The sequence below is a fragment of the Ochotona curzoniae genome, unplaced genomic scaffold, assembly GCF_017591425.1.
Source record: "Ochotona curzoniae isolate NIBS_2020 unplaced genomic scaffold, NIBS_Ocur_1.0 contig_883, whole genome shotgun sequence".
NCBI classification, from domain to species: domain Eukaryota; kingdom Metazoa; phylum Chordata; class Mammalia; order Lagomorpha; family Ochotonidae; genus Ochotona; species Ochotona curzoniae.
Window position 1 is genome coordinate 80,845 of NW_024466599.1, and position 72,089 is coordinate 152,933.

The 72,089-nt window shown below is 45.7% G+C and overlaps 2 protein-coding genes across 2 annotated transcripts; both read right to left on the reverse strand.

The window, feature by feature from the left end:
- Window positions 1-434: 434 nt before the first annotated feature.
- LOC121165336 lies at window positions 435-45,479 on the reverse strand. Its single transcript, XM_040994043.1, has 6 exons — window positions 45,431-45,479; window positions 43,356-43,495; window positions 38,920-39,119; window positions 23,674-23,843; window positions 21,343-21,437; window positions 435-617 (listed from the first exon to the last, which is right to left on the reverse strand). Exons 1-6 carry the CDS (start codon window positions 45,477-45,479, stop codon window positions 453-455), a joined length of 819 nt encoding a protein of 272 aa, XP_040849977.1. The 3' UTR covers window positions 435-452.
- Window positions 45,480-52,280: 6,801 nt separating this feature from the next.
- On the reverse strand, window positions 52,281-53,522 carry FAM110C (family with sequence similarity 110 member C). The gene has a single exon (XM_040994044.1). The coding sequence runs from the start codon at window positions 53,520-53,522 to the stop codon at window positions 52,281-52,283; it is 1,242 nt and encodes a 413-aa protein (XP_040849978.1).
- Window positions 53,523-72,089: the final 18,567 nt, after the last annotated feature.

Sequence of the window (72,089 nt, forward strand, 5' to 3'; positions counted from 1 at the left end):
AGCAGTGGGTTGGTGGCCTTGGGAAAAGATTTACTCTAAGAAAAATAGGGTGACTCATGGATCAGGTTAGATAGTGTCCCTTTCCTCCAGGGTGTCTAGGAGAATGCTTCCTGGATGCGACTGAGTTAGGGAGAAACTTAGGGTGACCTGCGAGTCTGAGTAGTTGGATTAAGGGGCCTTGGAGAAGACTCTCTCATGCTCTGAGGAGGGCAGCCCTAGCGGAAGGATGTGAATTGGCCCCTGCTATGAAACGTAATATTTCTTTGTAAAAGATGTTTATTTTATTTATTTGAAAGAGAGTTACAGAGAGAGTGAGAGACAGAGCCAGAGAACCCTTCCATTCTGTGATTCATTTCCCAAATGGCCTCAACAAGGCCAGAACTGGAGCTGCTTCTGGGTGGGTGCAGGGACCCAAACATTTGTCCACCCCCCCCACTGCTTTCTCAAGTGTATTAGCAGGGAAGTGGATGGGAAGTGGGGCAGCTGGGACTTGAGCTTGTGTCTATAAGGTCTGCCAGTACTGCGGGTGGTGGCTTACCTTGCTTTGCTACAGCCTCAGCCCCATCATACTTCTTCATAAAGCAACTGGTGCCCATGCTCCTGGGTGCACAATAAGCCTGCAGCAGTAGACATTTTGGAGGAACCATGGCATTGGGAACTTGGGAACACAACAAGGCCTCACACCTGAACTTTTGTAGTAAGGATTGGGCCTGCCTGAGCTTAACAATATCTGGTAGAATAAAGGAGTTGACCTCTCCCAAGCATCTGTGTCCTTATAGCTGGGTAAATTGTAAGATCCCCAAGGTTGTTTTCAATTTTCTGTCTCTATTCAATGATGGCAACCGTGGTCAGCCAGGATGAGGCTGGAGCTAAGAAAAGAGACCTTCATGGATTTGTTATGAGGCTGTCACATTTTGTCATAGGTAGAGAAGGCTGTTCCTTTGTGTGTATGCCTCCCATGCAGTCACCCTGAGGCCAGGAACACACACAGCCCTACTCCACCTTCTTAAATATGCCCCTTTCTCTTTCATTGGAATTATTCTTTAAAAAAATGATTCTTGGGCCTGGCGTGGTGGCCTAGTGGCTAAAGTCTTCGACTTAAACACACAGGGATCCCATATGGGTGCCAGTTCTAATCCTGGTAGCTCCACTTCCCATCAGCTTCCTGCTTGTGGCCTGGGAAAGCAGTCGAGGATGGCCCAAAGCCTTGGGACCCTGCACCTGCATGGGAGCCCTGTAAGTTCCTGGCTCCTGGCTTCAGATCAGCACAACACCGGCTGTTGTGGTCACTTGGGGAGTGAATCATCAGATGGAAGATCTTCCTCTCTGTCTCTCCTCTTTGTATATCTGCCTTTCCATTAAAATTCTGTGTCCTCATGACATCTCTCCGTACCAATACCAAGTGACATGCTTTGGGCTGTGCCACTCAAAGTTTCTTTTTATTCTAAAGGTATCTCTAACACCTATCATGTAACCACAGCCTGTCTACACTGGCAAATGTTTCCTACTTCAGAGACATTACTGCCCACTTTTAGGAATATTGTTTTTCTACTTTTTCTAGAAACAGAATTTGATTTTGGAATGTTTACATGGTAAGATCATCAGCCAGAGTCCACTGTTGGAATAATTAATCAGACATTGTGCTTTTGTCCTTAACTCCTTTTGTGGATTTACTCAGTTGACACACAATCACCACCTTCAGGGGAGTGGGATGCTCCAACCCCACAGTTTCAGCTGGATGTGAGCAGGCTAAGGAATAATGTGGCCACTTGAACCCCCAAGTCTTGCATTCCCTTTATGTCCTGATGCACAACTCTTACACATTTTCCCCGAAGCAATGAAGTCCCTTGAGAGCCAATTGCACTTAAGTGCTTAATTGTTTTACTTGCCACCCATTAACTATTTGGATCCAGTATGGGCCTTTTGTAGCCTGCTGAAAGGGTGAACTGCAACCACCTAAGCCTTGTTACTGGGAAGTTGATTCTGATGCTGAGCTCAGAAAAGGAGGCGATAAACCCTTGATCATGGGACTTGAAGTGCTGTAGGGACAGATCAGAAATCTCGAGTGGGTGGCAGGTGAAGCTCATCCTCCACTCTCATTCAGAGGAGTGATACCACATGCTTTCTGGTCCTCAAAGAGACTAATGAGGAAGCATCCACTGCCAACCAATGAGGAAGCACCCACTGCCATGTGTGGATTCACAGGAAATGAAGTTGAGAGTGAGGTTCTCTGCACCACCACGTTCATCCCAGCATTATGCCTCATGGCTACAGTACACAAATGGATGAAGGAAACATGTGTGGATTATTATTCAGTCTGGAAAAACAGGCAAATTCTGCCATTTGTGACAAAGTGGATGAACCTGGAGAACATTATGTCTCAGTTGACATAAACCAGGCACTGAGAAACTACTGTGTGATGTCATTTGTTGGTGGAATCACAGTGACAGCACCCAGGGGTGTGTGTGTGTGGTGGGGGAGACAAGGAGATGCTGCTCGAAAGGCACAAGCTTCAGCTGGGCAGTGAATGTATTCTGGGTGCTCTGCTTAAGTGATGTTGGTTAATAGAAAGTTTGCACGTGTCTGTATCTCTCATACACAATGACAACTACAGGAGAGACCCAGACAGTGACCAATGGAGGCCAGCACTGCGGGTGGTGGAAGGGTTCCCCAGAGGACACAGAACAGAGCTAGGCATATTGAACACGTGGCAAGAAACCGGCAGGCACACAGGCCAGGTAGGAACTGATAGCTAGCCTGAAATCTCACGGTTTATCTGCAGTAGCAGCCGCTGCTGAGCTACGAGGACTGTTGCCATATGCTTCCAAGGGAGCTGTGGGCTGGACAGCCAGAGGCTGCCCATTGCACCATGGACTGCAATACAGGAAGCACACTTGTAGGGTGAGCTTTCCAAGGTCCAGCAGGTTTCCGCAGATCAGATAGTCATGTCTGGGAAGAGCTGAGGAGCTCCTGCAGCCTTTAGCTTGGAGACTCCACCAAATGCACCAGGGCTACCCACCAGGGATAAGCACAGCCAAATCTCTGTCAAAGTGGGTAAAGGCCTATGATAACATTGTGTTGGGCAGGGATGGTGCATTAATCCTGCCTGAGACTGTCAGACTGCCAGGGGCTTGGGGTGATCCAGGGGAGTGCAGCCTGAGGGTAAAGGAGGTGATTCATTCCAGAAATATCTTCTGTGTTATCCAGAGGACTGTAGTGGCCACTGCAAGTTCTTGAATCCAGGGTTCTACGCGTCACATCCAAGGTGACATGAGGCTCTGTCTGCCAAGGAGATGGAAAACAGAGGAACTAGCAGCCTCTGGATTTTTGCAGATGTTTAAGACTCAGCCTTCCCAAAAAGGACTACACGAAGACAGCAAGGAACACAAGAGATGTTCCCAAAAAGTCAAGACACAGCACAGAGGCCATGAGACATTCCTTGGCAGATCATCCCAGAGATCCCTCAGCTCACTATGTCACAGGGAAGTTTTGAGTTGAGCAATGGGGTGTCTTCTCCAAGCAGCTAACCCTAACCCACCTGGAAGTGGATATTGGATCAGGACAAAGGGAGAGCAGATGCTTCTTACCTGTATCTGGGATAGGATGGATCCCAGTTCAAGCAACTCTGCATTCTTCTGAGGGGCATGGCACAGTGAGTGGGGGGCCCTGCTCACTGGAGTGGAAGGCCCCTGAAGGAAGGTCCCTGGCACAGAGGAGTTGAATCAGGTATAGAACAACTTTATTCACCTGTGAGTTTTCTCAGCCTGGCATGACTCTGGATAAAGTGTTCAGCCCACAAAGCAGGGGAAGCAACCCTTTGGAAAAGACAAAGTCAGTTCACCAAGACAGCATGGATGGAGTCCTCACACACACTAGGATCAGATCCCACCAGGGAACTGCCCTAGCCAAGAATCCTCATTGCCCTCATGTTAGGGAAAGACATGAACAAGAAGGGCTAGGAGTGACCAAGTTCTACAGAACAAATGGCTGCTGCCATGTCTTACAGCCTGATGCCCTGAAAACATAAAGAAGTTAGGGGAAACCACTCATTGAGGCTAATGTTGTGGGTGGTGAACGGATTCACCGGAGCAGACAGAGTGAGCAGAGCTGGGTTTACTGATCTCATGGCAGGGCAGCAACAGGCAGGATGGAAAGGGTTAGATGACCACTTCAGCACAGGTTGCAACCCAAAGGGCTTGCCAGCAGTGGCAGCAGTACCCATCGTGATTGTCGTCACATGCAAGGGGGCCAGAACTCTAGCGCAACCCAAGAGGCACCCTTGTCACTGAGCGCTTGATCAGTTAGGGTGAGTTTCTTGGGCTCCATCAGGCTCTCCAGTCAGAGGTTAGGGTTACGGTTAAGAAACTGAGGAGCAAAGCTTAGAGGAAGACCACCACCCTCCTTTTTTATGCTTACTCTTCATCCTGAAGCTGCCGGCAAAGTCAGGGAGGAAAGTCACAATGAAGTGTTTGCCAATAGGAATTGAGCATCTCCACAAATGGTTCTTCATCAAACACCTGCTGCCTGCAGAGAATGAGTGCAGCTGGCTCAGCAGGAGAAATCAAGCCAGGTTTTCTCTAGACCAGGCCTGCTCTACTAGCATCCCTCATTCTCCCTAAGAACATTCAAGATGTGCGTGCACACACACACATCACAGCTCATGTGTAGGAACTCACACATGTGCATATATGTGCACACAATATACACATGCTTTCTATGCAGACACAAGCTCACAGTACATACATGTGAGCTCTGCACACATTCATAGGCACACATACACTACTCTACAACTGAATTTTTAAGACTTATACACTTTTATTGGAAAAGCAGATATACAGAGAGGAGAGACAGAGACATCTTCCATTCACCAGTTCACTCTCAAAGAGCTGCAACGGCCTGAGCTGAGCCAATCTGAAGCCAGGAGCCAGGAGCTTCTTTCAGGTCTCCCACATGGGAGCAGGTTCCCAAGGCTTTAGTCTATTTTATTCTGCTTTCCCGGGCCACAAGCCGGGAGCTGGATGGGAAGTCGAGCAGCTGGGACATGAACCAGTGTTTGCAGGCTGAGGGTTAGCCAGGTGTCATTGCACCAGCCCCATCACAGCTGATTTCAGATTTGTCATGACAGTTGGCCAAGTTTGTCCCATCTCACATAAGTGCTTGATTATGGGTACCAAGTTGCAACTGACTACCAATTTGACACTTTCCAAAGGTTTTGAAATCTTATGCTCTCTGTCTCTCATGCAGTTTTCTTCTCTGAAAACTAATTCCCACTTGTTCTTCTGAACACGGGATGGGTGGATAACTGCATTTGGGCACCAAAATCATGGAGCAAGGAGACACGGGCCCCAACCATGGCTCTGTAGGGAAGTGAATGTCTGGCCAGGGAAGTTGAATAACATGCTACTGGGCCCGGCGCAGTGGCACAGTAGTTAAGGTTGCACGCCCAGGATCCCATATGGGCGCCGGTTCTATCCCGGCAGCCCTGCTTCCTTTCCAGCTCCCTGCCTGTGGCCCTAATAAACTTCGGCTTTGACCATCAGTCAGGGTCCACGCGTGTTATTATTGGTTCCGTGCACCAAGTCCGTCGCTGCAGGACAGCCACAAGTGGCGCCTGAACAGGGACTTGAAAGAAGAAAAGAAAGTGCAGCGGAGACCCCCACAGGAAGTGGTGAGTGGGACAATGGGCCAGAACCAGTGTAAGGCACAGTCGTTTATCTCCCTTGTGCAGAATTTTTTAGTGAAAAGTGGAACAAAGGTAAGTAGGCAGCAATTGCGTTCTTATTTACAGCTTATTGGTGAATATAATCGTTGCTCTCCAGAAGAATGGACACTAGAAACTGGACTTAAGTATTTTACTCAGAAAAATGCTGAAAAAGCCGGAAGGATAGAAGATATTCAAGTTAGTTTTTGGATTATATCAGCTTTAATTAGAGCTGTTATTATAATTTTAGAAGGGGAATGTGCAAGAAACTCCTCTAAGAGGAGACACCCCCAAAATGTAGCCAAAAAAGAAGTGTTTCATAATATGGACAAGGAAGAAAGAGAAAGAGGACTCTTAAGAGGTCCACCTAAGAGGAAAGGCTACTGTAATATTTCCAAAAAAGAAACGTCTCATAGTACAGATGAGGAGGATGGCAAAGAGCAGCCTGTGAGAGATTTCCCTACCGGGAGACGCCACCTTAACGTGGCTAAGAAAAAAATGGCTTATACTACAGATGAAGAAGATGAAGAGACCCTCCTAGATGCCACTGTAATGCAGCTAATCTTTTAAGAGAAAGGCCTTATGCTGCAGATGTGGAGATTAGGAAAAGAAAACTCAGGAGAGATTCTCCTAATGAAAGATGTTGTGGTGGGCTGAGGAGTTGATTAACATTTGTTAAGCTTGGCTCCTGCAGGAAATGGCTTGGAGGCTAGTGGCACCTTGTCTGTCAGACTCATTAGCATCCTATTGTTCTGCTAGAGGCTTGGGGGAAAGGTATATATGGCTGAATAAAGGGAGGCCGAGAGAGACCTCTTCCACCACTACTGGTCTCCTGTTGGTGTCTGATTCCCTGACCCTCATCATGTCCATGCTACCAGCACAGCCAGCCGGAGCAGGTGGAGCCTAATGTGGGGCACGGCACGAACAACATCTGAGGGACCCCTGGACCTGCGAAGGTAAGTTTAGAATTTAAGAATTTTGCAGGGGTATTATTGATTTAATCCCCAGATCCTCTCCCTGCGCTAGGGCACGAGGGACAATCTGAGGGACCCCTGGAACTTTGGAGGGGCATTATTGATTTAATCCCCAGACCTTCTCCCCATTTAGGGGCATGAGGGACCCCTGGAACTTTGGAGGGGCATAATTGATTTAATCCCCAGACCTTCTCCCTGTTTAGGGGCACGAGGAACAATCTGAGGGACCCCGGAGATGCAGAGGCAGGTTTAAAAATTTTCGCAGGGACATAAGTAAATTTATCAGGGAGCAATAACTCGCTAAAATGCAGGTAATTAAGGGAGTCCGAGATTTGCTCCACTCACAAGGCACCGACAGTAAGCTTAAGGCCTCGCAGAAGTTCGTTGAAACTATCTGCGATGTATCCCCATGGTTTGCTCTCCTTGTAGCCACCTTTTTCCTCTGGCACTTGGTAAATATTACTTTGTCATCCCGTCAAGCGGTGGTGCATCCCTTCCTTCAAAAATTATCTGTAAGAAGGGGGGAGCTGCACCAGAGTAGTAGACAGAATCCAAACGGTACAAAAAGGAGCTGAAGCGATAGTAGACAGAAGGAACTCGAACCAAAGTGACAGAAGATCCAACGGGCAAATAAGGAAAAGAAACTGCAGAACAGACAAAGTCTAGAGCAATTGTGCAAATTAGATTCAGAGTCCTCTTCTGAGGACGAGGAAGGGGTAGAGGATGGAAGTGAGACTTCCAAGGATCTTCCATTGGAAGTTTGGCTGAATGCTTTTGCTGTCTGTTTTTTGATTCATCCAGACCTCCAATACCTGACTCTAAGTTTTCTGTTGCCTGGTTGTCCACCTTTTAAATATCTTTATAATATGATCAGGAAGAAAAAGTCAAGAAAAATGATTTTACAGAACTTGTCCTGTAGGCTTGCAAATTGTACTTTGGTAGGTCTTTTGTTGTGATAAATGTTTGGCAAGCTAGCTTCATCTGCATATCCACGGCCCATGGCAACTTTCGGGGTTTTAGAATTCTAAGAAATACAAGTAATACAAGGCAAATCTCTTGTTTCATTTGTGATATTTTCAAATATGTGAAATTTTATCGCAAATAATTTGTTTTAGAAGTAAACTCTAACGCATTGTTAAATTATTTCAACGTATAAGTTAGATTAATGTGGTATTGTATACAAAGCATTTTTATAGTTTAAAATCAGTCTTGTGTTTTCGGTGGTTATCAAATTTCTCACTGCTTTAATTGGTAAAGATTTTGTATTTGTTTTAAAGGTATTTGAGTGATGATTCCATGTCAATAACGGAGTCTAATCTATAATGCGTTATACTAACAACAACAAAAACCTTCTTTTAGATATTTTTAGCCATCCTTAAAAAGTCATCCAAGAATTCAAGTTTCCAATTCTAGAGTTTCCCTTGGTACTCATATAAAGCCTAAGGAATGCCAACGGATTTATCTCCCGTTTTGTGGAGACAGTTAATCAGGCTGATTGGATTAAGATTACTGCTAAATGGAGTCAAATTTTGTCCTGTCAAAATGTTGTACACATCTATGGAATTGTGAAAGTTTAAATTTTAGTTTACACACTTTTAATGATTTAGCTCTGCAGTTGTATCTGATTATTCACTATGCATTCTTAGCATAGCTATTTTACTGAAAAGACTAAAATTCGCATTCTTATTATGATAAAAGAATTTCATAATAGTGACTTTTCTCTCTCAAAGTCGTGGTTCAAAGCTATTTACTTCATGGTTTTTCAGCTACTGGTTTCTGGTGAATACTACTACTACTACTAAGTTTAATTGAGAACAATTTTTTTAAGTCTCCAAAAGTGTATGTCTCTGTGTGTGTGTGCGCACACATGTGTGTCTTAAGGTTTGTCTTCTGTATAAGTTGTTTAGAATTGTAATAATGTGTTACTGTCTCCTTATTAGTCAGAAAATGTTCTAGCTTTGTGTGAATTAAGTTTATACTTCCTGTAGGAAACATTTTAAAAAGCAGGTAAATTTACACATCTGTCTCATCAGCTATCTGGATCCTTAGCTGCAAACCCAGGACACATAATTTACATATCAATATCAAAAGCAGGCTGCCTTGAGCTCTAAATTCTGCAGACACTACCAGAGCTTTCTGATAGGACTGTGAAAGTATCTAAATGATTTTTAAAACTTTGCTACAAACTCATTTACTTTGACTAAGATTACTAGTTAACACAGATTTCTTTAATTTATATAATTCAAATTGCTAATAGTCTGTTTTCAAAAAAAATATTATGTCATTGATATAAAGCTATTATTTGACAGTTTTCACTCTATACTGTCCCCATAAGAGTAAACAACCTGGTATCTCAGACCTAAGGCCTCCTTGCTTAATACCCTTAAGTACAAGGCATTATAGAACGTGCCAACCGTACTACCTAGGATTATCTTACTAAAACTAAAAAGGGGGAGCATAGCACTCCCCGAGATCATTTGAACCTTGTATTATTTATCTTAAATTTCCTAACATTGGATACTGAAGGACGGTCTGCTGCAGATCGTCATTGGAATCCGTCTCATAAAGAGAAGGGTTATGTGATGTGGAAGGATCCCTTGACTGGGCAGTGGCAAGGCCCAGATCCTGTCCTCATATGGGGGTGAGGTTCAGTTTGTGTTTTCCCAGAAAACGAAAATGCTCCAAGGTGGATTCCTGAGAGGCTTGTCCGGCAAGCTCCTGCTGCTGAGTCTTGTGAAAGCTCGGGTACTAGCCAAGATGATGGCATTTGAATCGGAAGATCGACGGGACAAGCAAGTATATTAGACCTTTATATAAGTATATTAGTATTTGGTAAGCACCCCTCTCTTTATCTTTTCTTTGTCTTATTGAGAGAGGAGTTAAGATTGGGTAGTAGGCAGTCAGGGTATTCTGGGTACCCAAGTCATTTTCTCAAAAATAAAATCCCCCACCATGTCTTAAATTCACCAGAGCACGTCTCTTCCAAGGGACAAGGATGCTATTAACATACCAATTCCCCACCTGAAGTATCGGCCACTACCTCTGGCCATTGTGGGAGGGCCTCAGGCTGATCTCTTTATCATTGAAAGGAGGGCAGGAAGAAGCAATACACATCTGCCCTAGGCCTGGAATGTCCTATGTCTGGCACCTTTGTGGCCTTTTGTCCCAAGGCAAAGTGCCATGGAAAGCAGGAATTTTCTTTGTTTATGGATTTCCTGCCAGTTTCTCCTTTAACCAGACTTCAGACTATCTGGTGTGCGACCCCAGTTGTTAGGGGTCTGGCCTAACCTTTATTATAGCTCAATTTCTGCCTGTGCTTTTTCTTATCATTCCCCTGTTATTACCACAGGGGAAATACCCACCTTTTCTATGTGGCAGCTTTGTGGGGTATGGACATGCACTGGCATGCACCCCGTTTTTCCTTCTTTAAGAATGCAATTATCATATGGAATTTATCAGTTCCATCACTCCTCTGGACTTGAGGACTCGCTCACGTGGATGTACCTCAACTCCTTGAATTTTGAACTTGTGTCTGCCTGTATTATCCCTATGTTTCTCTCTTACATACAGAAAAGGCCTCTAAAGTGAATGACACCGAGTTCCAGTGCACCCTGACAGTATGCTAGAATGGCTATTGTGATTCTGCTGTTATCCTGCAGCCGCCCTGAATCCTGCCTGTGCCTGTTGGGACTGACGGAGAGGCCTCTGTTGGCCTGATAAGCTCAAAACAGGCTTTGACATAACGGCGACCATCGTAGCCAGTACATCAGCAGCCGCCACCACCAGCTATCGTGGTGACAGTGATCGAGGTCGCAGATCTGACTACCAGTGTTATGGAACAACAGGATTTTACTATGAACATGAGGGGTGGGCACGCTTACGCTGTAACTGTGGGTTGATTTGTTGGCATAGAACAGCAGATGCTGTGAGATTTGGTTTGGCCTCCTGTATTCCATCATATGCCTCTTTGTGTGTAACCCCTGTAGTGCAAAATGTTTCTCCACGCCCGGGAATTGCTGTCTGCGCATTGCTACCGAACTAAGATGTTTCTATGGTCAGGGCCTCTTGTACCCCATTATGCCTCTATGTATGTTTCACCTGTGTAGTGCTATGTTTTCTCAAGCCTGAGAATTGCTGCCTGCTCGTTGCTACCGAGGTAAATCACTCCTAGCCATGGAACAGGGTAACCAACCTCCCCAAGTATGGTTTGTGCAGCTGCAGCAGACAACGCGTTGGATGGCAGCCAGTGACGGGTAAGATGGACTGGGCACTGACCAACCCAAGACAGGGGCTCCGTCATGCTACGGAGATTCCCAATGACGGGTAAGGCTGGTAACCTAGAGTCCACAACCTAAGACAGGAGCAGAGAAGTCTGCTTTAAAACAAAGAAGGGGGATCTGTTGTGGGCTGAGGAGTTGATTAGCATTTGTTAAGCTTGGCTCCTGCAGGAAATGGCTTGGAGGCTAGTGGCACCTTGTCTGTCAGACTCATTAGCATCCTATTGTTCTGCTAGAGGCTTGGGGGAAAGGTATATATGGCTGAATAAAGGGAGGCCGAGAGAGACCTCTTCCACCACTACTGGTCTCCTGTTGGTGTCTGATTCCCTGACCCTCGTCATGTCCATGCTACCAGCACAGCCGGCTGGAACAAGATGTTACCATAATATGACTGAAAATGAAATGAGAACTAAGAAAAAGAAGAAAATTTGTAGTGTTAAACCACAGGATTTCTCTAGTGAGGTAAACAGGGATGGGATAATGGAAGAGTTAAATACCAGCCCATGCCGTCTCACTCTTAAATCTGATCAAAGACGTTTCCAAATGTCTGATGTTCCCCAGAGACCTCATGAATTCTGATTGCTTTTTCCAATCATACTTAGTCAAGAAAACCAACAACCTATCTATGAAAGCCCAGATGTTAATGCCATCACAGCTTTTAAAAAGGCTTGCGTGTCCTACGGACCTACTTCTTCGTATGTGTGGGAATATTTAAATGGCTGGAGCCAGGGAGCAAACTGGATTCCTTATGATTTTGAAGTAATAGCAAAAATAGGACTTTCTCCTTCTCAATATTTACGATGGAAAATGTGGAGAAGTGATATGGCTAAGGGAAAATTGCGATTGTTAGGAGCATCAGGTCGCCAACTCCCTGGAGAGGGGGCAATTGACTTATGATATGTTAGTCGGAGATGGACAGTGGGTTACTACAGAGCAACAGATACTGCTACCTCAAGCTGCACTCATTCATATACGAGACGTAGCACTGTGGGAATGGGAGAAAATTGAAGCTGGGTCTGAATTTGCAGGCAGTCTTTCAAGGAGCCAGAGAATCTTATGCTGATTTTGTAAGGCGTTTGACAGACTCCATAGAAAAACAAGTTAGAGCAGAAGGCACTAGGAAATTGTTATTAAAGCAACTGGCTTTTGAGAATGCAAACGAGGATTGCCAGGCTGTTATTCGTCCTATAAAAGAAAAGGAAGATCTTTTGGGTTACCTCAAAGCCTGTCGCAACATAGGCACATTTAAACACCCGTGCCCGCCTAGCAGCACTTGAAACTTTTGCCATTCAAAAGCAAATGAATGCTAAATGTTTTAACTGTGGCAAGCCAGGACACCTGAGAAAAAATTGCCAGATGCTTCCTACAACTCAAAGATACCATCCTGATACTTCTAACAGTCACTCCCCAGGAATATGTCCTAAGTGCCAAAGAGGCCGGCACTGGAAAAAGCAATGTAAATCTAAATTTGATCGTGGTGGCAGACGTTTGTGGCCAGAAGACTCCTGGAGAAGCAATATCCAGGTCCCAAACATTCAGAGGTTTACAAAACAGGAATACCCTATTCAATTTGTGCCTGCAGAGAAGCTTCAAACTTAAAACAGCCAGCAAGTAAATCCTGGAGGCTGAAATTCTAATCAATTGTGGTGAATGCATGTTATTCATATAGCACTTTTTCTATACAGCATTGCTTAATTATGTATGCCAATTTTTAAGTACACGTTTTTATATTAAGTTATGTTCTTTGTCTCATTAAGTTCTTATTGTTTAAAATTAACAAAGTGATGTTCTTGCTTTAAGGAGTATTTGGGCGACGGCATTATATCAGTATAAGGTGAAAGTTTGCTGTTTTTGTGTTAATGTACCCAGGTTGTAACTGCATGTCTTTTGGAATATTTTATAATGCTGAGGACACTGGAATACAAGAAAACTGGGATACAGGCCTTCAGTTTAACTGCTAGATTTCACAATATTGACCAATTTCAAGGTCTTTTGTTGTGATAAATGTTTAGCTAACGGATTTCATCTGCATATCCAGTGCAACTTTTGGGAACTTGGAATTCAAAAAAAGAGTGGGCTTTTGTAAATCTTGAGGGTTTTTTGGGGGGACATTTAAAAAAAACGGGGTGAAGTTTTATCGTAATTTTGGTATAGAATTGAACTGTAACACACTGTTAGATTATTTCAAGCTATAAGTTAAATTAACGTGCTATCATCTACAAAGTGTTTGCATGTATTAATGTAATTCTCGTGTTTTTGGCTAGTTATCAAATCTCTCACTGCCTTTAATGTGTCAAGGTTTTGTATTTGTTTTAAAGATATTTGAGTGATGTTCTCACATCAATAACCAATTGTAATGTATAATGTGTCATGCTAACTTCAACAACAAATCTTTCAGATATTTTCAGCTACCTTTAAAAAAGCATTTAAGTATTCAAAGGTTTCAAATCCTAGGGCTTCCCTTGGTATTCTTACGAGGCCTCAAGAATGCCAACAGATCTATCTCTTGTTTTGTGGAGACAGTTGACCAGGCTATTGGATTATATTAAGATTACTGCCAAATGCAAAATGGAGTAAAATTTTATTATGTCAAAATATTGTATGCTCCCATGGAATTGTGAAGGTTTAAATTTTAGTTTACATGCTTTTAATGATTTAGCTCTAAAGTTGTATCTGGTTGTTAACTATGCATTCTTAGGATGCCTATATTACTGGGAAAACTGAAATTTGCATTTTTAGATTGATGGAGGGATTTCATAGTGGCGATCAATGTTTTTCACTGAGTTTCTTGGTTCAACACTATTGATTTAATATCATTTTGTTTACAGGTTTCTGGTGAACACTACTACTTGGTTGAGAATGATATTTTAAATCTCCAAAAGTGTGTGTGTGTGCGCGCGCATACATGTGTGTCTTAACATTTTGTGTTTTGCAAAAGTTGTTTAAAATTGTTATCATGTGTTGCTGTTTGTTTATCAACAAGAACAGGTAGTCTTGGGACTACGGCAACCTACAACCACTCCCCAGAGCTTTCTGATAGAATTGTAAAAGTATCTGCATGATTTTAAACTGTTACTAAATCTAATTTACTTTGTCCAACAATATATGTTTTAAAAATAGAGGGGGGAATATGCTACTCCTGTGCGTGCATTAATTTGGTCTTATTCACCTTAAATTTTCTTCAGATTTTGCCTTCTAGTGAGCAGCTGCTCTGCATTACTGGAGGCAATTTGCAGGCCCAACGCAGATGTCTTTGGTTCGATGGAGGGACCTAGCCACTCACAAGTGTAGAGGTCCTGACACCTTGCTAACTGTGGGAAGAGGATATGCTTATTTTCCCAGAAACTGAGCTGCAGCTGTGTGGATGCCTACTCGTAATGTAAAGTCCAGGACTCCATTCACTGGAGGAAGCGCCTGCAGTAAGACAGCTTCACGACCTCTTCCTGAAAGATCCATCACCATCAAGGAAATATTGGAGGAGGAGGACAGACCCCTCCCAATACCAGGTGACATGAGGGGTTCTAAGAGATTGGTGTATCAAGCACAACTGTCCCTGACCTCATGATGTATTTGATAATACAACTGAATGATTGATACTGTGGAACACTAATAATCTATGGGAAAGGTTATGCTCTTATCCCTAGAATTTCCTGATAGATCTTCAAAACGGTGGTTTCCCTATGGCTCATCTGACCTTGGAAGTGCAGCAACTCCCTTCAACGCAACGCTGCCCCTGGAGAAGGTGGAACCCCCAGTGGAACTGCCTCTAAGAACTGAAAACTAAATTGGTTTAATATTCCTCTTCATCCACTTCAGGTCAGGAGTGCAGAGAAATTCTCCACCTTCTTAGGATGTTTAAGGAAGACTTTAAGTGTAACTTATTATTCATAGATAATAAATTCTTAACTGCCTTAGACATTAGAAAAGCCATCTTAATTTGTGGTGGGATCCAAGGACGACTCTGACACCCTCTTAAAGGAGGTTGTGTGCACAGAGCAGGAAGGGATCTCAAGGCGGAGCAGGAGGATAAGAGGAGCTCTCTATCCTAGTCCCAGAGACCCCCCGGAGGGCTCCCATGTGCTTTCACTACAGAAGCAGTGGATGCCTGCCTCATCAAGGAGGACCATATCCCGACTGCCAAGGGGATTACAAGGAAGGTGAGTGCCCTTGGAGGCCAAGAACTCTGAGGTCAGTCCTTTCCTAGTGAATTTCCCACATGGGATTGAAGCAGCCCAGTTCCCTCATGATAGGGTCTGGTGACATCGGAACTTCAGCCAGGAGCCTTGGGTGGCACTCAGAGATGACTGGACTCAGAGGAGGAGCTTTCCCTAATTCTTACCTAGCTCCAGCCATGGTTCCCAGCCCTCTCTTACACTGACCATCAGGGTTGCTTGTGAGTCCCACAATTATTTTAGATACTAGACACTAATAAAGGTCAGCTAACTGATAATCACTCAACTTGTACCTAACTGATCAGGCTACAGAGAGACATGGATATAGAACATTTGGAAGAGTCAGAACAAAGGCCAATTAACCGATAATCGCTCAGCCTGTACTTACTGGTTGGGCTCCCTATTTGCTTTTCACGGACTTTATTAGGTTAGGATATAGAGTTAAATTCTTCCTCATTCACTAGGCTATTGGAGATTTCCCTGCTCACCTGGCCTAACACTTTTCTATGATTTGGTAGAATTATAAGACTGTTTTGATTCTCCTAAATGCATAGAAATCTGTAAAATCACACTTCAATTATATAAATGGCAAGGCTTAAATTGTAAGTTGAGATTCTCCCCAAAACTTTCATCAACTGTTAATACTAACTGAATAGAAACTGTGATGTTAAGTTTATACTCAGCTGTTACATATGATGGATGTTAACTGTTCAGTGTTCCTGTGCAACTCTGATTTAGGTTAAATTCAAAAACATGTTAGCTTGGAAGAAATTATAGCTGTTATTTTTATAATATATGTAACATTGTTTCTCCCCATTCTTCTGCTCTTCCAAGAGCATGTTCCTCCAGCTACAACTTTCAGGCCTAATTTTATAAAACACAGAAGGGGGATTTGTAGGAGGACATTGTGACCCTAAAAGATCAGTGAGCACAGGTTTCCAGTTCATTGGACAGTATTTGCATGACAACAACCAAATGGCTACCTTTGGTATAAACAGCATGTAAATGAGAACACCTGGTGTAATATACAAAACAAAAGGAATTCCAATCAAGAGAGGGACACAGTATGGACTCTCAGTGTATAAAGTCTGATGCCCTAATAAACTTCGGCTTTGACCATCAGTCAGGGTCCACGCGTGTTATTATCGGCTCTGTGCACCAAGTCCATCACTGCGGGACAGCGAAAGTCACTGGTGTCTAAACCACCAGGCCAAAGTTCCCCTCATCAACTCTGTACCTTATTTAAGAATTTTATGTATGTATATGTTTTCCTGCGAGAGATTTGGTTCACTCACCAGGCAAGAGTCGAGAGAGAAGGTCGAAAGCCAGGTGCCTCAGGATGGAGCATAGTGTCACGTGCATCTTAACTGTTAGACCAAAAGCTGCTGCTCCTCACTCCTGTATCCCTTACACTGATTACATATTAAACTGGTAATAGGTTAGTTTAAAATAAAATACAGTGGGACCAGTGCAGTGGCTCTCTCACTAATCTTCCACCTGCAAGTACCTGTTTATAGCCTGGAAAGCAGTGAAGGAGAGTCAAAAGCCTTAGCATCTTGCACCCACATGGGAGAGCCAGAGGAGGCCCCTGGCTACTGGCTTCTGATCGGATCAGCTCCTGTCATTCTAGCCATTTGGGGAGTGAACCAGCAGATGGAAGATCCTTCTGTCTCTCCTTCTCTCTGAAAATTTGCCTTTCCAATAAAAATTTTGAAATCTTAAAAAAAATACAGTAAGTTCGATTGTTGCTATATTTTCAGTATGGCTCCAGGAACCTCAGAAATGATCTAAGAGGCTCCCATCCAATTCCTACCGGGAAGGACTTTTCCAGAGACAGCTCTGCAGAGAAAGGAGCTAAATAACCTCCAGACACCTCACAGGAAATTACAGGGCACCATGCCATTCGCCTTCACACCATGAGTGTGCACATCTCAGTGAGCACAAAATAGTTCAAAACACATAGCATCAAGGAGAAGATTCACAGAATGCATTTCTTATACATCATATTTGTTTGCATTTGAAAATAACAAATATAGAATAATTTTTTAAAGATTTATTTTGTTTTTTATTGGAAAGTCAGATACACAGAGAGGAGGAGAGACAGAGAGGAAGATCTTTCATCTGCTGATTCAGTCCCCAAGGGTCACAATGGCTGGAGCTGCGCCAATCTGAAGCCAGCAGTCAGGAGTCTCCTCCGAGTCTCCCACAAGGTTACAGGATCTTAAGGCTTTGGGCTGTCCTCGACTGCTTTCCCAGGCAATAAGCAGGGAGCTGGACAGGAAGCGAGACCACTAGGATTAGAACTGGTACCCATATGGGATCCCAGTGTGTGTAAGGTGAGGACTTTAGCCACTAGGCTACTGCACAGGGGGCCCCAGAATATTTTTAATTAAAAAAAATAAATAAATAAAAACATCTATGAGCACAAAACATTACAGTCACAACTAGGTGAGAACAGAATTACCATACATGGAGAGGAAAATCAGTAAGAAAATACAGCAAAGGTTTGGGTGTAATTTTTAATTTGGGTTTCTTGTTTGATTTTTTCTTCTTATAAAATTTTTCTATTTTTCTTTAATTAGCATTATTTCACTGTAACTACTTTTGTAAAATATACATCTAGAGTCTAGTCTTTAAAGTTTGCTGTTTGATATAAACCTGTAGTGTGTGTGTGTGTGAGAGAGAGAGAGCAAGCGAGCCTGACCAAGGCTTGAAGGGGTAAACCTTCCAACATCCTTATGCTGAGCTCCCAGCTAGCTCCCTGCTACAACAGCTTTTGTTCTGCAAATCACCAGATATCACCCAGTACACACTTTAGCAGGAGGACTTGGAGTTTTTACCAATGTGACTAAAGAGATAAACATTTTGTAATAGCCTATCATGTTCCAAACGCAAGTATTTCTCTTCAATCAGCACAAGTTTAGAGACAGCATGGTTCTCCACCCAAAGAATATAAGCAGCCTGGCTACTCAGGCCTCCGCTTCCAAAGCAAGTGGTGACACTTGTACATCCAGAGTGTCCCATGGGGGTCTCATGGCCCCTGTGCACACGTCGTCATTGAACCCTCTCTGACTCATTGAAACCATCTCTACTTGAACTTCTAGTGAACAAAACCATCCAGCCTTGATTCCCTTAAACAGTAAGAAAATGTCTGAAAGGGCAAGATCGGCAAGACTGAGGTCCCTGAGTAACTTGTTATGGTTAAGGTTTACTAAGACCACAGCTTAGTGCGACACTCAGGTTTCCAGCCCCTCACTCATTCGCTACAAAGCCAACCCGCCTGACTGGCTGGGATACAGCCCTTCAAACAAACCTCCCTGAGAATCTCCACAGGAAGGATGAGGCAGCCTCAAAAAATAACAAAGCCGCTTACCTAAAAACTAAAGTACTTTACTCCCTTTAGTAAAAACTGTACAACTTAGAAAAGTACAAGAGAAGTACACAGCCAGGCAATCTAACTAAAGCAAAACCCAGGGACAGTGACTGAGAACAAACAGAAAAACTGACTCTCATAGCCAGGAAACACCCTACTACTATCACAGCCTCTTCCTCCTGGAGAGGGGAGAGTACCTGGGGCAGATGCTGACTATTTAAAAATACCAACACACAACTTGAAGTAACATGAAATGAAAGGCTGCCAACAAAGGTGACAAAAGAGCTTACACAAACTTGTAACTCGTTTCTCAAGTCTGTGAACTCTCTGAGCCCAGAGACCTTGCAAATGACTTTACTGGAATGCAGTATCAGATGAAAACAATGTGGGAATTTAAAAAAAATCTGCTTTGGTTTTTAATCAGGTTAGCATCATGACAATTTTCTTCTCTTTTAAAAAATTTCAGTGTTTACTAAAATCAGATCAGCAAAAGCTGTTAAGCTTAGCCCAACAAGTACTAACAGCTTCTCTCAAACAGTCCCAAATTAAAACAAGAATGACTAAAAACTCAATTCAGTCATATAGCTGAGTATGGTTCAGATCTCAACCCCAGGACAATTCCAAATATTGACTTGTTTTGGAATGCTTCTTTCTTTTTAATTAAAACAAATTAAAGATTCTGATTATTAGAAAGGCAGAGTTACAAAGAGACACAGAAGATCTTCTTTCAGCTGGTTCCCTCTTTAAATAGCCACCACTACTGGAGCTGGACCAGTCTGAAGCCAGGAGCCAGGAATGTCATCTGGGTCTCCCATGTAGGTGCAGGGGCCCAGACACCGGAACTACCTTCTGCTACTTTCCCAGGCACATTAGCAGGGAGTGATTGGACAAGGAGCAGCCAGGACTCTAACTAGCACCCAGATGGGACACCAGTACTGTGGGCAGTCTACACCCCCAGCACCAGCCCCTGGAATATTTCTAAGAACACACTTTTCAAAGCTTTTCAGCTTATAGAAAATCAATTTGTATCTTACTTCCAATTACACCAGTGAAGTTAACTTCAATACACTGACTTCTGAATTCTAATGTGTATAATTTGCAAGTATCACCTGAAACTAATGATTAGGGTCACAAATATCTACCTCACTGCATGACACCACACTCAAATATTAACATCTACAGAAAAGGTCCTTCCAGAAATCTATTACAAAAAAGAACAGAAAGGAAACAACATTGAAAAAATAATAAGTAGGGAAGCTTCTCTATCAGAGCAGCATTGTGAACTAGCTTGAAACAAAGCATGCCCACACCACACTGTGTACAGATGGACAGGTGGGTCCTGAAGCTCAGAGAGGCTTCTGAGTCTGGCTACACGACAGAAGAGATGTCTGATAGAAACACAGTGCCTGAGTAAAACAGAAAAACATCAAGTTCAGGGATAAACTGAATTTGAAATGGGTCAAAGGCAAATCTCTAGATGTAAATTCTGGCAGAGCAATGCCTTGGTGTACCCTACTGGCCACCTGGCTCGCCAATATCCCATACTAGTGTGCTTGGGTTCAAGGACTGGCTCTGCTCCCATTTCCTGCAGGCATCAGTGATGGCTCCAATTCCTGGATCCCTGTCACACACGGGAGACCTGGTCTGAGCTCTAGGCTCCTGGCTTTAGCTTGGCCCAGTCATCATGACCTGCTTGTTTTTGTCTCTCTCAAATAAGCAAATAAATAAATTTTTGAAAAAAGTTTTATTTTCATTGAAAAGGCAGATCAGATTTATTGAGAAGGAGAGACAGAAAGATCTTTCATCTGCTGGTTCACTCCCCTCAACTGGCTGCAACGGCTGGGGTTGCACTGCGCTGATTCGAAACTAGGAGCCAGGAGCTTCTTCCGAATTGTCCACATGAGTGCAGAGTCCCAAGACTTTGGGTCATCTTCTACTGCTTTCCCAGGCCATAAGCAGGGAGCTGGATGGGAAGTGGAACAGCCGGGGCACAAACTGGTGTCCATATGGGATCCCGGTGTTTGCAAGGTGAGGATTTAGTCATTAAGCCCATACTGGGTCCCAATAAATAAAAATCCTAAAAATAAGATCTTTGGCAAACACAGACCAAGGTTCCTGTCTGAGATGATTTGAAAAGCTGCAATGCTAGCACCAGTGTGATCCTAAGTCTTTTTATTTGAGGAAGCTGCTTTCTAGTACATATGTGAAAGACAGCTGGCTCCCTTACATCTCATTATGCTAATCCAAGAGCTTAGCCATACATTTCCAAAATATAAAACACATCTTACAGACATAGGTTTTAGTTAACTGATTCTTTCTCAGCTATTTAAATTAAGAATATTATTACAAACCATTTTTTACATTCCAATAGATGCTTCCTTGATCTAGAAAATCCTCAGTGGCTGTCACACAGTTGCACATGAAATGCCCCTAGCAGTGATTACAACAGTTCTAGAAGCCACTTAAATGGCCCATAAGGCTGCCAGCTAAGCCCAACAAAGGCTTCAACAATGCAAACAATTTCCAAATCGAACAGCCAAATTATTCCTATGATGGCAATTCTTACTTCTGTTCAGAAACAGAGTGCACTACTACACTAAAAGGCAAAACCCAGTTGCCCTGGGAAGCAAGAGGCAGAACAGGCCTCCCACAAACTGGCATTCTGCTGTCTCGCTGCCTGTGCTAAAAAATGAGCCAGACACCCTGAGCATTTGAAAAGCAGGGATTGTTCCTTTCATCCAGAGGAATTATGTGGCAAACTGCCCCTTAACTCACAATAACGGCGATGGATGCTAGGACGTCTAGTTGCTGATCACAGGTCTCCCATAAAGATTACACTTCTTACCCTGACGACTTGCCGCGTGCTTGTAATGAAGGCTTTTCTTATACTCAGTTCAGTGGCATCGAGGTTGAATTTTCTAGGATTTGCTTCAACTATGTGTAGGTCAAAAAGTCAAGGCAAAGTAATTTCATCACCAAAAGCATAACGACCAACTTCCCATTAATCTCCAGAGTCTGTCCCATGTAGGCAAAATCGGACTGAAACGTTCTGCAAATTAGTCACCTCGACAGTAACCACTTTCAGACTTTCCTGCCCACAGCTACAGCTACATCCTGGTCCCAAAGAAGAGCCCAAAATGAAGAGATGCAGCTCCTGTAACTGGACACACGACAGATTTGTGGCCATCCGATGCTGCGAGCTGAGGTCTTCCTGACACTTGCCAGTACTCACATCTATCCTTTTCTGACTTCTGGTTGGTTTTCCCATGGCAGCTTTAGCAAGCCTTTTTCAACTGCCATTCCAAACCCCCGTACTTGTGCTAAGATGTGAACCCAACTTCCCACACTCCAAAGGTCAGTCGCCTTCAATGCCCCTGCATCCCATTGTTAGCCTGGTCATACCCCTACATGACACACAGGGTTCTCTGCACTTCTTGTTACTACTAGCTAATACCTGATCCCTACCCCACCCCAAATCCTCTGCTTTCACAGATCCAATCTCAGTAATGGACAGAACACCAGGTACATGGTGTACCCTCCCTCTCAGTGTTTGCTGAATGAACATGGAGTTATCAGTTGGAATTTCTGCCCTTTTCTCACAACTTCTTTATTTCTCTCAATCTTCCCCCCCCCTCCTGTATCCAAGGAAGAACCATCTCCAGAAACTGCTTTTGATCTCACATCCTCTCCTATCACAGTTCCCTAATTTCAGGAAATATACTTGCCTCTTAACTACTTAAAAAGCACTCTTATTATCAGCTGCACATGACCTCTGTTGATAAAAGCCAGTTCCTTTCATGTTTTATCTCACATAGAGGAAAATAAAACAGAACTTACAGCATACAACTCTTATCTTCCATCTAAAATTTTGGATAAATAGAATTTTCCAATTGAAAAAAAAGTCCATTTACAATTCAGCTTTCACAGTGCTTCAGTCTCATCAGTCAGACCAGCTGCACGCCAACAGCATGGATTAGCCAAATAGATCTACTTTCCCTGAGTGCAGTTTCTTGGTATAAGATGCCTCTCCAACAGACAGTGACATTGTAATGTCACTTCTCACACAGGAACTTGAACTCTAAGTGCCAGTGTCTAACTGGTCTGTGTACATTTCCAAACAGAAGCTAGTAGCAATGGCCACTAATGTGCACCCCGCACCATTCTGAGGTCTTCATATAGTAGCCTTCAACACCCTCTTTCTACTGAAGAAAAGCTGAGGCACAGAAAAGTCAACTTGCCCCTAACCACACAATAGGCATGGTGGCTGTGACACTGACATCGTCATCACACAAGCAGCCCCACTCCTGCTTCCCAGCACACAGCTCCACAATCCCTAGACTCTCCCTTGCCACGTGAGTCTTGTGCTAATGAGATAACTAAGGCTCAGAGCTTCCATCCAGGGAACCAATCAGAGTCAGAGAGTTGGAACTTCTAGCTTCACCCCTTCCTGACCTCTGGGAGGGGAAAGAGGATGTAGGTTGAACTAATCACTGCTCCCTGTGGTCAGTGATGTAATCACTTGTGCCTAAGTGGAGAGGGGACAGGATTCAGAGAGTTGAACACAGGAGGTTCCTGTGGGGTGGTGCACCTAGGCAGGGCTGGAAGAGCAATCCCCATTCCCTCTACTTCGTCCTGTATGCCTCTGTCACCTGGCTATCCTGTATAAAACAAATGGATAAATGAAGGCAATGTGTGTGCCCCTGAGCTGTGTGTGTCCTCCAGTAGATGCATTAACTTAAGGATGACTTGTGACCAGTGGCTGAAGCGAAGCAGTCTCACAGGACTGAGTCTTCAATCTCTGTGCTCTGATATCATTTCCAGGTACAGTATCAGAATGTAGCTGAACTGTAGGATGCCCAGCCCTCCTCATCTGGAGAATTGAGTGGTGTGTGCAGGAAAATCCCTGCACATCTAGTGTCACAGCACTGTGTCAAGTTGATATCATATCCTTTCCCTTGGTGGAGGTGGACTCAAACACCAGCAATCTGCCTCTGAGTCTGAAGTCATAATCACTGCAGCACATGGCCTCTCTGCTACAGGCTTGTCAACCTCAGCTTCCTGCACCACTCACAACATGTCATGCACAGATGTGAGCAGCAGGACTGCTCAAAAAAGAGCACATCTATGTGTGGAGACACCTATCATTGCCCCAAGCGCACAGACCAGAGAAGGATATTGATGGTTTCATCAAGGTCTTCCAAATCCCACTCAATGCTGCGCAGGTTGTTCCTCAGCTCATTGGTGGTCCAGTCGATTTCCTCTCTTGTTGCTGTGGAAGGGTCCTGGAGGAGCTCTGTCCATCTCTGAAACAATCCCTGGGCAGTGTTCACAGCTTTCTGGACCTCCCTGCCATCAGGGTAAAAAGGAGAGAGAAACGTCACAGATGATGATGCCTGCAGGATCTCAGTGTTAATCATGACCCCACCCCACCTGCAATGGGAGGGAAGGGGAGAAGTCACAGGTGATGATACCTGCAGGACCCCAGTGTCACTCACGACCCCACGGTGTGCTCAGCAAACACCACATTCAGAAAGTTCTTCATTGAAAATATCAAATTCAAAACTTTAAATACATTAAGTGGTATGTTTTCAGCTGATTCTCAGAATAAAACCGTATTTAAACAGGTATAATATCAAGAAGGACACATTTAACTTTTTTCTAAGGAACGATCTAACAAATCAACTAGAGTTGCTGATTCCCATACCTTCCATCTGGTGCGAGCAACTACAGGCAAATGAAAAAGCCCTCACGCAGCCTTTCTTTTCTTGGAGTGGGGACAGCGGGCAGAGTAAAGGGAGGAATATTATGTACAGCTTCTGTTTCACAGGTTAAATATTTTAATCAGATGTTTTTAACCCCCAGATCTGACTGATTTGGAGAAGAAAAAGGAACACACTTTCTCATAACTCAAAATGCCTGGTTTATTTTAAGTGCTGAGTATCATCCATGATAACACAGAGCATCTGTGAAGGCAGCTCATCCTAAAGAACACAGAATCACGGAAGCCTCTGACCACGAAGCTGCTGCCATTTCAGCCACCAGCATCCAACAACGCTGCAACTGAATTCTACCAAGCAATCTCTAGACGTTTTGGTCTCAGGACTTTTCAGAATTATCAAAGACTCCCAAAGAACATAGACTGAAATGGGTTGCAAAGATTTCCATTTACTGTACTGGAAATTCAAATAAACATTCTAAAAAATATTTATCAGTTAACTAAAAAAATAATTTATGCATTACCATACATTTTAATAATAATAATAAAGAATTTCCAGAAAAGACAAAAACAAGTGAGAATGGTAGCACTGTTTCACAGCTTTGTGATTCTCCTTCATAACTGGCTTCCCATCCATTTGGGGTGAAATGTGTATGAATCCTGCCTTGTACAGGTACATAGATGGAAATTGGTAGAGAACTTAAGTAGTATTCTTGGATAATTGTGTGTATGTGTGTGTATGTATAGTATACCAAAACTAAGGCCTAGCACGGTAGCCTAGCAGCTAAATTCCTCACCTTGAATGCACCATGATCCCATACGGGTGCCAGTTCTAATCTCGGAGGCCCCTCTTTCCATCCAGCTCCCTGCCTGTGGCCTGGGAAGGCAACTGAGGATGGCCCAAAGCCGTGAAAACCTGCACTTGTGTGGGAAACCTGGAAGAGGCTCCAGGTTCCTAGCTTTGGATTGGATCAGCTCCAGCCATTGCAGCCACTTGGGGAGTGAATCAACAGATGGAAGACCTTCCTCTCTGTCTCTCCTCCTCTCTGTATATTTGGCTTTCCAATAAAAATAAATAAATCTTTTAAAAAAATTAGTATACCAAAACTAGACAAGTCCAGTTTCTTACAGTTTAGCTGTAATGTGGAACCTACAAAAATATCAAAGGAGTTTTGTACACATTATTTGTACACATTATAATTTGCTGGTATATTTTATACTCTGAATGGTCCTTTACTCAGGGATGACTTCATAACATACTAGTTACATGGAAATATCAGTTTCTTGACCACAACAGATTTTCCTAATGTCAATTTCATTATATAAGATCCCAAATAATTCATAACACTCACCTCCATTCTTATCAGAAAAGCTTAAGTACTGGGAATCTGTGAGATCATAGTGGCTCACACAGGCTTTCCAAATTCCTACCCCAAACAGATCCAAGCTCTGATTTATCATCAGTAAAAATACTGTTTTTATGCTGTTTTGTATGATGTAACAAGGCAACATTCATTTTTTCAGAAAATATCTGAAGGGCTTTTTTTTTTTTTAGTTAATTTTGACATCTGGAAAAAATACAAGCATAAGTACTTTGTCAGTCATTCTCTAAAATAAAAATCAGACTGTTGAGAGGAGAAACAAGCTATTTCAGGAACATAAGTGCTTTCCCTAAAGATAATAATCGTATTTCACAACACAGCAAAAATGCTCTATACACATTCTTATTTTGTTACATAAAATCTCAAAATGTGTACTAGGAGAAAATAATCACAAATTACATGCTTGATTAACAATCAATTTGTGTGAGTATATATATATACATATATATACATATATTATAATAACAACAAACTAAATTTTAAAATGAGCAAAAAATTTGAAGCCACTATAACAAAGAAACACACATGACAAACATACATATGACATGAAAAGATGCCCAAACATCGTCAGTCATCGGCAAAACACAAACCAAACCACCATCAGATACCACAGCATACTTTAAAAGGTTTTACAAACACCAGAAATGGACAAGACCAAGTGTAGGGAAAGTGGGAAGGGAAATCACTGGGATGTCCAGCCATCACTGGTGGGAACACAAAATGAGACCACCATTCTGGAAGGCAGCTTTGCTATTTCCCTTTTTCATTTTTAAAAAAGGTTTTATTTATTTGTTTGAAAGCCAGAGTTACAGAGGGAAAGGAAGAGAGAGAGAGAGCAAACTAGCTTCCATATGCTGGATCATTCCCCAGATGGCTGCAACGGCCAGAAGTGGGCCAAGGTGAAGCCAGGAGCCAGAAACTTTTTCTGGGTCTCCCACATGGGATAAGGGGTGCAAACACTTGGGCCATCTTCCACTACTTTCCGAGGCATATTAGGGAGCGGGATTGCAACTGGAGCAGCCAGATCTTGAACTAGTGTCCATATGGGATGCCAGCATCACAGATGACAATGTTAACTACTGTGCCACACAACCGGCTTCAGTTTTGCTGCTTATTAGACCATTAAGCCAACAATGCCAGTCCTAAAAGTGAAAATTCACAAGCACAGAGCAACCTGCACACGCTACCAAACCAGACAGTGACGCAGATGTCCTTCATTACAGGAATCTGTAGGATACCTGCACAACACAATACCATACAGCAGTGAGGACACAGGAGAATCCCAAGTGCATTAAATGGGGTGAAAGGAGCTAGATTCAGACAGTCATATGCTGCAGAACTCCACCAATACAGCATTCTGGAAAATGCTAAACGACAGGAGCAGAAAACAGATCACTGGGTAGTAGACGCCAGACAGGGGGCAGGAATTAGATGGAACACATGACACTTTTTTTTTTAATTGGAAAGTCAGATATACAGAGAGAAGAAGATCTTCCATCTGCTGATTCAATTCCCAAGTGGCTACAACAGCCAGAGCTGTGCCAATCCTAAGTCAGGTGCAAGAAGCCTTTTCTGCAGGGTGGAGTGGGCAGGACTAAGGCAGGCTAACCTTAGCCCACAAGCAAAATTAGAAATCAGGATGGAGCACAGGTCATGCCGAGCTGGGCTCTTGTACCTACTGGTCTACGTGAGCCAGGGACGTTAAGCCACAGAATCTAGGGCAGGGGTTGGGACAGGTGAGGGGCTATGACAAGCTGAGTCAGAGCAACCACTGGCATGTGCGTGATATATGGCTGGGAACAGGCCCGATTGGGGAGATAAGGGGACTCCCTAGCTGGGTTGAGATTACCACTGAGGAGCTTGGGGGCTGGAATGGGGGCTGCATTCAGATCTGGATATGACTGTAGTCTCCCTTTGCACAAGTGTGGGCTGGGACTGGACACACCAAGCCGGGCTAGACTCCAACACCATCTGGTGCTCTGGAGGACCAGGGTAGATGTGGGACGGACTAGGCTAGGTCTCAGCCCCTACTGAACCATGTGTGAGCTGTATGTGGGTATGGACAAGCCATGGCTGGGCTGAAACATCCAACAGTAAGAACCAGCTTGGGTTGAAGGCCAGTCAGGAAAAGCCACAGTTCCTGCTAGGACAGGAGGTGAACTGAATAGCGCTGGCTCATGCAACCACTGGTAGCACGAAATCTGGCACTGGGAGAGGTTCTGATGGAGGAACCTGGGCAACTCCTCTGCCAGGACACAGTCCCTGCAGGTAAGCACAAGAAGCATGATAGAAACAGCCCAGAACAGGCCATGGAAAGTATCACACCAGCATACATTTGGCATGGGTCAGGGGCAGACCAGGCTGAACCAGTTCATATCACCCACTAGTGAATCCGAGCACCAGAACAGAGTGTGGGTCGAGCCAGGTTCGGTCGCCACAAAACACCAGTGCACGTTATGGAATGCCAAGGTGAAGTGACCTGTACAGGATGTGACCACAGCACCCAACCAGCACACATGAGAACCAAGGAGGGAAGGGGCAAAGCCGGCAGGCTTGGGCTTTGCTGCAGCATCAGCTGGCAGAAGCTGGCACTGGGGGCTAATTCTGTCAAGTTAAACTGCAGAACCACCTGGAGAGTGCATAATCCGGGAATGGGAGTGGCATAGAAAGGAAATAGTGGGTGCCTCCCTCTTCGGTTACCACTCCCACCAGAGGGCACGAAAACCAGGACAGGAGTTGGGGTGACTAGACAGAACGGCACCCAACAGCATGTATGTGGGCTAGATAGTCGGGCTGGTTGGGTTGAACTAGGCTTCGATGCCCACTGACATGTATGAGAGCTGAATGGGATGTGGGACAGACTGGACTAGTCTGCTGCACATAATGGCAAGCATGGGAACCAGGATGGGGGCGGGCCTGGTGGGGGTTATTGTGGGTCGCTCTGAATAGTCTACAGTTCCCACTGGTTTATGTGAGGGCCGAGTGTGTGGTGGGCAGAATCAGGTTGGACTGCAATACCCATTGGTTCCAGTGGAAGACAGGGCTGGAAACAGAACCAACCCAGCAATTATAACAACCAGCTGATTGGGGCAATAGACTGTACCGGGTCCCGTACTTGCAAAGTACACACAAGAATCTGGTCTGGGAACACCTCAGACAAAATTTCTTTAGGGATCTCCCCAATCGAACTGCCAGACTCAGATCCCTAACCATGAAAAGACAAAGGTCAGAACAAGTCAGTCAACTACCTCGGCCATATGTTGGCAGTGAAAAACTGGGCAAATGGAGACACTAAGATGGACTATGTCAACCAGTGGATTCTTCAGCGACCTCACTGTGCTTGGAATGGCAAGATTGGCAGCAATTCATAACTGTTGAACTATCAAAACAAACTGAGCAAGACCCTCAGAGCATGCCCCACATCAGGGACCTGGGATGGGTGGGAGACTGGGTGGGGCTTCTCCCTTTACCTCCCCCTTTACCCCATATACATGACTAAAACTTTGTGGAAATAATAGTCTTACCCACTTTCCTGTAGCCCTGGAGCCTTTGTGCCCTAATTAACTATGTAAAGAATGTCAAAAAATAATTAATGAATTAAAAAATATAAAATAAATCTTTAAAAAATGATAATAATAAAAATGTTTAAAAGCAAAAAAAAAAAAAAAAGAAAGAAAGAAAGAAAGAAAAAGATAAAGAAAAAGTAAAAGAAGAAGCCTGTTCTGAATCTCCCACGCAGGTGCAGGTCCAAGGCTTTGGGCCGTCCTCAACGCTTTCCTATGCCACAATCAGGGTGCTGGATGGGAAGTGGGACCTCTGGGATTAAACTGGCACCCATATGGGATCCTGACACGTACAAGGCGAGGACTTCAGTCACCAGGCTACTGCACTGGGTCCTAGGACACTACTAAGGGTTTGAGTCTGTCCAACATATTGTTTGTGTAGTGCTGATCACATAGCTCTGTAAATTTTAATGTAACATCAGTTATAACTTTAGAAAAAAAAGTACACATGCTGTTTGATAAAAAATCTTACTACAGGAATATGACTATTTATTTCTCACCACGTGTACAGGTTAGTACTTCTGTACTTCTGCCCTGATTCATTCTGTGGCACTAGATTCTTTCCTACCCCACTGCTGGGGTCAGTGCAGTAAATATGGATGACATGAAGGTGTGAAGAGAACAGCTCCCCTGTTTTGCAGGGCCCAGAGGAAATTCCAGCTTTTTAACAGGGCCCAGCAGATGTCTCTCTGACCATCTTGACACAGTCTCACCCCCATTTGCATGGACACTCAAGCACCCCACTAAGAATTCTGTAATCTATTGAAGCATTGTTATGTGCCCCTGTGAGATGGTTTTTGCAACCGATGTGAGCTTGAGAGTTAATGTCACTGATAATGTCTTGGTGAGTGGGTCTTTGACAATTTACACACAGGGGCACAATTAAGCCCATGCCATTTCTGGACACCTTATTGGGTACTTAACCATTGCCTCAGAATCTGGCCCAGACATGTAGCACACCTTCTGGAAAGGGCTTGATAAATATCCTAAATAGTAATGCAAGTGATGGGAGTAAGAGCTGAACCTGCTATGGCAATAAATATAGTTATTGGTATCTCAAAGGCTAGCCTGCCTTTGTAATTTCTTTGCAGCATAGAAAACGTAACTGTTTTAAGCACTTTTATAATTTTTAGCTAGAGGAATTAAGGACGCTTTATTAAAGAAATATGTTTTTAATTATTGTTTCATTGTTTATGGGGTTGTAGAGCCTATAGTTGTAAGGGAATTTAACACTTGAAACTTTTGTTTTGGATTTTTATGCTTTTTCCCTTGAAACCTATTTTCCCATTAAATAATGGGTACATTGTAGAAATAGAAATATAGTAGCAATGTTTTACTGATTAGTAGGCAGCCATCTGTGCTTTGGTCTTGGAGTTCTGGCTGTCACCTAGTGGCTACTTCTGAAGAATGAATAACAGCTTGCTTTAAAGAAACTGATTTTTATTAACTTACAGAATTATCTTTAAGAGCACCTGGTTCATCATGAAATAAAAATAATCAAACATCTGTGCATACCTACTTAGTCATGAAGTAAAAATAGAACAATCAAACGATTGTGCAGAGGCTTGTAATGTGCCTGAGTAAATAAAAAGGACAGCTTCTTCTTGAGCTGTAGCAAGAGGGCACCAAGTGACAGTGTCCGTATCTTATTGCCAACTCCACAAACCCTTCTTGAGCTCCGAACTCAGCTGGAGCTGGACTCCGGCACCCACCATCTTGCAAATATGAACACATCAACAAACACAATCTCAGTATCACCACGGAAACAGCATTCTCTGAAAGGTCCAGGGACTGCTTGCAACCACAGACACATTCTGAGGATCAAAGCCTTAAGACACTAGCACTAGGATCAGGGTGGAGGAGTGTGCATGGGTGGATTCTAGTAGAGGGTAGAAGCATCTCCTGAAGAAGAAATGAAAAAAAATGGAAGGAATCAGAAAAATGCAGAAAAGCAATCCAGTATGGTAACATTCAAACACTGCAGGCCTGAGCATGTGGCCTCACTGTTGTACCATAAAGTGGGCATTCCTTAACAGTTTTCCTTTAGTAGCAGAGACGTAAAAGAGGCAAAACGGTCACTATTTCACAATCCTAATACAAACATTTCCAGAAATCACAAAGGTATAAAGACTTGGATGCTGAAAGAAGCCAAAACCTAACATTATCAGACTCGTGGATCAACAGCAGCTAGATATCCCCAAATGTTGCTCCATTTTCAGATGAATGTCTAGCCTGGTAAAGGGATGAAGAGAGCAGAAAAAAATCACCATCATCAACAAGCCCTAATATGTATGAGGGTAGAAACACCTCTATCACCAAAAAGCCTTATTTTTAAGTCAAACATTAATGGTAATCAAAACTTCTTGCAAACCTGTATTTTATAACAGCTTCAAGAACCAGACGACACACCCAGTAACACAGAAGACTAATCAGTAAGACCACCCTCTTAGTCCAGAACCCTTTGAAAATATCAGCAACTAGAACTGAAGATAGGCTGGCATTCCAAGTCAACCAATCTGCAAAACACTGTGGCACATTAACAAGCATGTCTTTTGTGGAGACAAGTTAGAGGTTTGCACAAGAGCTCCTCTACTTTGTTCATACTACCTTCTCAGGGAAGGAAAGCATCAGCTGGCTAGGCCCCTCGGCATGCACACACCGGACATACAGCTGGCCATGAGGGTGGCACAGGCAGCAGCTGGGGTAGCAATTCCTGTGGCAACAGAGATCCCTTTTGTCTGCTGCCTCCAGAAAGATCTGTAAATCCCAAAACAGTGCCTCTTTATTCTAGAGTCTGGTCTAGTTGTTGGTGGGGTTTTTTCCTACAAATGTAGCAGCCAAGATTAAAGTCTGACTCTGAGAACTTTCAGTGAGAGTTTTGGAGCTCATCAGCTGAGCAAATTTCTTAGTAAACAACAATCCACCCACCAACAGATTTGGGGATTTGTCTGGTACCACTTCACTGGAAACTTGCTAACTATTTCTCCAGGAACTACAGCTTTAAGCTACTGATCCAGCAGTCCTTTTTCAAGCATTTGCTGGAGTGATAGTCATGTGGCATGAACCATACAGTCTGCTCGTGTCTGTCACATGTGTCCCAAGACAGTCTTGTCTCATGAAAGCAGAATTTGGGCAGCAAAAGTCATGCAGATTTTGCCCTGTGATGTCTACCCAATAGCTCCTCGAAGTCATGGGGCCTGTAGTATTCTTGCAGATTCCTGTTTACACCAACCAGCACCCACAGTACCACTCATAGGATGGCACTTCTCTCCCACTGCTAGAAATGAAAATGCAGCCCACATCTTTGAAGAATGTGTCTTTTGGTGAAGAAACAGTCATTCCTTATTGATAAGTGCTGCTGGAAGGACTGCCACATTTTTTGTTTGGTTGTTTTTTGAGACTAGTCCAACAATGATCTTCAATTGAGCATCTTATAAACAACTTTGCAGTTTATTCCACACAGAAGGGCTCACCATCACAACCTACCTCTAGGACTACAGGGAATAAAACCCACAATGTCTTTGTACTTGCATCTTGCCAAATCTGGAGAGAGTAGGGGAGCCATGCAGCTCTGCTTCCCAGGTCCTGTCCATGCCAACCAACGGCCTGGGACAGCAGCTGCACTTGCCTCCACCCTTGGGGCTTTCCCTTCATTCTCTGGCCATGAATATACCCTGGTCCTGCGGCTGGGTAACAACTGGCACCAAAGCTTGGTGTGACACAACCATTTATGTGTTTTGTTCACAAAATCAGAGGGCCAGGGCTTAAGACAACAGCAAGGACTTGTCCCTGGATCCAAATGTCAGAAGCTTCAACTGAAGGACAAGTGGGCAAGGTGTCCTCAGTGGCCCTTTCCATGTGGTCTCTCTGCACATCCTTTCCATCATGGTGGCTTCAATATGATTAGATTCCTTATGTGTTTAGAAGCACTCTGGGCTGTATCCCCTGGGACAGAGACTGTTGGAAGCCACACTGCTTTCAGAGACAATGCTCAAGTTCAAACAATGGGAGTAAGGTCAGCTCGGTGGCAAAACGATGGACAGGATGAATGCGGCACCTCTAGAAAAGCACAATCTGCCACAAAGCCTGTTCCCAGAACAGCATCTGCTCTGTAGGATCTTCTTTGGGGCAGGCAGGGCATATCAGTCTCATCACTATGTCAGGGAAGGCACTTTCCTCTCCAATGAAGAGACTTGAAAAACCAGGTCATGCAGGCTCCTGCAGCCACATCACCTCCACTCTCCTCACTCTCCCTGAACTGACTCCGATCCCATACCCCCAAAACCTTGCTCCACCTCCTACCCCAGACTACCAGAGGGTCTCTTATTGCTTGACTTCCAAACTCATATTTTTTGTAAAAGGAAAAATATAGGCCCTTCATTTGACCCTACTACCATTTCCAAGTTCAGTGATACTATGGTTTTTTGGGTTTTTTTTTTTGTTTTGTTTTTTTGCAATTGAAAGAAAGTCTTAGTTACCCAGGTCTCCTTAGGGTACTGCTATACCAACACTGTGGGCACTGCTATACCATCACCTGTGGATCTAATCTGTGCACACTTCTGGTGTGGGAAGCACTCCAGTCAGCCAAAGCTACCTTCTTGAAACACTTCCTTTGCTTCTGTGACATTATGATATTAAGACAAAAGGGTTTTTTTTCCCCTTTTCTTCTACCCAAAGTGACTCTTGGGCTGATGGCTCTCCCCTGCCTACCTACTCTCTCAAGAGCTGTTCCTATACACTCATCTGCCAATAGTCTATTCCATTTCTCCCAAATAAAACTAATCACACCTTTCCTATAAAATACAAGATTATAGATGGCCTAGTTCTGTCATAGCCACTTTAATATTCAAAGGAAACAGTATCTACCCCAAAAAACTTCCTCATTCTAGCCAACAGTGCCACTTACCATTTTCCAAGTTTCAAAACTTTTCCATATAAGAGCCCCCCCTTGACTCTGGCTGCACGCATCACATAAACCCAACCACAGGATTTTTAGATCTGGATGGGACTCCACAGACACACTAGACCTGGCTTAGACATCTTCACTGCTTTCCTCAAGTAATTCTGACCTGGAGTGAGTACCAAATTCTTTCTGTTATCAAGACCCATTGAATCTACTTTTACAAAGCCTCTAGACACATCTGCCTTCTTTGTGGAATCACAAGATACAGATTTGAGTTCTTGATCAGTGACTAAAAGCTAGATTTCAATGAACAATTTACCAGATTAAATTTAAACTCCTTGGTAGATAGCAACCCCCCTTCCAAGCCTCCTCCTATCCCAAACCAGCTGACTTTAAAATCCAGTCTGACTTCTCATTAAACTACGTGTCGTTTCAGTTGGCAGGTCTGCTTGCCACCCTCCCCTTTCTCAAACTACTCAGCTGCTTCTCTACCTTCAGGGACCCCCTCACATTCTATAAAGACAGAGCAGAATGAGAATAATAAGACACTCCCAACACTTCCATGTGGGTTCTCCTTTTTCCCACTCTGCTCCACAGTCCTGTACACAAAGTATCTGGCAGGAACTAACCTGCAGTGTTCTCCAAATTAGACTGAGATCTGGGCTCCCACCAAGACAGTGTAAGGATATAAAGAAACAGATGAAGTGATCACAAAACAATATATAATCTTAATTAACAATGTGCACACACTCACAAACACACACACACAAATTCAGATGCATTTCACTAAGCTCTATCTCTCTTATTCTACCGAGATAGTGACTGTGTCTACTTCATAAAAGGCACACCCAGTTCTGGGCCTCTGCTCTAACAGACACTAACAATGTCAAACCTCACACAAGAAGCTTCCAACACTGGCGCATGCTGCTGCCTGTCTCAAGGACAACAGTCTCCTATCGCCTTTTCCACTCCTCACACCAACGTACCCAAAACTGCTAACAGACAAAATTCCTAAAGCTAATTTCATGGCTGTTTTCAGGGTTAAATGTCCCTGTGGGCATCAAAATGCAGTTCTCCTCAAGCCTAACTCAGTTAACCATGTCATCCTCATACTATGAAGAGCATGAGTAGGACAATAGTCTGCTCCAACTTGAATCCTGGCTCTACTTCTCAACCCTGGGACCCTGGGCTGTTTCTGCTTCTCCTCATGAAGAAGGGGTTGGCACACTCATGATGGGGAAATCATTTATGTGCTGACTTAGCTCAGAAGGCCTAGCAGCCTTCCCATATCAGCAACAATGACTGCTTCCTGGAGTAAACCTTCTGTCCCAGTGCCCATTCTGGGTCCAAGCACTCCATCACCAGCACAGAGTACAGATTCAACATCCACATCACATATTCAAGGATCTGCAACCTCAGTGTCCCAGAGGAAGAGGAGTGATACTGTGTCATAAGTGCCAAGGGAAGTACCTCCTGGAGGTACAGATACCTGGGCTGAAACCTGAGAGCTGAGGTGGAACAAGCCAGGGACCACAGGCACCAACACAGAAGTAAGTCTGGTCCTGCTGCAGCTAACTAAAAGTGCTGCCAAGGGAGGTAGTAGTGTAGGTAGCTGTGCAACTGTACACTGCTAGGCTTCAGGAAGGCTCCACTGGATGTCCAATACAGAAACTACACACAACTATCAACTTGAAATGTGCCAAACATATCGGGAGAACTAAGCTTTTTTCTATTTTTTAAAATTTATTTAACAATACTCAGGATTTATTTTTCTACTCAAACAGGGGTGAAAAGGTACTAATTTTTCCCTATTTTAAATTTTATGATACAATTCCATAGGCTATGGGATTTCCCTTACCCCCTCCCCAAATTCCCTCCCTCCCAACTTAATTCCCCCATATTATCACATTAGTAGAGTCTTTTATAAGCAGTCATAAGTTCATCATTCTGTTAATTTAAGTGTGTCCAGACATTGTTAATACAGACAATGGCAGACAGTCCAGCATCCTACTATTAAGACATCTTAATAATAGGATGCTATTTAGTAGGATGCAGTTCCTAGCAGCTGAAGTCCTCGCCTTGTACATGCTGGGATCCCATATGGGTGCTGGTTCATGTCCCGGCAGCACCACTTCCCATCCACCCCCTGCTTGTGGCCTGGGAAAGCAGTCGAGGATGGCCTTGATACCCTGCATTCGCTTGGAAGACTCAGAAGAAACTCCTGGCTCCTGACTTTGGACTGGCTCAGCTCCGGTCATTGTGGCCACTTGGGGAGTGAAGCAGTATATGGAACATTCTCTCTGTCTCTTCTCCTCTCTGTACATCTGACTTTCCAATGAAAATAAACAAATATTATATATATATATGTAGATACATCTAACAGTTTCATTGGGAGTCCATCTTTGATTTGGAAGCAGAGATGCATACTACACTATTTCTTCACATCTGGATATGATAGTCTCTATTATAAATTAAGAACTGATAATGAAATTTAACATTCACTTTAATATCCAAATTAAAATGTGCTGCGAGTATAAAATATATTTGGGACACCCACAATCCACCCTGGAAGGCTGGTTCTAGTCCTGGCTCCTGCAATTCCAACTCACTTTCCTGTTAACACACACATAGGGAAGCAGCAGGTAATGGCTCCAGCATCCCTGTTACCCACATGGGAGATTCAGATGGAGTTACAGACACCTAACTCAGCCTTGGCTACTAGGGGGCATTTGGAGAACAATTCGGTGGATGGAAGATCTCTCTCTGTCTTTCAAATAAAACAAAACTATTTTAAGTACTTTATCTCTGTTTATAAAAGCTTTCCTATTGTAATAATTCCTAAGGAGCTGCTATCCTCTGAATTTCTGGGACATTTACCACCTGCAGCACTCATTTCAGCACTTAATCATTCACCTCCTATTATTGCCATTTAATTTAGGGGGTGGTTTATTCCTTAGGTTAGACTAGAAGACCCCAGGCTAAAGGCATCCCTGATTTCCATTCTGTGTACTTCAACAGAGGCTCCTGGTCCCCTAAGATGATACCAACATCTGACACTACGCAGCTTCAGAGGGATGGAGAGACCTCTTCCTTTAGCACCTTAAAGACACAAGCTAAAGCCAGGGAAAAGTCAACCAAACTCCAACCAGTGTTCCAGTCAATAGCTCTGACAGATGTAGGGAACACTATCAGAAAAAAACACAGCAAGACATTGAAGGTTTCACAAATTCCACTGAACATCAAACAGAACATGTCTAATTCTCTCAGATTGCCACTGCCAGAGATAACTTTTGCAGCCTAGCATTGGGAAATTTCAACAAAGGAAAAACCACTCCGATTTTAATTCTTTCCAATAAGTGACACTTTTTTTTCAGTCAGGAAGTGATGTATAACCAGAAGTTATACTCTGCATTTTTCCAACATAACAAAGTGAGTGAAGACCAATCTTCAACGAAATTGTTAAGTGTTCAATTTTCTACTATCTCATAGATAATAAATTATCCCACATAAAATGCATTAAATCATGACACCCATACAACCAGTGGGTTACCATGGCAGAACCAGGAGGTTGGCAGCAGCTAGCAGAAGGCAAAGGGCCGTTCATGCTTGTTAGCAATGACCCAGACCCAGGCAGTCATCAGGTTTCTAATGTCTGTCTGACAATTACAACAGGAAGCTCACCAGTTATTAGAAATAAAATACACAGACCTGGTGTGTCCCTAAACCCTTATCTTGCAAGCGCCAGGATGCCATATGGCCATTAGTTTGTGTCCTGGCTACTCGACTTCCCTTCCAGCTCCCTGTTCCTGGCCTGGGAAAGCAAGGAGGAAAACCCAAGCTTTAGGACCCTGATCCATGAGAGAGACCTGAAAGAAGCTCCTGGCTCTGAGTTTTAGATCGGCTCAGGTCTGGCCATTGCAGCCACTTGGGGAATGAACAAGCTCTTCCCTTCACTAGCTAAATTTTCCTTTCCAATAGAAATAATACTTAAAAATAAAAGGATCAGGGGAATGTATAACGGCCAAAGCTGCTGCAGCACCGGCAACCCACACAGGAGGCCTGGTTCAGTCCCTGTCCAACTCCAACTCAGATGCAGCCCACCTCTATCTCAATGCCTGCTGCCCCCATCCAGCTTAATTCAGCAGTGCTCACCCTGTGCCCACTTCTACCTCAGCACTGACCAGCCTGTGACACATTACCCAGGAACCCCTGCCGGCACCCACCTCTACCTCAGCATCCCCTGCCCGCGCCCACCTCTACCTCAGCACCCCCGGCCCGCGCCCACCTCTACCTCACCACCCCTGCCCGCGACCACCTCCACCTCAGCAACCCCGCCCGCGCCCACCTCTACCTCAGCACCCCCAGCCCGCGCCCACCTCTACCTCAGCAACCCTGCCCAAGCCCACCTCTACCTCAGCACCCCCGGCCCACCTCTACCTCAGCGCCCCCGCCCAAGCCCACCTCTACCTCAGCACCCCCGACCCGCGCCCACCTCTACCTCAGCACCCCTGACCAAGCCCACCTCTACCTCAGCACCCCTGACCAAGCCCACCTCTACCTCACCACCCCCGGCCCGCGCCCACCTCTACCTCAGCACCCCTGACCAAGCCCACCTCTACCTCAGCAACCCTGCCCAAGCCCACCTCTACCTCAGCACCCCCGCCCGCGCCCACCTCTACCTCACCACCCCTGCCCAAGCCCACCTCTACCTCACCACCCCTGCCCAAGCCCACCTCTACCTCACCACACCTGCCCGCGCCCACCTCTACCTCAGCACCCCCGGCCCGAGCCACGGTTACCTCAGCACCCCCGGCCCGCGCCCACCTCTACCTCAGCACCCCGGCACGCATCACCTTACCTCAGGATCCTCGTCCTCGCCAGTCGCTTCCTCCCGCGGTACCGGCCGGCACCCACCCTCAGGGCTATAAGTCCCGGTTGCTCCGCCGTGTACCGGCCAGCACCGGGCCAGCGGACACAGGCGCCCCTGGACCCCCGTCCGGCCCTCGAACAAGACCCCGGCCGCAGCTCCTCGGGCGCAGCGCGCCGGCCACACTCACCCTTTCACTACAAAGAAGGGGTCCTCCATGGACATGGCGTTTGCCCGGCCGCCTCGCCCTTGCGTGCCCGCTGGCTCCTGCAGCTGCCGCCCCAGGCCCAGGGCCTAAGCGGGGGCCGGCGACGGGGCACCCGAGCTGGGCGCAGACTGGGCCGGGGACGCGTCGGGGTCGCCGGACGCCGCGGGCCCAGTTCGTGGCGTCGCCCACAGCGGAAACCCACACTGGGCCGCCGCCTGACCCCGCCCCAGTCCCTCAGACACAGCCAGTCATATCCGCACTCGTTCCCATGTGAGCGGGCCTGTCCCCGCCTCTCCCCGTCGGAGCCTGCGCACTGCGCCCTGGACCCGGAGGAGGAGTCCGGAAGTTGGGCGGGGCATGCCTAGGCGGGGCCTTGGTGTGGGGAGGGGCCTCGGTGTGGGGCGGGACTAGATGGTCAAGAGAATGCGGGGGCGGAGCCCACAGTAGGCTCTGTAGGGTTTTGGAGCCCCGGAGACTGGAAGGGTTAGAGTTAGGCATCCTTGGCTTCTGGCATGGAGTATGAGCTTGGCCTTCCCGCAAACTCATGCTGCACAGAGTGGCCCCGCGGGCCCTAACGCCTCCTGCACCTTGGCTCCTCTCTACTCTTAGCTATGGCGTCATCCAGCCTCCTTCCCACTGCCTTCCTCAAGTTCTGACAACTCGGTCTTCATTAAGAAGACAATACACAGGGATCTTGAGTGCAGAAAGACTCCCAACCACAGCAGAGAAGCCTCTTTACCCTGGAAGGCCCCAGTAGGTAGCTCTGGGATGAGCTTACCATTTCCTAATCCCTCAAATAGGATGTCAGCAGTTTGGTTCTGCACCATCAAGCACACAGCAAATCGAATAGCATCTACCCCCCCCCCCTTTTTAAGGATTCATTTATTTGTTTTGGAAAAGCAGATCAGACTTACATATAGAAGGAGAGACAGAAAGATCTTTTATCTGATGGTTCACTCACCAAATGGCTAAAACAGCCAGAGTTGAGCCAATCTGAAACCAGGAACTTCTGAGTCTTCCATGCAGGTGCAAGGTCCCAAGGCTTAAAGTGGAAAAAACTGACCCCCGGGCCATTTGAAACTCTGCTAGAGGCCAAATAATTGGCCTGCAAACACTGGCCCAGACGACCTCCAGCCCCACCTGCCTGGGGTCCTCTACCTGAGCTGAAACCACAGCCTGTGACTGCACCTCCTTTCATCTCCCCAGCCCCTTGAGCAGCTCCGGCTGCTGTTGTCCAGCTTGTCCTGGTGACACAGTGCAGTCACAGACTGGTGCTGGGGAACCCTGAGCCAGGTGAGCCGCGGCCGCTCGGGATGCTCCCTCCACCTGCCTCTTGGTCTCCTACTCCACAGGCATTTCTGCTCACCTCCTCTGTTTACATCCAGGTTCCCTCTTCTCCAACCTTGTGCTTCCACTGGTGGGGATGGGATTGGAGTTCTAGGACCTCGAACAGTGCAGGAACTCCATCATGGAAGGTCACAGATGCTTTCCCTCCTCAGCACAGCAAGCCAAGGCCGAACCTGAGGCCACCTCGGTGCTGTGCTCTTTACTGAGCATGGGAAACAGCGACAGGGGGCCAAGTCCCTTAGCCAGAATGGATTCTGGCTGAGCCGGAGTCCCAGGAAGCCAATCCCGATAGCCGCTGCAGCCTCTGGTCAACAGAGCTGTCTGAGCTTGCACCACCATTCTTGTCCTGCTTTCAGCCTTTGAGGACCAGGTGTGCACAGGTGTGCACGCTGTGTCCCTCAGGGATCGGACTTGAGGATGGATGGCTGGCCTGCACCTGCCAGCTAATGTGGAATGGCACCCAGGTCTGCAAATTTTCTGTTCAGGGACTACCTTGAGTCCTGAAAGCTGGTGGGAGGACATGTGTCTGCTGTATTCTGACCCCAGGCTGTTTGCACAAGTCTGTCAACAATGTGGGCACAGCAGCAGTTCCTGGAAGACAATGCTGCCCTCCAGGCAGGTTGTGTGCACAGAGCAGGAAGGGATCTCAAGGCGGAGCAGGAGGATAAGAGGAGCTCTCTATCCTAGTCCCAGAGATCCCCGGAGGTCTCCCATGTGCTTTCACTACAGAAGCAGTGGATGCCTGCCTCATCAAGGAGGACCATATCCCGACTGCCAAGGGGATTACAAGGAAGGTGAGTGCCCTTGGAGGCCAAGAACTCTGAGGTCAGTCCTTTCCTAGTGAATTTCCCACATGGGATTGAAGCAGCCCAGTTCCCTCATGATAGGGTCTGGTGACATCGGAACTTCAGCCAGGAGCCCCGGGTGGCACTCAGAGACAACTGGACTCAGAGGAGGAGCTTTCCCTAATTCTTACCTAGCTCCAGCCATGGTTCCCAGCCCTCTCTTACACCGACCATTAGGGTTGCTTGTGAGCCCCACAATTATTTTAGATACTAGACACTAATAAAGGTCAGCTAACTGATAATCACTCAACTTGTACCTAACTGATCAGGCTACAGAGAGACATGGATATAGAACATTTGGAAGAGTCAGAAAAAAGGCCAATTAACCAATAATCGCTCAGCCTGTACTTACTGGTTGGGCTCCCTATTTGCTTTTTATGGACTTTACTAGGATAGGATATAGAGTTAAATTCTTCCTCATTCACTAAGTTGTTGGAGATTTCCCTGCTCACCTGCCTAACACTTTTCTATGATTTGGTAGAATTATAAGACTGTTTTGATTCTCCTAAATGCATAGAAATCTGTAAAATCACACTTCAATTATATAAATGGCAAGGCTTAAATTGTAAGTTGAGATTCTCCCCAAAACTTTCATCAACTGTTAATACTAACTGAATAGAAACTGTGATGTTAAGTTTATACTCAGCTGTTACATATGATGGATGTTAACTGTTCAGTGTTCCTGTGCAACTCTGATTTAGGTTAAATTCAAAAACATGTTAGCCCGGGAGAAATTATAGCTGTTATTTTTATAATATATGTATCATTGTTTCTCCCCATTCTTCTGCTCTTCCAAGAGCATGTTCCCCCAGCTACAACTTTCAGGCCTAATTTTATAAAACACAGAAGGGGGATTTGTAGGAGGACATTGTGACCCTAAAAGATCAGTGAGCACAGGTTTCCAGTTCATTGGACAGTATTTGCATGACAACAACCAAATGGCTACCTTTGGTATAAACAGCATGTAAATGAGAACACCTGGTGTAATATACAAAACAAAAGGAATTCCAATCAAGAGAGGGACACAGTATGGAATCTCAGTGTATAAAGTCTGATGCCCCTAATAAACTTCGGCTTTGACCATCAGTCAGGGTCCACGCGTGTTATTATCGGTTCCATGCACCAGTCCGTCACTGCGGGACAGCGACACACTGGAGTGTGATTTGGTGGACTAGGTGGGAAATGCCAGGCCTAACCGTGGATGGAACCAGGGGCCTGGACGTGGATGGAACTATGGGTCTGGACGTGGATGGAACCAGGGGCCTGGACGTGGATGGGACCAGGGGCCTGGACGTGGATGGAACTACGGGTCTGGCCGTGGATGGGCTCAGGGGCCTGGATGTGGATGGGACCAGGGGTCTGAAAGTGGATGGGACCAGGGGCCCTGACATGGATGGAACAATGGGTCTGGCTGTGGATGGACTCAGGGGCCTGGACGTGGATTGTTCAAGTGCAACAAAGGGCAGAGGAAGGATGACTTTTGGTACTTTTTTTTTTGGATGTCAAGCTCGCACATGTCATAATTGCAGTGTCTTTCTCACTTAGACGCGTGCTGTACACGAATGGCCTCTCAGGTCCTCACTCTCCATTTCTGAGTGGGGACTGCAGCATCAGCTTCCTGGATGTGGACTGAACCTCTCGATAGGCCACTGCACTCTCCAGGCTGTCAAAACAGTCCCAGGTGGACTTCTTGGCCAATTTCCCAAGATAGTCCCATTTGCTCTCAATATTTCAAGAGCCATGCATAGTTTTTTCATAATACGTGTCTTCCATAAACTTTAGGGAAGCTCTTCAATATGCATGGATTAAATTTTTTTTTTCACCAGAACAATTTTTTTTAAGATTTGTATGCTGTGAACTTTGTGAAGCTTTCTTCTATGTCCTACTAATTCCCTCTGGAGAACCCTAAAACACATGACACAGGGAACCATCAACTGGTTCACATCTTAGATACATGAATAGATGGTAGAGTCAACTGAATCATTTAAGAGGTTAATATCATTAGAATAACTGACTGAGGGCATTACCCTGACCCGTCCAGGCCCGTCCCAGCCAGGAGTCTCCTGGGGTGGGTCTGAGAGCAGCTCTCGGAAGTTGTGAGGAAAAACTCTTCTCAGTGTGCTGTCCTGACTTAAGGATTCTCCTGAATTTGAGCGGTGGATTCCTTCTAAAACCCAAAAGCAGGCCGTGGACTTATAAACTTCTCAAGCAAAGTCCTGAGCTCTTGTGTGTAGCATGTTGCAGCCTTCTAGAGTGAAGGAACCACTCAGTGAAAGAAATGCATTCACAATGTCCACGTTTCCTTTTCCCTGTTGCCTCTTTTTATGTGGTTTGGACTTTGGGTTCCATTTATGATTCAGACAGATTGGCATCAAGTATAAAACAGGAGTCAAAGGATCACAGTCCATCAGTTAAGTTCATAGGCCGACTTGCTGCTGTTTCCTCACTCTGCTTGCCTGCCTGCCTCTCCCCTCTCACCTGTCCCCTACTGTCATTCCATCATCCACCTATCCTCTGCCTATCTATTCCTCTCTCTCCACTGCCCACCCCATCTCTTCTTTTTTTTGAAGATTTATTTTATTTTTATTGGAAAGAGATATACAGAGAGGAGGAGAGACAGAGAGGAAGATCTTCCATCCGATGATTCACTCCACAAGGGGCCACAATGGCTGGAACTGTGCTGATCTGAAGCCAGGAGCCCGGAGCCTCTTCTGGGTATCCCATGTGGGTGCAGGGTCCCAAGGCTTTGGGCCATCCCCAGCTGCTTTCTAGGCCACAAGCAGGGAGCTGGATGTTAAGCGGGGCTGCCAGGATTAGAACCGGCACTCATATGGGACCCTAGCGCATGCAAGGCAAGGACTTTAGTCACTAGGCTATTGAGCCAGATCCCCATTTCTTCTTATTGAGTATCTGCCCTTACCCACTCACCCAACTAGAATGCAAGCCCTATCATGGCAGTGAGTTTGGTGAACACCCGGTTCTGTGCGGTACTGTGGTCCTCCATGCACACACTGGTGACTTGTACTTGTTTTCACGGGTGACAGCTTTGACTAATGGCTTTGATGCCACAGGAGGACAGCATCATATCTATAGTAGTCAATTCTGTCACTTTCTATTCTAGCCATTGCTTATTATCAATAATGGAGTGTCCTACAGGGTGTCTTGAAGTCAGGATCCATGCCAGCCTATGTCTGCCTGGTCCTATGGTCCAGAGTCTCACATTCTATGGATATTCATAAGATTCTGTTCTGAGGTGAGCAGTTGTTGGTGAATTCATGTTAGATCACAGCTGAGGTGAGCAGTTGGTGCGTTCCACTCTGACAGTTTTCAAGGACCAGACATAAAGCTAACTATCAGCTATTGAATCTGAGGCCCTGCTGCAGGCACAAGAGGACATTCTGGGTAGGGACAAGTGCTGTATTTTTTATGCCTTCTCCCTGCAGCTTCTGAGACCAGAGATACAGACCCTGGTTGAGAACCTCAGCTTTCTTCTTATTCATTATTTCTGAACTGGCACATTCAAATGCACGTAACTCTATTCAGGTCATTGAACATCATGAAAACAATTTAAACAGTTTGTCACTGTGCATGATCTGGTTGTTTCCTGTTCTACTGGTTTTTCCAAATGGGTAGATGAGAGGTGAGTCCTCCAGTTTGCCCCAAGGAGGAGGACTGCAGTAGCTGGTAGCCCAGCAGTGGAACTTGCACCATGTGAAGTCTGAACTGTTTCAAACAGCCTGTGTTCCTCAGGAAATACAGAAGCAATGAGTTTGTTTTCCTCTTGGACCCTGTGAAGGTGTCTCTGGGTTATTAGGCATAGCACCTGCAGCACTGACAACAACCACAGTCTTGCCCAGGCGGGAGAATTCCTTCCCACCTCCCCACCATTAGATCAGAACTTGGGACCAGTGGAGTTTGCTTGCTCTGGATAAGTTAATGGGAAAAAACACAAAGTGCTCTAAATGCCTTTTCCAATTACATTCATAAAACATGAAAATCAAAGATGGATGAAACATTAAAGAAAAACTAAAGGCTAGATACTGGGAACTGCTTTCTGTACTCTGTCTCCAGCAGAGTTGGCCACTTCAGGCTGCATGCTTACTCAAGACTTGGAGACCTTTGTCCTTGCTGTCGATCCAACAGAGCGACATTTAGAAGCCCAGAGAACACAAGTGACAGGAGTTGGTCTACTCAGAAAACCCTTTGTTCAATATCACAAGTAAACATTCACAAGTGATAAAAATCTCATTTCCTTAATATAGAAAATAGTATATTATACTCCAACTGCAAGTAGTATTGTAGGGGGGAAAAAAGGCTGTTTAGAAACTGCCATTGTGATCATCTGGGCCTGATGTTTTATGGTATTGCTATCTACAGTCATGAACTTTGAGCCTGTGGAAGAATGGTAAAGTTTAATAGCACTGCCATTTCATTCCACTGCCAAGGGCCAACAGCTGAAAAGCCACACACATGTAGATTACAAACACACACACACACAATGTATGCACATAATAAGGACGTGTTATGTGAGTACCTTTTGGCAAAGCTGTGTGAATCTGTATCCACACACAAGTGAAAAAGACAACTGTCAAGTTATTCTCTTTCTTTTATCAATTACCTGTTCTTTCCACTGCGTTTCGTTATTCTGTATTATTTTATCTTCTGTTCTTTCACAGACAGCACAAGATTTGGCAGCATTAACTCTTACTTCTCTTCTTGTGGATCAAGCTAGAGAGTCAGAAAATCATTGTAATGCAGATTCAGGAAAGAATGTCTGTGGATTTGAACCCAGCGGAAGCCAAAGAGAACCAATGTGCTGCTTTTGTTGTCTTGGAGCCATTGGCCATCTCGGGCACCTACTTCCAGAACTCACTGAAACTGCCCCCCTCTCCAAAGTACAATTGTCTCTGAAATACTTTGGAGGGTTTACATGGAAACTGAGGTGCTTTCTGATTTCACCTGTCATGCATGTGGGACAGTTGCACCATTCTGACCTTAGGTCTCAGTTCATCCTGTCCTTACAGTGGGAAGATTTCACATATGAAAAAGTAGGAGAATAAAGATCCTGTAAATTCACTAAATTCACTCACAACTTTGGAGCCAGTGCAGTGGCTCAACAGGCTAATCTTCTACCTGCTAGGGCTGGCATCCCATATGAGCGCTGGTTTGTATACCAGATGCCTCACTTCCCATGCAGCTGCCTGCTGGTGGCCTGGGAAAGCAGTGTATGATGGCCAAGTCCTGGAGACCCTGCACTTGTGTGGGAGACCCAGAGGCTCCTGGCTCATGACTTCATGTCTCAGCTCTGGCCATTGGAGGCCATTTGGGGAGTGAACAGTTGGATGAACGATCTTTCTGTCTCTCCTCCCTGTAAAAATGCCTTTCAAATACAAACAAATAAATCTTACAAAAAACAAAGCTGCTCACATCTTCAGCACTACCTTTTTAAAGTAAGTGCAATACCAGGAACAGGAAACCAGCAGCATTTTCACACATCTGCAGAAAGTGCCGTAAGGCAATCTGCTGTCTTGCCACAGCCTGAAGGAGGTTACAGTGTCTCGGACAGGACTTCTAAGTGTTCCAAGTGACCTTCAACCTTATGTGAACATCAGTGGCAGCAGCACGGAGCACCCAGAGGAGGGCAGACACTCCACCACAGCTAGAGATGAGCCAGGCACACGAGCCATGCAAACAAGCCAGAGAAGATGGCTTAGAATCTCATCCACAGAAACTAAAACCATGTGAAGAAAGGAAAGTTATGTGAAGAGTATTAGCTGTAAAGATAAATATTTAAGTAACTCAGAATCTATTTTCACAGTGAAACAGTTACAAAAATAGAATATTAAATACATGAACATATCAAAATGGGGTTTTAAAAACATGTTACCTTTGAGAAATCCCACTGTCTCTTGAATATTTTAATAATTTTGCTCTTGAAGAAGCATTTTGATGAATCACAGCAAACTTCAGGAGAGCTGACTGAACTGACAACTTTTTCTCAGGAGGTTTGGAATTTGCAACACTCTGGGTGTCAGGCACAAGTGTCTGACCAGGGTCACAGCTGCCCCTTCTGATCTCCTGTCCCTGGTCTCCTGGCTATCAGAGCATGCTTTCCACTAAGAACAGGGAACTTCTCCCATGGTCTGTCGTGGCATGGACTAGACCATGGGTGCCAAAAGGTCCCCCCAGAGACCCACACAAGGGCCCTCCCTTCTCTGGAGTGGGACCCAGGGAGCTGTGTGGCCACGTTGCTCCTGACCTAATGGGAGCACCCAGGAAACAATCCAGCGACAGTAAGAATTGTCTCTGGCAGTTTCTTGACTCCAATGTTCCTTTACAAAGGTTTTTTTTCACTTGCCTGCCACCCTGTGAGGAGTGCCACTAGCAGAATGAGCTTCTAGCCCTGTGATTTTACACATGCATTTAGCTCATAAGATGCGATAACTGGTTCTAGAATTTGAAAGTCAACTGCAGTCTCCATTGCAACTTAGGCCTGCAGTAGTGTGTCGAGCACATGCTTGCTCTTGGTGGACAATGGTATTCAGGTGGATTATATTTGTCATTATAGAAACTTGATTTATATGGTTCCAGTTAGCCCAGCAGGGCAAAAGGAGTAAATTGCTTGGTTTTCATGCTTTTAGACATTTTTTTAAAGTGAGATGCATCACAGTATTTCTTGTATAAAGTCAGTCCAAAAGGTGCCCCTGAAAATCATTCCCAAGAGCTGTCACTTTTCTCACTGCATGGGGAAGCACAGTGTAGACATGGCGCCTTGCCCGTGCTTCAGCCATTAATCCAAAGGTTGACCGATCCTTCAGGTCTGTGTTCCCACCTTCTCCGTGGCCTCTCCAGTCTCCTGAGGTCACTCGGGGCAGCCACAGGGCTTCACTCCCAGGAAGGCACCAATCCTGTGCATACTGCACGACTGGTCCATGTCATCCAGAAGCTCCATGTGGGGAGTCTGCTGGCTGAGGAGTAAAGAGAAAATGGTGATCAACCTGGTTCAGGCAGAAGTTACAGAACCAAACAGCATAGCATAAAATCTGGCTCCATCTTAAGCATATTTTCCACGTTATAAAACTGCTCCATTTTGGGCCCGGCGCGGTGGCGCAAGTAGTTAAAGTCCTTGCACGCCCGGGATCCCATATGGGCGCCGGTTCTATCCCGGCAGCCCTGCTTCCCTTCCAGCTCCCTGCTTGTGGCCTGGGAAGGCAGTCGATTACGGCCCAAAGCTTTGGGACCCTGCGCCCGCGTGGGAGACCTGGAAGAGGCTCCTGGCTTCGGATCGGCATAGCATCGGCCATTGTGGTCACTTGGGGAGTGAATCGTCGGACGAAGATCTTCCTCTCTGTATATCCGCCTTTCCAATAAAAAAATAGTAAAAATAAATCTTTAAAAAAAACTGCTCCATTTTGCATTTTAATTTTTGGAAATAAGTCAGTAGCTTCATTAACGGCAGATACCATCTGGTTCTCTGGCACAACAAATCCCCACCTCCCTTCAGTCCTTCTAAATATTTCTCTGCCTCTAATTACTTGGGTGCAGGAAGCATTCTCAAATGTTGGCAAGGCCAGTGCTGACCACCAGAGTTGGATAGCAAAGTAGAAAACAGGGCAGGCAGTCTGACCAAGCCCCTGAAGTCAAGCAGACTCCACCCTTTCAAACACTTCATCTCCGCAAGGCAGGTACTGGCCAGAAGACCAGGAGTAGTTTGGAGTTCCCTGCAATTCATTTGCTCCCATACGCTCCAGTGGTCACTCAGAGTTCCCAGAACAGCCAAAGGGGATGGGGGAGAGAGGTTGGCGAGCCCATATGCCCTGCACCCATCCAGCCCACAAGGTCATGGTTCTCATACGGCTTCTCCAGGACTTCCCCTATGCTTTCCAATCAAAGAAATATGCAGATGGCTGTCAAACACCTGAATATGCCTGCCTTGAAAGCCAGTAATGTTTATCCTTAATTAACACAAAGAACAAGTTACCATTCTGTTACACAAGTATTAAAATCAGCAAGTTTTATAGACTCTGTGTAAATGAGAGAAAACCAGGAAGACCTAAATTTTGAGAAGTCCTCAATCTGATGAATTTCACAAGGGGCAGAGTATGACTAGACCAAGCAGACAGAAGAGCAATGTTCATGCATTATGCCAGAACCACCCAGGTGTGACTGGCTCCTACTGTTGGGGCCCAGGGCTTGAGGAACATTCTGTGGCTCACTCTGCAGTTTGATTTGCTCAATTTTGAAAAGCAAGCATTTCCACCCCACGCAGCAAGAAAATCATGATTGGGCCATTTTCTTCTGTGTGTGCTATTTTTTTTAAAAAAGGTTTATTTTTATTAGAAAGGCAAATTTATAGAGAGAAGGTGAAAGATCTTCTGTTCACTGGTTCACTCCCCAAGTAGCTGCAATGGCTGGAGCTGAGCTGATCCGAAGCCAGGAGCCTCCTCTGGGTCTCCCAGGCAGGTTTAGGGTCCCAAGGCTTTGGGCCATCCTCCACTGGCTTACCCAGGCCACAAGCAGGGAGCTGGACGGGAAGTGGAACAGTTGGGACATGAACCACTGCCCAAAAGGGAGCGTGTAAGGGCCATTGCACGGGCCCTGGATGGGATATTTTAATTGTAGTTTATAAACATCTACCAAGGGGACCAAAAACTTCACATAAAATACATTTGTGTTTCCTTCCACTTGAAAGGCCTACATTTGTTCACCTGTATTTTCCAAAATTGTAATGAAATCCAAAATTGAACCCTTCCAAACTGAACATGAATGTCCTGGTAAAGCAAATCAAACAGAGTGTGAATTCTCACTGCTACAGCTCTGAGGAACACCGTGCAGGGCAGGGCCTGGAGGCCCCTCCTGTGGCTCTTCAGTGGGGGCTGTGCACATGGTGGACCCAGCCCAGCATGCTGGAGTCCCCTCAGGAGACGAGTTCCTTCTTACATGACTCTGAGCAGCTGGGCAGAATGAAGGGGCACATGCCAGAGTGTGTGGGTTGTGTCCACAGGCAGAGCTGGAAACCCATGTCTGTCTGTGCTGGTGTCTGCCAGCCTGCTCAGAAGCAGGGGACACTGTCCCCACTGGGCAGGCTTGGGATAAAGAACACAAGTCGTGCACCTTTAGAGCAACCCCTGACCTCCAAATTCATTCTCATTCCCCTTGTTCCAACCACCTTCTCATGCTTTTCACAGATTCTATCCTGAACAGCTTAGAAATATGACATCACAGCTGTAACTCCAGACTCACTCTGAGGTAGAAGAGTTGGGAACTGGAGACAGGTTGGGTCTGGAGTGATCAGAGGGACCGTTTTTTACGTTATTTCCATTTGTAAGCAGCACTTCTACCTTACCACTGTTCATATCATCAGTTTCACCGACTAGCTCACGTGCATTCGCTAGTTGGAGGGAACCTAAACACAACCTACACACAAAGTTTATTTTTCAAAGTCCAACAGAATGCTTTGTTTTCATGTGCCAGTCAACACAGGCATAGCAAACCCACCCAGGCCATAATGCAGAAGTTGGGAATCGCCAGCCAGCCTCCTTCTCACAGATGGCACAGCCTGGTCCAGGCTCCCAGGGTCACTTGCTAGTCAGCAAAGTTCAGATTCAGGGTGGAGGCACCTCCTCAGTCTGTGGCGTGTTCCTTCCAGAGCTGCCCCCTTCACACTACCGTGGAGTGTGAGGAATGCCTGATCAGTACTCCCTCATCTCCGAACCAAGACACAAGCAGAAAAAGAGGTAAGCTAACTTTGTGGAACATTCTCACTGCCTGTTGATATTCCTTGGGGGCTTGAGCTAGGGGTAAATGCAAGTCTTTGCTAAAGACCCAGGAAGAACTTGGTCTTGACCTCCCAGAGTTTAAGAAAAGCCCATTCACCCCTCCTGAGTGCCTTGCTTCTGTGTGAGAGGCTCCCAGGCCTTTTCCAGGAAGCCTGCCTGGCAGTAGTCCTGCCACATCAGGTCTCCAATTAGCTTATCTGAATTGTAGGTAAACAACCTCAGGCCAAGTCAATGCAAATGCATTCACTTGAGGGCATGAGAAAATAATGTGTTGCAATGAAGCCACAGGTCTGGTTCTTAGGATACCCCCTTAACTGCCCTTGTAACAGGGATACTGAGGGAGAATGGGGGAACCGCTGGGCAGGAAAAGCACGGAATGGTGCTTGGGGGGGCGCAGTGAGGAGGGGCAGGGAATGGAGCTTCACAGGGTGTGTGGGGGGGCGGGGGGGATGATGACTGGCTCACACAGCCTATCAGAAGCTTCATGGAGAACCAAGACCGGTGAATCCGAAGGCTGCAAACAGAGACCTGGTCTACAGGCAGATCCGCTAACCACCTGGGGTTCATCCTTGCAGGTCCTGCATACACACTGGGTAATCACAAGGCACTCCACCGCAAATTAGAAGTGAAAGTTACAAGGCACACCGAGCACAAGAGCCTGAGGCAAGTTCTGTGTTGGGTTACAGTTGTCCCAGGCATAGAAACATCAGAACCTGACTTAGGGGTCTAGCTGCTCCCAGAACCGACTTGACTTAGGGGCTGGGCTGCTCCTGGATCCCAGTCAGAGGCTCCTGCTTTATCTGGTCAGATTCTTCCGTTCAAGAGATATAACTTCCAGAACAGCTCACATAGAACGCGGGCGGAAATCTATCTCGCTAAACTGGGTTCGGACGCTGATGGACGAGGTCGTGGAGATGCCACAGGGGTACAGCAGCCTTCCCTCCTGCTGCCGGCATGGGCGTGCGTGTGTCCCGCCACAGGTGCGAGTTGACTCAACTACAGGATGGAGCCACCCCTCCCAGATAGTGCTCACAACAGAGGGGCCCGAGTGGAACTGGGATGCATAGGGCTTCTGCCATCAACCCTGGCCCCACCTGCTCTCCCGCGGGTCTCACGCCTTGCCCCCAACCCCACTGACCCTGTCCACCTACCTGCGCACGGAGGCACAGGCACTCACGCAGGCCCCTGCAGCCGCTGGCCGGGGCCCTCCCGGGCCTTCCGGCAGGTGTACAGCCACTTGATGATGCGCGCGTTCCTCTCAATGACCGATGTGGCACTTGGACCCTGCTCCTTGAGTGCTCCCGACAGCCCGTCCTCGCCGTCGTCGTCGCTACGCCGGGAGAAGCCACTGTCGGAGGTGGCCACGCTTACACTGCGGACTTTGAGAGCCACGCAGTCCGAGCTGGCCGAGAAGTTCTCCCGGCCGAGCGCCTCCACGACGTCGGGGTCCAGCCCACAGTATTGGAAAAACGCATCGCACTCGGCCTTGGCCGTGGAGGAAAGCGAGCTCAGGTCGGACTGCGAGCGCTGCAGCCCCCGGCGCCGAGCCACCCGCAGCTCCAGGCCAGGAGGCACAGGCGCGACGCTCTGGGACGCCGCGCTGGAGGTTCGGGGCGCCGCGGAGGGCGCGCTGGAGGTTCGGGGCGCCGCGGAGGGCACGCTGGAGGCTGGGGGCGCCGCGGGGGGCGCGCTGGAGGCTAGGGGCGCCGCGGGGGGCGCGCTGGAGGTTCGGGGCGCCGCGGAGGGCGCGCTAGGGGCTGGGTGCGCCGCGGGGGGCGCGCTGGAGGTTCGGGGCGCCGCGGAGGGCGCGCTAGGGGCTGGGTGCGCCGCGGGGGGCGCGCTGGAGGCTAGGGGCGCCGCGGAGGGCGCGCTGGAGGTTCGGGGCGCCGCGGAGGGCGCGCTAGGGGCTGGGTGCGCCGCGGGGGGCGCGCTGGAGGCTGAAGGTGCGAGACTCTCGGCAAGACCCTGGCGCATGGGCGCCGTCCCTACGTCCCGGCCCCGGTAGCCGCTCTCCTCGCCCACACCCTGCGTGTCCGAGGGCGCCGGAACCCTGTCCTTGCCCTGCACGGGCAAAAGCTTCTTCCCAAGGCTCCCCTTGGAGCCGTCGGTGCCCGGCGTCCGTACGAACTCACACTTCTGCCGGTAGATGACTAGCGAGTCCGGCCGCAGAGGCCTCCGCGCGATCACCCTGCGCACCACCGGGGCCTGCGCGCGGGCCGGGGCGTCCGGGGCGCTCTCTTGGGCGGCCGCCGCGCTCGCGCCGCCGCCCTGGGCAGCCGGGAGCCCGCGCACGTACTTGGCGCGGTCGGCCGCCAGCCTCTCCACGGCGCTCCTGCGCACCTGCCGCGGGGTGCCGGGGTCCCCGGGTTGAAGCCGCTCGGCCGCGGGCGCGTCCGAGGCCGGCGTGGCACGCATCTCCGTGAGGACTTGACGGCCGGGCTGGCACAGACGCGCGGGGGCCTAGGAGCCCGGCAGCCGCAGGCCGTCTTCGAAGTTCGCCGTGGGTGGGGGCCGACGTCCGGGGACGCGACGACCAGGTGCAAGCGGGGCGGATCTGAGTCCGCGCGGAGCGTGACTCAGTGTCTGCCACGCCAGCTGCCAGGTCCGCCCCCTCACCTCCCGCCCAGGGCGCTGCAGGGCTCCGCCCCTCACCGTCCGCCCGCTCTCCTCCCACGAGGCGCCCGAGACCACCGACCAACAGGACCAACAGTGACCTGGGCGGCGCCCTCACCTGCCGGGTACTCCCTCGGTTGGCTCCAACCCCCCTCCCGTCACCTCCCGTTTGGTCTCGCCCCCATCACCTCCTACCTGGTCCCAGATCCCCTCCCCCGCGGGGCGGCCCAGCCCGAGCTCCGGCCGGGACAGTAGGCGCGGAGGAGGGAGCTCGGGACTCAGGAGAGGGAGCGGCCGGTTGGCCCAGCCCGAGAGCGGCAGGTTCCCCGCCCGAGTCTCGAGGTCGCCGCCGGGCGCCAGCAGCTCCAGGGCGGGGCCCAGGGAGCGCGCTACAGGGCAGGTGCCTATGGTGCTTTGATTCCAGCGTGATCTCGGCTGTCGAAAACCGGACGGTTTGGTTCTCTCTCCGAGTGGGTGCGCAGCCTCGCCGCGCAGGGGCCTGAATTAGAGGTTCAGAAAAAGAGACTGGGATCTGGTCAGGAACAGGATGAGCAAAGCCACCAGATCCAGGGCCCTGATTACTCAGGATTTGGTTTTCCCAGGAAAGGACTCAAAAGACTTGAGTCTAAAAGAATCCTCCACCCCGCTGTCCTTTGGGCAGGCAACTGACCCAGAGTTTTTGTCCCCTCAGCTGAGAATGATTGTGGCCGGCTCTGCTTCTGGCTGTGTACTGGAGCCAAAGCTCTTCCCGCCAGGCCTTTCCTACAGAAATGAGATAGTTCACATGAGATATGGAGCAGGCTTTCACTAAGTGTCCACTTTTCCTGAATTAAAAAAAAAAAAAAGTTATTTGAAAGAGAGAGATCGATCCTGGATTTTCTGGTTAATTTCCCAAATGGCTATAATGGTCAGGGCTAGACCAAATGGAAACTAGGAGCCAGGCGCTTCTGGGTCTCCCACATGGGTGCAGGATCCCAAGGCGTTGGGCCGTCCTCCACTGCCTTCCCAGGCCACAAGCAGGGAGCTGGAGGGGAAATGGAGCAGCCAGGACAGAAGCAGGTGCCCATCTGGGATCCCTGCATCACAAGTAACGACTTTGCCCCGGCCTTTACTCTTTTGATGAGGATGGTTATGAGCTAGGCAGTTATTTACCACCTTTGCAATATGGTTAGTGAATCTGAATGTGAGCATTGACTGCTGATAAAAGTAAAATTACTGTGGTTCTGTGCTGTAGCTCACAGGCTAATCCTCCATCTGCAAGTGCTGCCATCCTGTATGGGTGCCGGTTTGTGTCCCAGCTGCTTCACTTGCCATCCAGCTGCCTGCTGGTACCCTGGGAAAGCACTCGAGGATGACCAAATTCTTGGGACCCTGCACCTACATGGGAGACCCAGAGGATGCTCCTGGTTCCTTGCTTCTGATTGGCTCAGCTCCCATCATTGTGGCCATTTGAAGAGTGAACCAGTCAATCAAAGAACTTTATCTCTCTCTCTCCTCTCTGCAAATCTATCTTTCCAATACAAATAAAATAAATCTTTAAAAGTAGAATTACTATAAATGAAGCTGTATTTATGATTACTACTATTAGACAAAACTAGCTGTATATGCATATTTCTATTTCTAAAACCAGATATGAAGTTGAAACTGATATATAGAGGTACTGACAAGGGGCAGGCACCATGGTGCAGTAGGCTAAATCTCTGCCTGTGGTGTCAGCATCCCATGTGGGCACCAGTGTAAGTCCCAGCTGCTGTACTTCCAGTCCAGTTCCCTGTTAATGTGACTGGAAACACAGCCAAGATGATCTGAGTAATTGGGTCTCTGAGCCCACATTGGAGACCCAGAGGAACCTCCAGGTTCCTGGCTTCGGGCTGGCTTAATTCTGGCCTTTGTAGCCATTTGGGAAGTGAACCCAAGGATGTAAGATCTTTCTTTCTTTGTTTCTTCTGTAAACTTGCCTTTCAAATAAAAATAAAAATAAATCTAAAGAAATAGAATCTTCTAAATAGATGTAATGTTTACAAAATTCATTCTTGTTTCCCTCAGTCCAAGAACATTTGCCAGGGAGCTAACACCAAATTTTCTGTGGGATGGGGTTGCACACCCAGGGAAGCCCTTGTTGATCTCAAAGCCACACTTCTCTCCCCACGAACCACAGCAGACTAAAGCTGACACTGACAGACCAGACTAGAGCTGACAGCTTCAGACTAAAGCTGACACTGATCAAGACAAATATATCACCCAGATCAAGCTCTTGGGGATTTCCAGAGCCAGAGCTGAGGCAAAAAGTTAGGTGAACGCTGTAGTGTAAACCACAAGCTCTTACTCCATAATCAGCTGGGGAGCCAGGAACAGGGGGACAGGGTAGATATGAAGGAAGGAAGCATGATGCCTCCAGAGAACACAGCAACCTTCCAGCATTAGATACTGAACTGAAGGAGATCTGTGAAGTGACAGATACAGATCAAAGTAATGATCATGTGGAAACTCAACGAGATGAAAAGCAACATAGATAGACAAAGAACTGAGGAAATCCATGCATGACATCAGGAAAATATTACTAAGGAGGTAGAGCTCCTTAAGAAGAACCAAGTGAAATTTGAGATGAAATTATCAGTGAACTTAAAAATATGACTGAGAATTTGACAGCAGAATAGACCAAGGGGAGGGAAGAATTTCTGACCCTGAGGACAAGACTTTTGGAATAGTCGATCAGGCAAAATAGAAAAGAATTAAAAAGAATGAAGCAAATCTGTGTGAACTATGGGATTCCATTAAGCAACCAAATACTTGTATTAAAGGTTTCCTGAAGGAAGAGAAGAAGAAAGAGGCGTTGAGAACCTGCTGAATGAAGTAACAGCTGGAAATCTCCCAGGTCTTGAAAGAGACTTGGACCTCCAGATACAAGAGGCTCAAAGAACCCCAAGCAGATGCAACCAAAAAAGGTCTTCTCCAAGGCGTATTGTTATTAAATTGTCAAATGTTAATGGCAGGGAGAGAAATTTAAAGGTAGTAAGATAAACATGCCAAGTTATATACAAAGACAAACCAATTAATTAACACTAGACCTGTCAGCAGAGACCCGAAGTGCCAAGACAGTGAAATGATACATTCAAATTCTTAAAAACAAACAAACAAACAAACCAAAACCTCCCAGCCAAGAATATTATATGCAGTGAAGCTACCCTTTAATAATGAAGAATAAAGTATTTCCCAGCTAAACAAAAATTCAGATCACCACAAGATTAGACTTAAAAGAAATTCTGAAGAATGTCCTATGTTAATAAGTAAACATGAAAGACATGTCATTAGGAAACTTACTAAAGAGCAGTTCTCATTTCTTGTCTATCAGTACTAATCTTGAATGCTAATGGATTAAATTCATCAACCAGAAAACTATGGTAGGCTGGTGGATACAGAACCCACCACTCTATGCTGCCTATAAGAAACTCACTTCACAAACAAAATGCACATGTACTGAAAGTGAAGGGCTAGAAAAAGATGGAAACCCAGAGTGAACAGGTGAGGCCATCCTGATACGAGTTAAAACAGACTTTAAGCGAAAACTGAAACAAAGATAAAAAAGTGCAGGAAGCCATGCAGGTCGGATGGCATGGGTGTGTGATGAGCACTACTCTTCAGTTACAAGTTCCTGGCTTCATTTTTTATTAATTTAGTAACTACATTAATTGTTTTTCTTCTTGTAATATTTCACTGCAAGTTTTAATGAGTAATAACTTGCTGAAAATATTTTCTCTGAAGCAAAATAATAATACTGATTTTTTTAAAGATTTATTTTTATTATTATTATTTTTAAAGATATATTTTTATTATTTTGTTATTGGAAAGGTGGATATACAGAGAGGAGAGACAGAGAGGAAGATCTTCCGTCCGATGATTCACTCCCCAAGTGAGCGCAACGGGCCGATACTATGCCGATCCGAAGCCAGGAGCCTCTTCCGGGTCTCCCACATGGGTGCAAGATCCCAAAGCTTTGGGCTGTCCTGGACTGCTTTCCCGGGCCACAGGCAGGAAGCTGGATGGGAAGCGGGGCTGCCGGGATAGAACTGGCGCCCATATGGGATCCCGGGCGTGCAAGGCGAGGACCTTAACCACTTGCGCCACTGTGCCACCACGCCGGGCCCAATAATACTGTTTTTTAAGATTGATTTTGTAATCATTCTTTTATACTGAAGTAAAAATGAAACCTTTGGATGTTGTGCAAAAACTTGTGATGATTTGTGTATAAATAAAGAAGGCAGTTATTCATTATAAGCATCATGCCATAATGGTCCACGTCTTGTCCCTCCTCGCCTCCTCTGTCTTATCTTCTTGCTGATCCATGTGTCCTTCGCAAGCTCTCGAGTCAGCCAGGCTGGTCTCTAGGAAGGAAGGACATTATTTTTTGAAAAAAAATTTAATTCAGCAAGAAAACATAACAATCAAATAAGTATGCACCCAACATGAGAACATCTAGATATATACAGGAAGTACAATAATCCTAAAGGGGGAGATAGACTGCAATACCATGGTGTTTGTAACCTCAACACCCCCAAAAGAAATTTAATAAAGAAACATCAGAATTGAAACACAGGTGAGGCAATAAATTCCAGACATTCACGGGGCAATTCACCCAGCACTTAGGGAGTACACATGGAACATATTCTTTGACAGACCACATCCTAGGCTACGAATCAAGTCTTGGAAAATTTAGGTTTGAAATCATATCATGCATCTTTTCAGATCATAAAGTAACGAATTAGGAAATCAGCAGCAAGAATAATAGGGCATGTGTAAATACTTGGGACTTAAAATGCTACTGAACAATAAGTTTAATTGAAAAAAATAAAAAGGAAATGACTTTCTTAAAATAAATGAAAATGAATACATAACATATCAAAAACTGTGGGATACAGTGAAATCAGTATTGAGTGGGAATTTTATAGCAATAAGTGCTCACGTTTAAAAAAGCGATGTCTCAAAGATTTAATGCTGCATATTGAAGACTTAGGAAGCCAAGAAACAAACTAAGCACACCATCAGCAAGAGGTAAAAAATAAGGATCAGGGAGAAATAGATGAAACCAAAACTAAAAAAATTGCAAAATATCAACAAGAAGTTGTTTTTTACAAGATAAACAGCAGAAACTTCTAGTGAAGACCAACAAAGAAAACAAAGGGTAAAAACTTAAATAAACAAACAGAAGTAGAGATGATGAGACATTACAACCAACACCACTGAAACACGAAGGATCATAAGCAACTAAAATATTGTGAAGAACAATGTGCTAATAACCTGGAAAACCTGGAGAAAATGGACAAATTCTGGATTCATGTAATCTACAAGGATTAAATCAAGAGGATATGGACAACCTAAACAGACCAGGACGTGCAATGAAGTTGAAGCAGTAATCAAAAGTATTCTGTCAAGATAAAGTTCTGGGGGGCTATGGCCAAGGAGATGGCCCCTCGGTGGCCACCATGCCGCCGTGGGATCCCAGGGCCCCTGGCTAAGTCCCACGCCTGGATTGCACATGGCAAATGCCACGCACAAGTGAGAGGGTTCCCCCCGCCCCTGCCCAAAGCTGTTGAACTTACCTGGACGATGAGATGCTGGACTCTATTGTAGGTATAGGCTCACAGGGAAGGAATCTCAACTGAACTTGAACTGCGGATACGCAACAAGGTGGAGGAATCCACCATGGGGGGAGGATTGGGGGAGGAGAGGAGGGAATTCCAGTACCTAAAAAGCTGTATCACATAATGTAACGTAATAAATTGGAAAAAAAAAGATAAAGTTCTGAACTTGATTGATTTACTTCTACAGAATATTCAAAGAGGAAGTAACCTCAATACTTTTCAGACTAATTTTTTAAAGATTTATTTTATTTCATTTTTATTGGAAAGTCAAATATATAGAGAGGAGAGAAAGAGAAGAGGATCTTCTATCTCCAAGTGGATGCAATGACCAGAGCTGCACCAATCTGAAGCCAGGAGCCTGGAGCCTCTTCCGGGTCTCCCACATGGGTGCAAGGTCCCAAGGTTTGGGCCATCCTCAACTGCTTTCCCAGGCCACAGGCAGGGAGCTGGATGTTAAACTGGGCTGCCAGGATTAGAACTGGTGCCCATATGGGATCCTGGCGCATGCAAAGTGAGGACTTTAGCTGCTAGGCTACTGCACCAGGCCACAGACAATAGTCGAATGTCAAACTTTCCTTTTTTGAGCCCAGCATTATCTTGATCATAGAAGCAAAGAAACACAACACAAAAATAAAGACCTCTATCTTTAATGAACTTGAATAGAGATTCTCAACAGACATTAGTAATTTGAATCCAAGATGACATGGAAATACAATTTATCCTAGAAATGCAGGGTGAGTCAACATTTTCAAATCAATAAGCATTATAATCACAACAGAATGAAGAACAAAAGTCATAGTTATATCAATAGATGCAGACACAGTATTTGATAAGATTCAACAGCTGCTCATGATTAATAATAATAATTTAAAAACCTCTACAAATTAGATATAGTAGGAACAGTCCTCAGATTTACAAAGTCTTCAAAATCACAAAGCAACAGCCAATGCCATACTGATAAGGAAAAATTGAAATCATTTTTCCTTGGATCTGGAACAAGATAAGAATATCCACTTTTACCACTCTTATTCAATATACTACTGGAAGGTTTGCTGGGAGCAATTAGGCAGGAGAGAGAAACAAAGGACATCAGAACTGGGAAAGAAGAAGCTCAAGTACCTGTGTTTGTAGATGACATGATGCACATAGAAAAAATCTAAGCACTCTACCAGAAAGCTCTTAGAACTGATAAATCAACTCAGTACAGTGGTGGATTACAAAATAAACATAGAAAAAGCAATAACTTTTTTGGAATGCTAGTGATAAACTCAAGAAAGAAATCTCAGTCATAACAGCTACAAAGAATCAAATATTTGGGAATATGTTTAGCCAAAGAACTGAAAGATTTTTATAATGAAAATAATTAAACATCAATGAAAAATCTCAAAAACATAGAACATGAACAGCTATTCCTTGCCCATGGATTAAAAGAATCAATGTCATTAAAATGCTGGGCCCGGCGCGATGGCGCAGTGGTTAAGTTCCTTGCCTTGCACACCCGGGATCCCATATGGGTGCCGGTTCTCATCCCGGTAGCCCCGCTTTCCTTCCAGCTCCCTGCCTGTGGCCTGGGAAAGCAGTTGAGGACAGCCCAAAGCTTTGGGACCCTGCACCCACATGGGAGACCCAGAAGAGTCTCCTGGATTCAGATCAGCATAGCATTGACCGTTGCGCTCACTTGGGGAGTGAATCATCGGACGGAAGATCTTCCTCTCTGTCTCTCCTCTCTGTATATCCGCCTTTCCAATAAAAATAAAATAAATCTTTAAAACAAATGCTTATATTATCTAACGCATTCTATAGATTCAATGTAATTCCAATCAAAATACCAAATGACATTATTCACAGAACTAGAAAAAGCAATCTTAAAATTCATACGTAATCACAAAAGATCCAGAATAACCAAAGTAATCCTGAAGAAGAAATGTCAAACTGGAGATATCACAATGCAGAACTTCAAAGCAAAGTTATAGTAATTAAAACAGCACAGGGGAGACCAGAAATTAATCCACATATACACAGCAGGTTTCTTTATGACAAAAGTGCACTAGACCATACAGTGGAGTAAGGAAAATCTCTTCAAAAAATAATTTTGGCAAAACTCAATCCATATGTGCAAAAGAATAGAATTTACATCTGTATTTTTCACCATATACAAAAATTAACTTAAGATGGATCAAAGATCTAAACTTAAGACCTGAGACTATGAAGTCAGCGCAAGAAAATTTAGGGAAACCCCCCTGGGACACTGGCATGGAGGTGACTTCTTTGCAAGATTCCCACAGTACAGGCAACAAAAGCAGAACCAAACAAGTGGGACCATATCAAACTCAGATGCTTTTGCACAGCAAAGCAATGATCAGTAGAGTGAAGAGATATCCAACATAACAGGAAAAATATTTTAAAAACTATTTCTCCAACAAAGGATTAATATCCCAAGTATATCAGTAACTTAAAAACTCATCAAAATAGCAGCAGCAAAAGAAAATCCCAATCATACTAGTTGAGCAATGGGCAGAAGACTTCAGTAGATAGCTCTCAGAATAAGAAATACACATGGACAACAAACAGATGAAAACATGCTCATTGTCACCAGTCATCAGGGAAATGCAAACACAAAACTCTGAGATATCACCTCTGTCCTGTCAGAATAGCTTTTATCCAAATGACAGAGCAGGAGGGGAGAATGCTCCCACACTCTTGATGGGAGTGGAAGTTAGTGCAACCGCTATAGGAATGGTGTGGTGAGTTCTTAACAGAAAAAAAAAAAAAAAACCAAAAAACTGTGAGTGGAGTTGCCAGAGGTTCTCTGTCTTTGAGTGGAAGCTAACAATGGTGGTACCGCAAGTGCCTGATGCAAGATCTGTAATGCTAAGACCTAATTATTATTCCTAAACTGCCCACAGCTTGGAAGGTTAGCATCCTCAGTGTGAGGTCATATGGCCACCTCACTGAAGAGCTGATGGTAAGTAGAGGCTGGGAACTGGGTCGTGAATAACGTGGGGCAGATGAGCACTCTGACCACCCTGAGCTTTTGGAATAGAGTCTGCAGCCGGGCATATAGAGTGATGTGACAGTCAAACTGTTGACTTCCATTTCACTGGACAGATCACCTTACTCAGTTATCACCTTATTCAGATCATCTTCCTCTGGTCAGAGAACACCACTGCCAGAGGCTGATGGAGACAGGCAATGACACTTCAGTCTGTCATGAAAGGAGCTTCACTTCTAGGAAATGGCTTCACATCCACCCACCAAGAGGGACCCTTCCTCTTTCTCCTCCTTTCCTTTCTTCTCCTCCTTCCTTTTTAAGATTTATTTATTTTACTTATAAACTCAGTATTATTGAGAGGAGGATGGAGAAAGTGAGGGAAACACCTTCCATCTGCTGGTTCACTCCCCAAATGGCTACAGCAGCCTGAGCCAGGTTCATTTGAAGCTGGGAGCCAGGAACCTCCTCTGGGTCTCCCACGTGGTGCAGGGTCCCAAGCCTCAGGGGAGCCATCTTCTACTACTTTCCTCAAGCAGGGAGTTAGATCAAGAAGTTGAGCAACCAGAAATCAAACCAGCACATATATGGGATGCTGGGCAGCTACAGCTAGAGGCTTAGCTTGATACACCACAGTGCCAGCCCTGATCCTTACTCTTCTTTTTTTCTAGTTTTAAATTATTATTATTATTTTATGATACAGTTACATAGGTTCTGGGATTTCTCTCACTCCCTCCTCAGATCCCCTCACCCCTACCCCACTGATTTCCCCTGTATTACTGTAATAGTATAGTTCTTCATAAACAGCTGTAAGTACATTATTGTGGGCATAGACAATGGTAAAGAGTCCTGCATCCTATTGTCAAGATATATTTAATAGTTTCATTGGGAGCCCATCTTTGATTTGGAAGTACGGATGCATAGTGTATTGTATCCTCACATCTGGATTTGATAATCTCCATTACACAGTTACTATAAATCCCTTTAAATGGAAAGCCACAATACAAAATCAATAATGGGAAGAAAAATAGAAATTATGCCATGAAGTTAAATAACATGCTACTGAATGACTAATGTGTCACTGAAGAAATGAAAAAGAAAATCAAGAACCTTCTTGCAGAAAATGATGCTACTGCATGACCTATGACTCAGTGAAGAATTAAGTATAAACAGGCCTGGCGTGATAGCCTAGCAGCTAAAGTCCTTGCCTTGCATGCGCTAGGATCCCATATGGGTGTCAGCTTGTGTCCTGGTTGCCCCACTTACCATCCAGCTCCCTGCTTGTGGCCTGGGAAAGCAGTCGAGGACAGCCCAAAGTCTTAGGACCCTGCACCCGCGTGGGAGACCTAGAGGAGGTTCTGAATTCTTGGCTTCAGATCAGCACAGCACCAGCTGTTGCAGTCACTTGGGGATTGAATCATCGGATGGAGGATTTCTCTCTGTCTCTCCTCCTCTCTCTATATATCTGACTTTCCAATAAAAATAAATAAATCTCAAAAAAAGAATTCAGTATGAAAAAATTGTTTATTTTATTAGCGGGGAAGGAACAGGACGGTGGTGGGGAGATGAGGAGGAAGGGGGAGGAAGAAGTGTGGGGGGAGGAGCCGGAAGGACAAGAAAAATGGTTTTGAAGAAATGAAAATAAAAGCAAAAACATAAAAATCCATGAGATATAGTTTCCGTTGATTTTTGTTGGTGATCTGTGTCTCCTGTAAGGAACAGAAAAATGGATTTTGTTTTTTAATCCAGTCTACTAATCTACAATATTTGAGTGATGGGTTTAAGCAATTTACATTCAGAAGTACTATGAATGGGTGATAATTTGATCTTTTCATTTTAGCAGTGGGTTGTTCATTGCTTGATTTAGTCTTCTGTTGTTATTTTATTGGGATGTTCTTCACATTTTCTACTACTTTTCTTTATCAAGAGAACATCTTTTTTTTTTTTAAAGGTTTATTTCATTTTCATTCAAAATGAATGCAACACTTGGAGCTGAGGTGATCCAAAGCCAGGAGGTAGCAGCCTCTCCCACATGGGTGCAGGGTCCTAAGGCTTTGTGCAGTCCTTGACTGCTTTCCCAGGCCACAAGCAGGGAGCTGGGTGGGATGTGGAGCTGCCAGGATTAGAACTGGTGCCCATGTGGGATCCCAGCACGTTTAAAGTGAGGACTTTAGCTACTAGGCTACCACGCTGGGCCCAATAGAACATTTCTAAGTATCATTTGTAGGGCAGGTCTGGAAGAAGCATATTCTTTGAGCTTTTCTTTACTGTGGAAGAATGATCCTTACTCTTTAGTTGGGGTTTTTTCCCTCATGATAATATTAACAAGAAAAAGCAACCCATGATATCTGCAATATACGCAGTGATAGGGCAGGGAGGCAAGGACCTGGGTTCTGCTACCACGGCCTCACACAATTTAAATTGTGCTGGGGTTGTGCTGGTGCTAACAATCTCCCATGGTCTCCCCCTGTCCACCTTGGTGACCACCCCTCAGCCCATCCCTAGGCACACCCTCTCTCTCTGACTGAAAGACATCTGGCAGCTCTACCCGCAGGAAGTGACAGCATGCCTGATACTGTGGGGCTATGGTTTTAGGTCTTCATGCAATATTGTGTCCAGTGATACCATGTAACAACCTTCACTTTTCAGAATATGAATCCTTAACACTCAGTAGCATAGCTGACATGCAGTAAATCGCCAACAGGAGTTTGCTGTTGTGTATCTCCATTTCCTCGGTCAGTTATTGACATATCTGGATTTTAGTTACTTTTTACCTTCACGTAGTTGCCCTTGCTATGTTGCCAGTTCTAACCCACTGTGTGACTTTGTGTAGTTAAACACTTTTTCTGAGCTCAGTTCCTCACTTTTTTAAAAAAAAAATTATTTATTTATTGGACAGTCAGATATACAGAGAGGAAGAGAGACAGAGAGGAAGATCCTCTGTCTGATGATTCACTCCCCAAGTGAGCTCAATGGCCGATGCTATGTCGATCCGAAGCCAGGATTCAGGAACCTCTTCCGGGTATCCCACACGGGTGCAGGGTCCCAAAGCTTTGGGCTGTCCTCAACTGCTTTCCCAGGCCACAAGCAGGGAGCTGGATGGGAAGTGGAGCTGCCGGGATTAGAACCAGCGCCCATATGGGATCCCGGGGTGTTCAAGGTGAGGACGTTAGCCGCTAGGCCACGCTGCTGGGCCCAGTTCCTCGCTTTTAAAACAGTTTGACCCGTGAGCTGTCTTGGGTCTGTTGGTCCTATTGATATGGCCTGTGGAGAAAGTGTTGGCAGGTCTAAAGGGTAGCACTTCTCTATGCCTTTCTACTGTTGGGAAAACAAACTTCACTGTTAAAGAAACTCACAAAAAGACATCCTTACGATGAAATGCAAATGCTGCCCTCTGCCAGACTTCGGAGTCCTAGTGTTTGCTAAGCCTCTGTGACTCATCTCTCCCTGTAGAGGCTTGTCAAGAATGACAGCTTGGTCCTACAAATATCTTTAAGTTAAATAGACTTCACCTCTCTGTGGAAGCAGGCTGGGCAAAAGGAGGGCAGTGGGGGAAGAGCAGGAAGGAGCAACATGAACCAACAACAAAAGCGGGGCAGGAACAATGGTAGATGGTGTCACTCCTGGAAGAGAGGCAGACTGCCCTGGGTGGGCGGTTGTGAGCATCTGCTGAGGATCTGCCCTAGAGCCTACCATGGATCCATGAGCTATTCTCAACCCTAGATCAAATCAGGATCCATGAGCCATTTTAGCCCTAGATCCTGCCAGGATCCACGATCTGTTCTTAGTGCTAGATCCCACCAGGATTCATAAGTTGTTTTTAGCCTTAGTCCCAATGGGATCCATGAGCCATTCTCATTCTTAGTTCCCACCAGGATCCACAGCCTGTTCTCAGCCCTGGATCCCACCAGGATCCATGAGCTGGTCTCAATATTTGGAAAAGGACAGTTGGGAATTGTTCCCTTGGAGCACTTTGTATTTTTCTTACCTCACCTAGATCATCAGAGCCTGACCTTTGAACCAGCACTGTGGACCCCCTCAATGACAACAGAACAGAAATGTAACTGATGCCAGGAAGTCCAGTAGTGTAATTCTATGACAAGAGCTCTCTGACAGCCTCCTGTTAGTTTTTGATCAGACATTTCACTGTGGCCAACAGCCTGTGGCAGGATGCTATGACCAATGCCTCTTGTGTAGCTTGGGGCTTTATGATGAGGGTAAAGAATGTTGCTGGAAGCACCTTGAGACACCTGCATGAGACAACACAGGCAGAGACCCTGGGCAGATAGCAGCTCCTTCCTTCTGCTGTGTCCTTCATCAGTGATGAGGGATAGTGGTCTGGTGTGGACGCTCTGCCCTCAAGATAGAAAATCCTCTGGTTGTGTCGCATGGAGTCTCTGCGGCAAGGCCTGCCTCTCATCTCAGAATTTTACTCTCAATTATAGAGAGTTCTTCAACTTGGCTTTAACATTTTTTTCACGATGTAGCCCTCTACACAGACTGGTTCTCATGCTGTGTGCTCTAAAATGTGTTTTCCAGGTGGTCTGCTGGCTGGGGGAACCAGTGCTCCTTGCAAAGAGAGTCCAACACAGTGGACGGAGGCACTGGGCAGGCAGCAAGGCAAATTCAGAGGTCAAGTGAGGCTAAGACTCAGAGTGGTGGGAAACAGGGTTCAGCTACTGCATTTAATTAGGGGAAGCAGCAGGACAAGTGGATCCTAAGTCATATAGGTGGGAATGATCTTGGGTCCTACACCAAAGCCTTATTTAGGTTGGTTTCCCATCATACCCGAAGCTGTTGAAGGAGGTGTTGATAGGAACACCAGGAAGCAGACCCTGCTGCTCGGGAGCTTGGAAGCTTCCTCTTTAGCTGTCCACTTCGTGAGTAAACTCACTAGGATTTTGACAATTGAGAACTTCCTCAGTAAAGGAATCAGTCCAATTTTGTTTGTTCCTCACCAGGGAGCAAAGGCTGTGCTTGTCCATGTCGAACATGCCAGCAGAAATGCCTTTGGCAGTTAAAAACTTGCAACAAGATAAGAATTCTTGGGAGATTCTTAATGTCAGGACTACATTTTTTGCTCATTATCTCACTTCTAGCAACAGAGAAATGACTGTAATTCACACTCATTATTTAAAGATCAAAAATTCTTACCTCCTAAAATATCTTCAAGTTAAGCCTTTTTCTTCTTGCTGATTTTCACTAACTTGGGGCAAACTGTTCTCTCTCCTTATAAAACATTCCAGCAATGATTCCTTTGCATAACTCCAACATTGTCTCTGTTTACCAATCACTTGGAAGGTCTCCAGTCACCCTTGTGTGAACTCTCATTACTTTTCCACTCAGCTTTGAAATTAAGAGGAAAATGAGTCAAAGGAGAAACAAACTTCCTGGTGTGGAAGAAGCTGCTGAGTCATCGTCCCCAGGCTGTAGGCTGTGCCACCCAGACTCTGGGGTGCTGGCTTGGGAGATGGGGCATGGCTGTATCCTGGGGGCAGGTCTGGGGGTGCAGGTTCTCCCAGAAGTGGCTTCTCACACTGGGGGGTGTCAGGAAGGGGCTCCAGCAGCAGGAATGTGGAGTGATGCAGCAGACCAGAATTTTTGGTACTCGCTCCATGACCCCGGCAAAGTGGCACACTTGTTCTTGCTTAGCAAGAGCCCAGGATGCTCAGTCTGGACCCTTGGAACAGGGGGTGTTTGAGTTGAGAGAGGGGAACGCTTCTTCTTCTTCCCTTTTTTTAAAGATTTATTTATTTTTATTGCAAAGTCAGATATATGTAGAGGAGGAGAGACAGAGGAAGATCTTTCATCCGCTGATTCACTCCCCAAGTGATCCCAATGGCCGGTGCCAAGCCAATCTGAAGCCAGGAGCCAGGAACTTCCTCCAGGTCTCCCACATGGGTACAGGGTCCCAAGGCTTTGGGCCAACCTCTACTGCTTTCCCAACCACAAGTAGGAAGCTGGATGGGAAGTAGGGTTGCCGGGATTAGAACTGGTGCCTATATAGGATCCTGGTGTGTTCAAGTTAAGGACTTTAGCCACCATGTCGGACCAGGGAACGCTGCTTCTAACTGTGGTCACACAACTGTGATTCTTGCTGTGAGGCTTTAGTGCCATGTTTGGGTCAACAACCGCAAAGCACTGTTATCCTACATGGTGTGCAGCTCACAAGTGACTTGTCTGGTCTTGCTGGGAGGAAGCTATAGCGGCTGTGCCGGCGGTGCAGGGGCTTCCCGGAAGGGTGGTGGCTGAGTGAAGAGCCTCCCAGTGACCAGGGAGGCTGTCTGTGGTACCTGAGGAGGGTTGTACCTCTTCCCAATCGAAGTGACTAACACATTTCCTATATGAATGACTCAGAAGTGCTTATTAAACAGGAAGCCATCCAATATTTCACTTACACATGTTTATTTCAGAAACAGCTTCAAAGCTTAGTAATTTATTTTGTCTTTCAAAGGAAGTTTATTGATTTTAAGAGTAAATTTTCTTCCAGGACAGCAGATAAAACCACATAGACATAGTTATTACAACTCCTGAAGTCACACAGCAGGTTCTGATGGATTAATACAGGACACATGTGGGGAGGCTGACGTGTCTGTCATGAACAAAAAAAAAAAAAAACCAAAACACATCTGCACATGTTGGACCACCTCAGGTACTCCCTGGGGCACCTCCGGGACAAGCTGGGCCACCTCAGGCACATGCCAGGACATCAGGGACAAGCAGGATCACCTTGTGGCCACCTGGGTCACCTCAGGGATTCACTGTGCCACCTCAGGGACCCTGGCTCCTGTAGATCTCCCTGAAGCCAGGTCATAGCATGGTCCTCAGAACCTACGGAATATATGTTGTGCCCTCTGTTCCTAAGATGTTCCCACACATAAATGTGCTCTCCTACTGCAGGACAGGGAATAAGGCCTGTACAATGCCACAAAATCATTCAGTTCACCAGTGCCAAGCCAACTGAAGGTGGGACTTGAAATTCAGCAGATCCCCAGCAGATTAATTTTTAAGTTGATCTTATATGGCGTGCATGTGATGTTATAAATGTCCCAATGGCCCTGGCAGAACAAAGGTTCCCCAACTCAGCCCGTAGCTCTAGAAACCACAGTTTGGTTCCGGGCTCATCCCTTCTGCATGCTATAAGAGGTCTTCCAGCAGCTGGGGGATGCCCTCATCTGCATGCTGACCTGTGTTTCCTAGTCCCTCCAGCATCAAGCCAGCAGTCTCTCTTCTCTCAGGGAGAGGCTGAGGATGCTGTCTCCCATGGTACAGGGAGTTCTGAGAGGTGCATCTGACCCTGTGGAACAAGCTTGCCTCTCTTGTGGAGAACACATGGTGGAGGAGGACTCACATTTTTAGGGGTCCTCTGAGCCCCTAAAAGCCACATCAACATTCTTACAAAGGTCCTCTTAGTCCTAGGTAGCCACACCAGCATACCCACACACGTGTGTCCTCGCAGTCCACGACATCCACTCCAGCCTCCTTATACACATATCTGGGGAGGAAGGCACTGGGGCTTTTGACTTGATAGTGTAGACTAGAGCCTTTGATCTGCCACACAAATTGAAGAATTCTCCCCAAGATCAACACAAGTGATTGTTTCATTTTCTCAATTTTTAAAATTATTTTAAGGTGGAAAAAATTTTGTTTTACATAGAGTACCCCAACCTTATGATGTATGTAATCATTTTTTATGACTTTAAATGGCTGCCTCTGCCTGGCCTGTCCTCCACTCCATGCCAGCATTTCTGATCTCGATGAGGTGGAGAGCAATGGTGGCCATTTCAGTGGCCAGTGATAGATAAGCAGGCTCGTCCCTGAGCATGAGGCACTCTTATTGGTCTGTCTGTAATGCTCAACAAATGAGAGGCTCGGCTTTCTCTGAGCCTGACAAGCCTTGTGGTGCACTAGGCCTGGCCTCTCACCGAGGACCAGGGGACATCAAGGCCAGAATGGACTGTGGCTGGCCCTGTGCTTGCCTATGAGGTTGGGCCAGGGACTAACTCTCCAAAGATGTTTCTTCTAAGTAAACATTTACATGTTTGTTTATATTTGTACAGATGTATTGTATAACATATATTTTTCTTAAAAATAATTTTTTAATCATCATTTTAGTATCTCCTTTGCTGACCATTATAGAGGACAACAAGCTTTTGTGATTGGGACTTCTTAATTTTTCATTTATTTTTATGTTACCAACATCAACAAAAACGTTATTCAGGAAATAAAAAGTTTTAAATTTTAATGTTGCTGTGGGTGATGCAGACCACCTCCTGGAGGAGCGCCTGCTATGGCCATAACCCCTGCTATGGCTGCCTTAATTGCTGCTTTAAATGAAGGCAGCCCATTTGGGCATAGGCCCATGTCTTCCTCCTTTTAGGAATGCTCCACTTCTACGACCTGGAAAAAAATCAGTGCAAGGGGGACCAAGTTCTGGGACCCATCTGGGGGACTTGGAGGAAGTTCCTGGCTTTGGCCTGGACAATCCTGGCCATTGTGGCTATCTGGCGAGTGAACCAGCAGATCGAAGACCTTCTCTCTCTCTCTCTCTGTGTCTGTGTGTGTGTGTGTAACTCTGACTTTCAAAATAAATAAATAAATCTTGTAAACAAGTAGGATCCTGATCTTACCCTGCCTGTTACTAGCTGTATTTCTCTGAGAAAGTCTCTTGACTTCCTAGAATTGGGGTCCTACTATCTTTGAGACATGGTGGACCTGCGTTCCTATCTCCCAAGGCACGTGAACACATATTGTAAAATATAATGCTTGGCAAACACCAAGAGTCACTAATTACCATGGCAGGAGGTATTTTAAGCGATGATTAACCAAAGCAGAGTTTTTACTTGGAACAAGAAATATTGCTCAGTGAGAGGGAAGAAAGTGTTGTTTTAAGGATCCCATTATGGTCTGCTGAACTTAGCTGTTCCAGGGTGGAGGCAGGGTAGCCAAGTGGAGAGCACTGTCAAGGTTAATGACCAAGTTCATGAATAGGATCACCTTGAGCTTACACAGTAACCTGTGACTGTCACTGTCTCCCAAGCAAAATGGTCAGGGTTAGCATTGTGGCCTAGCTGGTTAGGCCACCACCTGTGATATCAGCACCCCATGTGTGCACGTACTCCAGTCCCGGCTGCTCCACTTATAATCCAGCTCTCTGCTAATACCCTTGGGAAAGCTGTGCAGGATGGTCCAAGTGCTTGGGTCCCTATGTCTGAGTGGTAGACCTGGATGGCTTTGGCTTAGCCCAACCCTGGCCTTTGCAGCCATCTCAGGGAGTGAAAAGTCCAAATGATCTATTTTTCAATTTTTGTTAATTCAGAGCAGTAAGGTGATGACCTCTGCAGACACATGTAAAACATGGCTTAGTCACACACCTGCAGTTGTGTAAAAAGGAAGAATTTAAAATGTGTCTAAGATCTTAATACTGAACATGCATGTATTTGAAGCTGTTCTAAATTAAAGTGCCTCAAACCTCCAGATTGTTAGGAAAAAGTTTGTGTATGTGAGAGAGAAGATGATTTTGTTCTCAGATGCAGGATACTCAGCCTGTACTTGCATTTTATAACAATGATGGTTTCCAAGTGTACAGGTTCAGCTGTTTTATAGAAACTTCCGAATTTGGATTTATGTTTTTCTTTAAGGATACTCAGTATTTTGTAATTCTACCCAAATATTACTCATCAAGCTTGCAGTTTATTCTTTGTATAAGCATGAATTCATGGTTTCTCATTCTATTCACTA

Bases quoted from the DNA above. Each gene is read 5' to 3' on its own strand.
- LOC121165336 (XM_040994043.1), bottom strand. From the start codon at position 45,479: ATGTCGCTCTGTTGGATCGACAGCAAGGACAAAGGTCTCCAAGTCTTG. The intron at 39,120-43,355 runs GTAATGCCCTCA...TTGTAGTGAAAG, and splicing joins ACGGGCCTGGACGGGTCAGG to GGTGAGTGTGGCCGGCGCGC. The intron at 618-21,342 runs GTAAGAAGTGTA...CTACTGCTGCAG, and splicing joins GCACGCGGCAAGTCGTCAGG to GCTTATTGTGCACCCAGGAG.
- FAM110C (XM_040994044.1), bottom strand. From the start codon at position 53,522: ATGCGTGCCACGCCGGCCTCGGACGCGCCCGCGGCCGAGCGGCTTCAA.